General features: G+C 38.0%; 1 protein-coding gene across 1 annotated transcript; it reads right to left on the bottom strand.

Moving 5' to 3' along the window:
• Positions 1-40296: 40296 nt before the first annotated feature.
• Positions 40297-41550, bottom strand: LOC141607363 (uncharacterized). Its single transcript, XM_074426713.1, has 2 exons — positions 41018-41550; positions 40297-40825 (listed from the first exon to the last, which is right to left on the bottom strand). Exons 1-2 carry the CDS (start codon positions 41548-41550, stop codon positions 40297-40299), a joined length of 1062 nt encoding a protein of 353 aa, XP_074282814.1.
• Positions 41551-72089: the final 30539 nt, after the last annotated feature.

Genomic DNA, 72089 nt, shown 5'->3' with positions numbered 1-72089 from the left:
TGCAGTTATAGATGTTGGCTTAGGGACCTTGATCTTCAAAGTAGGGAAACATTCCATCGTCTTTGCCTAGACAACTAAGAAGAAAGGTCCCATGTGGCCAGTAACTTGTAATGTGGTTTCTGAAAAGAAATCCTATTTTGTGCTTTCTGATATGCCTGCCCCTATGCTTATTCCTGTTGTAACACCTCCGCCCCAGAGTGGGAGCAAATTGGAGGAAGATTCTTCTGTTTTGGATATTGCAGGAGCTGGTTTAGGGAAGGAAGAGCCGCATGTTGCTCCAGCTGTGAAGGAGCCAATTGTTCAAAGAGGCGGTCTAGGATGTCTTAGCTATGACACTGATGAGGAGCTTGATGAGGAGCCAGTCAAGATGACGGAGTCCGATTTGGATTTTGATTAGCCAGATGAGGTCATTGACTGGAAAGATGTTGGAGATGCTGATCCGTTGAGTTCTGCGGATGTCAGAGTTTCTAAGAGTGCCGCTGAGGAGATGAGCACTGTAGAGTCTACTTCTTGTAGCCAGAAGCCGAGCAAGTGGGCCATTCCGTGGCCATTCTTGATCAACTATTAGTTGATTAAGACTTTACAAAACATTTTATTGCTTTCGTTAGACTCTTTTTATTGTTTTTGTGTGCGCGAGACTTCGCTTTTTAATAAGTTTGCTTAGGATTTTAAATACTTTAGACTGTTACTTTGGGTTTTGCGCAATTTTGGGCGCGTTTTTATGTGCATTTACAGGTTATTAGACCAAGTTAACTCAATCCATTAAGTTAATTCGAAGAAAGAAGCTGTTTCGTCAGGTAGGTCGATCGATCGATCGACCTGGTCGGTCGATCGATCGCCCTCAAGATACAGATACCCTCGATCATCGTGAACTGGTCGATCGACCAGGACCATCGGTCGATCGACCACTGTAGCTGTTGTACTTCTTTCTTCAATTTAATTCTTTGCACGTAATTTACCACTTCATTTTTGTTTTCTCGAATAATGCGCGGTACTTTTGTTTGTCCTTTCAGGTACCTATGGTAGCACTGCTGGCTACTGAAACCTCCTAGCTCACGCTGGTTTGGGTAGGTTTCCTTCTGCTGCGCTTAAAGTCTTGTGAGTTTCCGAGTTCCTTTTCATGTCTTATTTAGTTAATTTTATCGCAAATTCCCGTTTCCCTTTTATTTCATTACATGATTTTGCACAATGGGGACAATGTGTGATTTGGTTTGGGGAAGGGTTTTGCGTTGCATTCACATGTTTTATTGCATTTCTGTTTCACGTTTATTGCACTTTAGTTTGCATTTGTTTTTTTTTTCATTTCCTATTTATATTGAAAAATTCAACAAAATTGAAAATTTCCAGAAAATTCAAAAATATTGCACGTTTATTTTAGCATGTAGGTCGAGTCGGAACGGTAGTATTTCAATGATGACATTGCATTTTCAGCTGTTTTATGCCTAAGCCTTGCTAATTGACATGTTATTAGTAGAATCATATGCATAGTCTACGAGTTTTCGTTAAATTTCTTGCTGAACTTGAGACTTGACTTAGATTTTTGGCAAACTACATCATTTTCTGAGGTTTAGAGCTTCTAACTAGTGTCATTTATGACCAGTTTATCTAGGATTGTGAGTAGTACTCCTTATAACACATGTTAAATAAACTTGCATAAATATGAACTTAATCTGCTTAATACCTGTATGCATTCGGTTTGTGGTTTGTTGACACATGTGGAAGAGGTTTCCTTTATTCATTCCACCCATAAGCTTCACAAAGCCAAAAATAGCCTTTTGTCCCTTTTACTACATCCTATATTCAGCATGCCTTTGTCAAGCTAGTAGTATTAGTCTTTGGGAATGTTCTTATTATTTTTGGTTGCATATGCTCTTATTGAGATGATGTTGGATGAAAGAATGAAGGAGGAGAAAGATATAAAAAAAAAAAAAAAAAAAAAAAAAAAAAAAAAAAAAAAAAAGAGAGAGAAGAGAAATGATTTGAAAAGAAAACAAAAAGAGGAAACGAGTGTTGTTCTGTATAATCCGGTCGATCGACTGACCATCTTGGTCGATCGGCTGCAGCCCGAAAAAAAAAAAGAAAAAAAAAACAAAATCACATGGTTGGAGTTTTGATTAGTCGGTGATTTTATTCCCATGCTTTATTATCATCATTTGGGAAGTTACATCTATTGGAGATTGTGAGTTTAGTGTTTGATAATTAGCACTGGTTTTATTGAAAAATCTTGAGCAAGAAGTTGGATGTTGTCATATGGTTTTGTTTAGGTACTAGCTTGATCACCTATGCCTCCACATTCCCATAATTCTTTTGCCTCTTCTTACCCATCGCCTCACATATCCAAATTTACCTCGGCATGTGTCATGGTCATTTGTTTGGTTGGAATGCATATGTATGGTTGTAGAGATCATTTTCATATTAGATTGCAGGCATGTTCTTATAGGTCGTAGATAGGTGAGAGTCTTTACAATATTACTTCTTTCTATCTTTACATATACTCACCTGTGCTTATTGTTAGAAATCTATATCTCATTACTTTACATATTCATATATGTGTTGATTTAATTTGGTCATAAAATTAAATGTTCATCTTATGCATGCAAACAATAATAAAATTAAAGAAGAAATCATCATCTTACATTGAAGATTTCGAATTTTATGGGCATAAGTGAGTTCTCCTACTCACTTGTTCTTGAGCTTCCTTAAGTGGATGAACAAGGATTTAAGTAGAGAATCCCTCCCAAGGATTAATACCCAAAGTAACAACTTAATAAAATTAATATTATTATTACTAGAACAATATTAATTTTGTATAAAATTGACCAAAGTATTATTTGATCTCTTAATATTTCGGCTAAGAGAAGGGAGAAAAGGAAGGATTTTTATCTCTCTAAAAACTCTTATTTTTAGATGTTGAATGAATGAATAATTTTATTACATTTGATATAATGTATAAGGTAAAATTAGAGGAAAAAACTCATGGCATTTTCCACTCAAAAACCGGGTAGAAGGAGGAGGGAATGGCCAATGCATGCACAAGGTTGTCTTCACAAGATCAAGTAGGTATGCATGGCTAGTATTAGGCTAATATGATTATGTTTACCACTAACATAATTAACATAATATATTCCTAATACTCCCCATTATTTCGGTCCATTTAGTGTAAAATGGAAAATCCATTTTACACATTATTTTGTCAATTTGTCACATGTAACATGTCATGTAAAAATGTTATGTATTTTTAACATATTAAAAATCAACGCATTAATAAAAATACGTCATATACAAAATCGACTTGGTAATTCATAATAACTTGTACCAAAATATTTTACCAATTATAAATCACAACATCTTGTATTAATAATAATTTATTCATTCAAATGCAATTGTTTCCTTAAACAATAATTTCATCTAAGTAATAAAACAATTCGATTACTTAGACCGTATCTTATTTAATCAAATTACAATGAGACACATAAATATTACTTTCAAAATCGTCCGTCAATTTTAAGTAATTTAATTAACCCGTATCGTCATACGATCAATTAAATGATCAATTAAGAGTGTTACCCTTTAGGTATGACCTAAGGGATCAACTGATCACCACCATCTCACGAGAGTTATGTCAAACTCTAGTCAGCCAATCATTACCGATATGTGTGGACCAGTTGATAGTAAAAATTACTTCCCAATTGTATTCTTTAAAATGAGACTTAAACATGTGATCATCATGATCAACAGTTATGATCGCATTATTGTCGGAGGACACATATTCCAACAATCTCCCACTTGTCCTCAACAAGTGTGCGTCACCAATTCTCTTGTCCTATTACTATCTCCCACTCAATGCAAGGTGTCTTTCAGGTCGTACTTGCAAGTGATCATATCGAGAGTGGTTTCCTCGATCTGGAGAATAACTGATTGACCGGATTTATCTACCATAGATATCTACCGAGCGTGGCCACGTATTTCCAGTTCATTACTCCTCGAGTGGCCCTGAGATATTGTTATAACCCTGACTAGGGGTGGACAATTCCTATCGCACTCATTCCCTTCAACTAGACACAGCCATCATAACCCAAAATATGCCCATTTGACCCCATTTACGAAGGTCGTAGTAACACAAATCAAAGTTAATCTGAAACTGCGCCATCTTAGGCGAATAGTCTTTAGTCAAAAGAATCGACTCATTAGAATACTATAGTAGCTCTTGCCACGACCAGGCTATATAAATTTGCCAGAACTCTATAAGCGGTCATAAGGCCCGACAAAGTGTTCCTAACAGTCTGCCTATGTGATCGACTAGTCATTCTCATATGACTCCATGGCACTTGAACTTGCCATCAATCGCATCACATTCTAGTTACTTCGAGACGTCACCTCATATAAGTAACTATGGGCGAATACAATGCTAATCCGTTTTCACTTTAACGGGGTTCAATTGTCTCTACAACCCGTTTGGATGTAACAAAGTATAAGGTGAGTTAATAATAACTCAAACGACAAATGTCGACATCACATTCGGGTAGTCAATACCGTATTACAACCTTGTGATGCATATCGTAAGTGTGTAAACAATAGTTGATTGCAATAGAAGTTTAACATACCATGTGTCCATGTGTTCAAGCTTCTTATAATCGCATTTTCTTTTCCATTCATGTTATCTTTCATAGCATGAACCTTACCAAGTACACATATAGGTTCCCAACCTTGGTTTGGGTTCTTTATCTTGAAAGAACTTCCCTGTCGATTATTACATAACCGATGAATTTGCGGTGAATGATATAACTTGCACTGATCAAGTACTCCACCCACTCACAATGCACTAGGTAAATGTTTTGTAGAGTCTTGCAACAATTGTCAAGATGATTAGCCTAGCACTTCTCACAAGTCCTAGCATATTAGAAAATATTAGTTTTGAGTAACTTCTTACTTCAACTAAGTATCTTTCCTAACCATTTATTTCTCCTTTTAGCTTGAAAAGCTTAGGATTTTCATAAATCCTTACGCGTGTTCGAACTTTAATATGTGCAACCTCTTGACACATAACAGAGTGTTCTGTCCAACACTGAAATCGCTCATCGGATTCTCCTCGAGAATTCATGACGATTCTTCTATGGCTTGCCAATGATCCATCACACTTTTATGCATATGATTCATTATTGGACATGTGCATGATTATTCTAATGGCAGAAACATTAGTAACTAATAATCATGTGATCAACCATTCTTAGGTTCAATGAACGACCATGACTGCCAATGGCAATTCCATTTTCATTTACATGAATAACCTACGTTTCTTGTTGCTTCGATGTGTATATATCAATACTTATCCAACATCTCATGATGTAATTGGATTCATCATAGTCCATTTTCATCCAGAATTGAAAAATCAAATACTTCTTTGTGAAGGAAAGTATTAGCTCGTCATTCTCAATGAGTAGTGAGTTCTAAATTTTACAAGATGATTGCTCCCACTAAATTCCATGTCTTCACATGATAATTTCCAACTCCCACTTAATTCCACATGTTTCGCAATTGACTACTCAATCGAAACATTTCAAGAATTGAAATATATATTGCTTTGCTAAGTTATTAAGATAAAACCATATATGTTCCCATCATATCCTTTCAAAATACCTATTTTGAAGAGGTTTCATCTTAACCTTATGAAAAGAGATTCTAATCTCTAACTCATTCATATTGTGATGATGTGTAGCAATGTCATTATTCAAATGTGAATTATATCTAATACACGTCCTTCAAAATACCCTTTTCGGAAGGAGGTTTAACCATTTCATTTTCATAATGAAGTTAAGTAATGACATTAGCGAGGTTAATACTTAACTCAGCTCTTGTGGATATCGGCATATCAACATTTGCAACTTTTTGGTCATAAATCTCATTTATTTTCGAGGATGCAACTTTGTTTCATTTAGGCTCTTACGTAAATATCAATATTGAAACTATTGGTCAAATGTTGTTCATAAACTAGTCAAAACTCTTGTTGAGACTTTACATTAGTCATTCTTATTCCAAAACCTTCTTTTGGTCTCCTCGTGTAGTTATCTTGAGAACATATTCTTTTGATTACTTCACTTGGTCTCTTTTCTCATGTAGATATCATCTATTCGAGACCATAGATCTCATCTATTCGAGTATACTATCTGTATAGGTATACAAATACTTGTTTCTTGCGTAGATCTCATTTACACAAGTACATAAATTTTGCTTGGTGTTCTTTGTGTCTTCATTTTCTCCCACTCTATCTTTAGAGTGAATACAGTAGAGATTCAAAGATAGCTTATGAGACACAAATAATGATTTTGAAGTAGAAGGAGGACTATCTCATAGGTTGACTAATTGTTTTAAATTTGATAAGTGTACTTGGTGATTAACATTCCTTTAAGAGAGTTCATCAACTCAATGTCACTTTATAATTGATAATATACAAGCCTTAAGCTTGTGGACATATAATGAATCCCATCATTATAGTTGTCTATTATATCACTTTAAGTGAATGATCATATGTTTCTATGAGCAAGCGGATAAAGACGAATTTTAGAACAAGGATAAAAACGATAAAACGGGTGACTTGGGTTGCAAACCAAGCTACCATTATCCAAAATACAACCATTATCCAAAATACATTTCCATGTCGAACACGGAAATCAAAAGGTTCTAAAATCCGAAACATAATTAAAATAAGACAATAAAAAGCGAAGCTTCATGGAAGCTATTCCTAGCTTCTTGATGGTTTCTCAAGCTTGCTTTTCTTTTCCCTTGTCCTTGCTTGGTGGAGGCCCTATTTAAAATAAAAAGGGGATACATTATCACAACTTTGTATCACAATACCATAGTTGCATTAGAAACATAAAAGAAAGGATAGTCATTTACCTACTGGAGGGATCTTTCCAGCCTTAATGTCACCAAGGTATTTGGAACAATTTCTTTTCCAATGTCCAACACCATTACAATAATGGCATTTATCAAGAGGACCCTTCTTGATTTTGGAAGTGCTAGCTTCATAAGACTTAGCTTTGGTGAAAGTGGGAGCTTGCTTCTTACTTTTCTTCCCATTCTTTTTGAACTTCCCCTTACTTTTGGTGCTTATGTTCAGCACATCCTTAGGTGGGTTAACATTTAACCCCATGTCTCTTTCGGCTTGCACAAGTAACTTGTGCAATTCTTCAAGAGACACGTCCTTGTCTTGCATGTTAAAATTCACCCGGAATTGAACATACGCTTTGACTTTGGATAAGGAGTGTAGAATCCTATCTACAATGAGTTCTTTGGGGATTTCAACTTTTTGAATCTTCAAGGTCTCGACTAGCTCCATTAATTTGAGCACGTGAGGGCTAACCTTTTGGCCCTCTTTGAAGTCGAGATCAAAGAATGCCGCGGCCGCCTCATATTGGACGATCCAAAGAGTTTGTGAAAACATTGTCACAAGCTTGGAATAGATTTCATTAGCGGTGCCCATCTTAAAGGCTCTCCTTTGGAGATCCGCCTCCATCCCAAAGATCAACACATTTTTCATTGCGGCGGACTCCTTGTGGTAAGCCTCATATGCTTCCCTAGTAGCGGCACTCGACCTAGCATTAGGTTCGGGTGGAGAGGCCTCGGTGAGGTAACGAAGCTTGTCGTCACCTTGGGCGGCTAATTTGAGTTGGGCATCCCAATCGGAGAAATTTGACCCATTCTTTTCAAGTTTACAACGATCCATGAAGGATCGGAGCCATGAAGTATTAGTGAGAGGTGTGGCGTTGGGGTTTGGAGTGGCCATTTGTTATGAGAAATAGAAGCGGTCTACAAAACAAAATATAGAAGGAATAAAACATATGTCGTTTTCAGAATAATAATACTCGTAAAAATTAATTTAAACAAGTTTTATTGCATTTATCTAGTGACCTCTACCCAACATGATAAATGATTCCAAGATCCAAATTCATATTAATTTAGGCATCGGTAAAGCCGAAAAACAACCCTTATCAATATAACTCGGTGGATTAACCTTTTAATCGATTCTACTTTTAGAAATCTTGGTCGATAAATTTACATTAAAATTTATCTTTAGCCCGAAACACATCCGGCAACCGTCGAGAATACTTTCGTTGAGTTCAACCCAAATTTCGAATAAATGTGTCCATGATCCAAACTTACATCAACTTGGGCATCGGTAAAGCCGAAAACAACCCTCATCTTTATAAATTCGGTGGGTAGACATTTATCACCCACTTCCCCTACGTAACAAGGTTTGTACCCCGGTAAAGCCGAGTGCACTCCCTCACGAAATAGGTTTTCATGGTTTCTACTCTTTGGTAAGGCTATGTCTCAATTGATTATTTTAGCGAGAGGTCATGTCAATTTATTATCTATCACGTTTTAAGTGAACTAAAGCGCTGAACTACGATAATTTTAATTGACACGGTCGATAAACTCGATTAAAATGACAATGCATGTTTTAGTTATGGCGATTTAGTGATGCATGCAACATATAAATAAAATGCAAAACATAAAATAAATCCTAGTATGGCCTTCCTAAAATAGAAAATCTAATTAACTATATATTACATATTCGGAAACCAACTCCATTGGTCCCTTGAACTTCGGTTATGGCACGCATCTCGAGGTAACACCGTCTTTATGTAACGCCTTCTTGAGTGACACCGTCTTCATGGAACTCCGGAATAAATAAATTACATAACAAATTACATAATTTCCTATTATACATTTGTAATTAAAATAAAATAAATCTATTAAATTACAAAACGGTGATACGAGATCACAATAAATTACAACCGAATCGATATTCCCATACATTTCGGGTAATACCAATTAAAAACTAAGGCCATACTAAGTAAAATTACATAAAATGAAATTATGACAATCATAAATAAAATGCAGCATTATAATATGTATGAACATGCCCAATTTTACGCTAAATCGCCTTTAAGGAGTCAATATCATATATTAAACGGTTTTTACGTATTTGCGTGATTCAACCTTTTAAAATCACAATAAATTACATAAAATCATATTTATGCACAAGTTAATTACCCTAACCAACTTAGGACTCAAAATTATTCTCCACTAACTAATGAAAATAATTAACTTATATTTCTTAAAATTGTTCATTAATGGACTCAAAATTACAAAGAAATGCTATAAACTTCAAATAAATCACAAAAATTTCAAATAAATTCAAAATTTGAAATTTAAATTCATGAACATTCTGGAAAAATACCATGACACTCATAATGTTCAAAAAAATTAGGTTAAAATTTCGAAAATTTATCGGAAAAACTATGTTGCGGATTAACGGATTTATCAATTATAATCATAAAAACATGAGAAAAATTATATTCATCAAATTTTCAATTTTAGATCTGAAAAAGATAATAAAATGCAACATGTGACGTTTTTCCTTAGTCATGGAGTATGTTTGAGCAATTATTCACTAATTAAGTCACTATTTATGCTATTTTTCATCAAAAATTCATAAATCATGCATAAAGACTTCAATATAGCCTGTTATTTTACACACATCTTGTAAAATTGCATGTGACAACATACTAAAATTTTATGACCAGATTCGAAATATTTCTCGTATTAACCTATTTTTCAATTAAATTCGATTTTTATCATGAAAAATCCATATTTCGAGCATAAGAACTCCAAAAATTACGAAAATTTACAGGTCATCTAAAAATAATATATATGAAAACATAACCAAACACCAGTGGAAAATTCGAAGTTTAGCTAATTTTAGTCCGAAAATGACATTTTAATCATAAAATCACATTTTTAATGCCATTATTATATAAGATGAACAATAAAAATCCATAAATTAACCAAAATATCCCAAAAACATTTTAGGACCAGAAACTTTAACATGCATAATTTATTTCGTGATATATCATAATAACACAAATTTATGAGTTTTATATGTAAATCGTATAACTCGGAAAAACTATAACCGATTTGCATGCAAACAACCAAAGGCTCTGATACCGCTTGTTAGAAATCTATATCTCATTACTTGACATATTCATATATGTGTTGATTTAATTTAGTCATAAAATTAAATGTTCATCTTATGCATGCAAACAATAATAAAATTAAAGAAGAAATCATCATCTTACATTGAAGATTTCGGATTTTATGGGCACAAGTGAGTTCTCCTACTCACTTGTTCTTGAGCTTCCTTAAGTGGATGAACAAGGATTCAAGTAGAGAATCCCTTCCAAAGATTAATACCCAAAGTAACAACTTAATAAAATTAATATTATTATTACTAGAACAATATTAATTTTGTATAAAATTGACCAAACTATTATTTGATCTCTTAATATTTCGGCTAAGAGAAGGGAGAAAAGGAAGGATTTTTATCTCTCTAAAAACTCTTATTTTTAGATGTTGAATGAATGAATAATTTTATTACATTTGATATAATGTATAAGGTAAAATTAGAGGAAAAAACTCATGGCATTTTCCACTCAAAAACCGGGTAGAAGGGGGAGGGAATGGCCAATGCATGCACAAGGTTGTCTTCACAAGATCAAGTAGGTATGCATGGCTAGTATTAGGCTAATATGATTATGTTTACCACTAACATAATTAACATAATATATTCCTAATACTCCCCATTATTTCGGTCCATTTAGTGTAAAATGGAAAATCCATTTTACACATTATTTTGTCAATTTGTCACATATAACATGTCATGTAAAAATGTTATGTATTTTTAACATATTAAAAATCAACGCATTAAAAAAAATACGTCATATACAAAATCGACTAGGTAATTCATAATTACTTATACCAAAATATTTTACCAATTATAAATTACAACATCTTGTATTTATAATAATTTATTCATTCAAATGCAATTGTTTCCTTAAACAAAAATTTCATCTAAGTAATAAAACAATTCGATTACTTAGACCGTATTTATTTAATCAAATTACAATGAGACACGTAAATATTACTTCCAAAATCGTCCGTCAATTTTAAGTAATTTAATTAACCCGTATCGTCATACGATCAATTAAATGATCAATTAAGAGTGTTACCCTTTAGGTATGACCTAAGGGATCAACTGATCACCACCGTCTCACGACAGTAATGTCAAACTCTAGTCAGCCAATCATTACCGATATGTGTGGACCAGTTAACAGTAAAAATTACTTCCCAATTGTATTCTTTAAAATGAGACTTAAACATGTGATCATCATGATCAACAGTTGTGATCGCATTATTGTCGGAGGACACATATTCCAACACTTATGTGTGATATGAGCGACCCGTGAGAGTCCATAATGATAAGTCTCTACAGTTGACGGTTCAGCAGTTTTTAACGACTACATAACTCGTTTGCATGATTCATATTGCTAATTGATTGTTAGTTGTTGCATTAAATTGGTTTAGGCTTTACAGTTTGCATTTCGCTCTGAGATTGAACTCGTTCCATTAGGTTTTAAAATCGAGTCTATTTCTTGCTTGGGGACAAGCAAGGGTTTGGTTTGGGGAAGTTTGATGCGTGTCCTTAATATGATGTTTTACACCCTATTTTACACGCATTTCAGAGCTCATTTATGTAGTTTATGCTACTATTTGCCCCATTTCGTCTACTTTCGTATTTTCATGTAAAATTGCAGATTAATGCGAAAATGAGTAGAAATCAAGCTAAATCCGTCCCCAAGTACTTGGCATTTTACTTAACATGAAGTATTTACTCGGGAAATGAACTTGGTGCGCGTATCGAGACCCGAAAGACGAATTCACGAAGCTTTTGGAACCAACTACCAGCTTAAGCAGTCGATCGACTGGTCTTCATGGTCGATCGACCAGAGCACGATGAACAGAAGCTACTGTACAGCGTAGGTTGATCGATCGACTGGTCCTTGTGGTCGATCGACCGGACTGTGATTTTGACGCAAGTTAAAAGATCGAGAATTAGGAAGCCCATTGTAATTTAGGTTAGGAGGATTAGGTTACGTGATAATTCCTTTATAACGTAACTCCTCCTCAGAAAGTGATCATCAAGTTTTATCATCAAGTTCTTAACATACAATTAGATAGTCGTTAGTTTAGATTATTTCCGTCAATAAAGTTTACTTTTTGCATTCGGTTTTGATCTTTCCTCTTCAATTCTCCCTACGGTATTTTCTGTTCCTTCGTTTAATACTCGCTGCTTTAATTCATTCATAATATAGAATTGTTAGGTTAGAATTCCCAAAGCCAATTGTCATTTTATGTTAATTGTTCATTTAGTAAATTTAATCATGAATTCGGTATCTTTATTCGTTAATCTTGTTGTTGTTTTTATCGTAAACATGAGTAGCTAAATACCCTGTACTAGGATGTAGGGAATCCGTAGAAGTAGGCGGCGTAGAATAGTACACCTGAAATCGCGCCATGGTCGATCGACTGGCCTACTTGGTTGATCGACCGGCCACGTGAGATTACCTTCGTTTAAATTAATTTAATTTCTATATTTGACGAATCGAGTGCACGCGACTAGTTGAATGTTTAGGAATTGACCGACCCGATAAAGATCGAAAGATGGGGGAGGGAAATAGACTGCCTAATTAAGACGACTAAATTAATAAGATCGAGAGATAAATTAATTTAGACTTTTAAGTCACTTTTCAGGACGAAAGTTAGCATTAGTGATATTAGGGACCTGTAGTGAGATCGAAAGATGCTACCTGTTAAGAATGGACTGAGAGGACTTCTTATTTTCCCGTCTCATGTGTTTATTTCAGACTTACCTAGGATACTGCCGCCGAAACTATAGTGAACCGACCATCTTAGCACCCTTTTAATATTTGATTTCATCTTTTAGCTTAGTTTACTTTTCATTTACTGCCCTTTAGTTATAGAACAACTCAAATCAAATCCCCCTCACAATTGTTACTTTAAGACTAAAATCAGACAACTAATAATTGCATCGCCTCTCTGTGGTTCGACCCTGACTGCCACTAGCTATAGTAGTAGTTTGGACTATAAATTTAATTTTGATACAAAACGACGGTATCACCTCGGATTTTAGAAATAGGGTTTTATCAACAGATCCTCTGTTGAACCCACTGTCAAGTAGAAACTTGGATAATCTGTCGTACCATGCCCTAGGTGCTTGTTTCAATCCGTATAGGGCTTTATCCAACTTGAAGACGTGATCTTCAAATTTGTTATTCTTAAATCCGGGGGGTTGTTCAACGAATACTTCTTTCTGTAAATACCCATTCAGGAATGATGTCTTGACGTCCATCTGGAAGAGCTTCATTCCTTTATGTGCTGCGAATGCTATCAAAAGTCTAATAGCTTCAAGACGGGCAACAGGTGCGAAAGTCTCGTCATAATCTATTCCTTCTTGTTGATTATATCCTTTAACCACCAATCTTGCTTTGTTTCTGATAATGACTCCGGCATCATCTAGTTTGTTCCTAAAGACCCACCTTGTTCCAATGACAGATCGATCCTTTGGTCTAGGAACTAAATGCCAAACCTTGTTTCGTTCGAACTGTTGTAGCTCTTCTTGCATAGCTACAATCCAATCTAATTCTGCAAGAGCTTCATTTATATTTTTTGGTTCGATCATGGATAAAAAAGAGTAGAAAGAGCAGAAGTTATTCAAGGAACGTCTAGTCTGAACAACCTTCTTAATATTCCCTAGAATATTGTCAATGGGGTGTGAGCTCTTGTATTTCCACTTTGTCGAAGTATTTGGTTCTTCATCGTTATTTGAGCTTGTCCCAACTTCATTTAGATCAGAATTGGAGGAAGTTCCCCCTGAATCCAGTCCGGGTGTTGTATTAGAGTTGTTTATAACTTCGGACTCTACACCTTGATTTGGATTCAATGTTATAGTAACATCACCTATAACATTAGTTTGGGAATTATAATTTTGAGTCAATGTTATAGTATCATCGACTATAACTTTGGTTTTCTCCTTTTTATCTTTTGAAGAATGATCAAGTTCATCACTTGTTCCTTCTATCTCATTGTCCTCCAATTCTAATTCCGTGGGATCGTCTCTTGAAAGACGAAAGTCGGGTTCATCCAAGTCTTCTTCCTCATCCTGTAAAGGCTTATCAAACACGTTATCTTCATCAAAAATAACGTGGACACTTTCTTCAATACAAAGAGTTCTCTTATTGAAGACTTTGTAAGCTTTGCTATGATCTGAGTATCCTATGAAAATCGCCTAATCACTCCTAGGGTCGAATTTACTTAACCGGTTTTTACCGTTATTGTGAACAAAACATTTACTCCCAAAGCAACGAAGATGGGAGATATTAGGTTTTCGACCTCTAAGGAATTCGTAGAGGGTTTTCTTAAGAATAGGTCGGATCATAGCACGATTATGGATGTAGTAAGAAGTACTAATGGCTTCTGCCCAAAAGTTACGAGGTAAACCAATATACAAAAGCATTATACGAGCCATATCTTCGAAAGTTCTATTCATACGTTCAACGACACCGTTTTGTTGAGGAGTTCTTGGTGCAGGAAAGTTATGCCCTATACCATTAACTCTATAATATTCTATGAAAGCTTGATTGTCAAACTCGGTGCCATGATCCGTACGAATAGATACAAGATTAGTCTTATATTTGTTGTCCCCGAACGTCACTTTTCCTCCATTGGAGGCCTTGAGTGAAAGAAACAAATTCTTATCTCCAGTCATGTGTCTTGAACATCCACTATCAAGATACCATTGATTGTTTTCTTTCACTACTTCCTGCAGAAGGGATTAGATACAGTTTTTAGGTACCCAAGCTAAGTCGGGTCCCTTATGATTAGTTACTCTATACACTAAATCCTTTGAACCCAAACTTGTCTAATGACTGTTTTTCTAACTCTTGGGTTATTTTGCTTGGAAGGAGTTCTAGGTTTAGGGTTTTCTCTCGGTTTAGGAATTTCTCTGGGTCTATCTTGACTGTTTCCCTTGTGAACAGGTTTACTAGGTTTAGGTTGACAAGGGTTTTGTGAAGTGTTAGGTTTCTTGGTGTAGTCGAAGGCCATGTCATAGAACCAACGAAATTTATTGTTCCTTACTTCGTTAGGTTTATTTATGGGGGCTTCATCATCCTCGACAACTGTGACAACAGTTTTAGCATGGTCGGCATTTTTTCGTATATCATGAGCCTTTTTGACATAATTGTTTTAGATGTGACCCGTAGGACCACAATAATTGCAAATCAGATATTCAGGAAGATCAGCATACTTCCTTTTTTCTGAAATCAAAATCCGAAGGTGTTGATTTGCATTAGAGTGATCTCTACTGCTGTAGCACTCATGTCCTAACCCCATCTTCATATTATTGTCAGATTGTTCGGTTAGGAAGTTTAGGACTGTTGTGCTACCTTCCCAATTATCATGGACCTTTCTAGCATGTAGAAGTAGATCTTTTAGGGTTTTAATTTCCTCTTGACATTTCGTGTGATCTACATCATTATCTTTCTTAAAGTTATCACGAAAGTCTTGGAATCATTTGTTAAGAAGGAATACAACATCAGAATGGTGTTTCTTAACATTGATCATGTCGGTCTTAGATTCCTTTAGTTGTTTTGAAAGGGAATCTATCTCTTTCTTTTGGTCTAAGATCACTGCTTCATCAAATGTGACCTTAGTTTCCAAAAGTTCTTTGGCTTTTCTAAGTTCTAAAATTATAGTTTCATTAGCTATAACTTTGGCTTGAAGGTGCTTGATGTTAAGCTTTAGGTCTGAAGTTATAGCTTCATTAGCTATAACTTTGGACTCTAATTCCTTCTTTTCAGCCATAGTAGAATCTAACGCTGTTGCTTTCTCAGCTATAACCTTAGATTTTAACTTCTTAGCTTTGGCCTTCAGACTTCAGAGTATGATTCTCTTCTACAATTTCGAGAATCTGTTCCTTTAGTTCTTTTGGCTCCAAGTCCTGTTCGTGACACTTATCGAGAGATTGTTCAAAGAATTCAACAAAAGTACTTTTAGACAATTTCTTAACGCGTTTTTTAAGCTCAAGATAACTTACCTCTTCATCGTCATCTTCGTCTGATTCTCCAAGAAAGCAATAGTTTAAGTGTGAGTTTGTGCTTTCATCGTCGCTGTCGGAGATTAGGTCAAGACTAACAATAGTGAGACAAAGGTTGGCTACTTCGTCGTCTTCAGATCCCTCGTCATCTTCTGAGTCAAGGTCTCCCCAACACGAAGCCATCTTAACCTGTTTGAATTCTCTCTTTATCTTCTCACGTTTTGTCTTGTCCTTGATCTTCTCCCATGTTGGTCAATCCTTGATCATGTGATCAGATTCTCCACACTTGAAGAAACTTCTGTTTGCGAAAGATGACTTTGATTCTGTAACCTTTTTGTTGGATGACTTGTTGTTGTTGTTGTAGGATGATTTTGTTTGTTTGTTTCGAAATATTTTATTTTTGAAGCGGCATGCAAACAAAACAGTCTCATCCTCTAATTCAGAGTCAACTTCTTTGCTCTTTAAGGCCATAGTCTTATTACGGCTTGGCTCAGCGTCATCTTTGTTAAGAGTAATTTCATAGGCCATGAGAGCACCGATGAGTTCTTGATAGGATAGGATTTTAAGATCTCGTGATTCCTCCATTGCAGTGACTTTAGCACGCCACTTCTTAGTCAGGCTCCTAAGAACCTTTCTAGCAATGTCCTCAGTACTAAATTTCCTACCTAGGTTTTTCAGTTCATTTATGATGCTTGAAAACCTTGCGGACATAATATCTAAGGACTCATTAGGCTCCATAATGAATAGCTCATATTTTTACATAAGCAAATCTATTCGGTGCTTCCTAACAATGGAAGTACCTTCATAAGCTAGTTCAAGCCCATCCCATGTCTCCTTGGCCGTAGAACACGAAGAAAATCGATCAAACTCTGTAGAAGTCATTTCGTTTTGCAGGAGACTTATTGCTTTGGAGTTCTTTTCGGCCTTCTTGTAGTCGGCCTCGACATAGTCCTCTTCTTTCTTTTCATAGGTAGTGCCTTCCTCGGATGCTACAAGAATTTTGTGCGGTCCGTTTTGGATAATCCTCCAGCACTCCCAATCGTGACCTTTCACATAGTGAGTCATCATGTTTTTCCACAATCCATAATTCTTCCCATCAAAGACGGGACACTTGAGATATTTGGAATCCATTTATCACGTGATAGGCAGTGGAATATAAAACGATAAAATAAATAAAGATAGACAGATCAGCCTCTTTGCGGTTAGGCAATCAAGAGCACGAGGCTCTGATACCAATTGAAGAGTCTATCGATCCGAAATACTGAAGAGGAGGGGTGAATTGAGGATTTAAAACTTTTAAAATCTTTTTCGATTGTATGAATATAATTGATTATTTAAAGTTTATTGATTAAACTTTAACTAATCAACTAATGAATGTAAAACAAAATAAACAAACGAACGAAAGAGAGGAGACACACAGTTTTTGAGAAGTGGTTCAGTTTCACAAGTCGAAACCTACGTCCACTATTCTCGATTAATAAATTTAGTACCTTTCTACGGATTACAAATTTACTAACCCAAATCGTATAACTAAATCTAGTTGTAACTCAATGAGTACCGTTAAATACTCGAGTGACTAACTTACGCTAATAAGAAAGCACTAATGATTCTTCCAAAGGTTCACGTTAATGAACAAGTAAGAAATCAAATAAGCACTATTATCTTATAACGATAACTTAACAAATGAATATACGAGTTTAAAACACACGACCTTTCAAGAATAACAAAACGATTTTCTGCTTTGACACACACGATTTTGCTTTGTAAAAATAAGATCAATTTTTAAGCTTAAGGTCTCTCCTTTAAATGTTGCAAAGAGCAAAGTATTTATAGGAACGAAAGAATAAGGCAACTCGGTTTCTAGAAACCCTAATAGCCGAAAATAGGAGATATCTTAACAAATCATATCTTCTATTATTTCTTTCCTAAAAGCCTAAAAGATAATAAAGAATATTCCAAAAGATAGAATATAATCTATTCAATTATTATCTTTAAATTCTAAGATATGATAAGATTTTCTATAACAATAATATCTTTTATCATAAATAAATATATTAAGTAAGATACATAAAATATGTAAAGATATAGAATCTTTACCAAATATATCTTAGTCTACACGAGATGTCACGGCTCATATGCCTCGTGACTCGTGCAAACCCTAGCTCAATATATGGGTTAGAATTTAGGTTATAAGAGAGGCTTTGTTGAAACCCTAATTAGTAGCATGGTCCAACTCATAAATTGACCCAAAACGACTACTAGTCAACGTTCAACAAGGAACCGAACTCCGCACTAAACCGGGCTTTATTAAGTAAATACTTTTATCAAAATATTTAAAATAAACTTTGAACAGTTTTAAAAACAATTTTAAAACATTATATGTCGTGTATAGTAAACTCAGCATCTCAATGTTGTAGTAAGAGAGCTATAACATTGAGCTCTTTTACTAGTAATGTTATAGTTGCAAAGCTATAACTTTACTAATTCAAGAAACTCATTCTTGATTATCATTACGAGATAATCATCTATACTATTCTAATCTTCAAGGAGTTCTTCGAGTATAGGTTACGTCATCATCCAAGCTTGATTAATCTTTAGACGGATTTCGTCTTCACATAAATCTTGAATGAATCTTCACATCGTTTAATCTTGAATTGAGGCTTGACTCTTGTATACTTCCATCACAACTTAATTTGTTGCTTGTATTAGATAAATCGAATCTAAAAGACTTAGACAAACGATTACGCGCAACAAGTATATAAATTATAAAGCACCTTGACATCATCAAAACATAAACATATATACTATATGGTTTAACATACCTGCTCCCTGAAAACCTGCTGCTGCTGCGTAGTCCCCTCCTAGTTGGATACCATAGTTGGCTCCCCACGGTCCCGCGAGGCAGCAAAACTCAGTCTCCTCAGGTGGCCCCCGAAAACCGGGATCAACTTCGTAGCTGTGGAAGACTCCTGTGTCCACTCCCGGTCCCCTCCACCAAACAGGCTGTGCCAACTGAGTCCCTATGCCCTGATTCAGGGCCATCTCGTGCATGTTGCGGAGCACCACGGTGGTGGAGATCCGCTCAGTCAAATAACTCACCTGCATCCTAGGGTCATGCACGGTGGGGTAGGGCGAGTACTGGTGAGGGTAGAAGTCAGGGGCGGAGTAAGAGGGCTCAAGCTCGACCGGGTCTGCCCTAGATTGCCCGACCCTACGGCGCTTACGAGGTGGGGGAGGTGCTTGCTGTCCCTCAGGTACTGTGGTAGGCTCAGGTAAATCCAAGAGAATGGTAGGATCAATCAGATAAGTCTGGGGCTCAGGTCTAGGTACATTACAAGGCTCCCACTCAGCTAAGTGGTTAACAACAGGGAGATGGGCAGGGTCGGGAAGTACCATCCACATAGATCCTCTCACCCTCCAGGCATAAGACCCATCAACCATCTTCCTCAACCATCTCTTCTGACACCAATACTTGGCGTTCATGGTAAGAATGGTCTCAACATACTCATCTTCTGATAGAGGTGGGGCCTCAAAATCAGTCAGACGCTGAGCTAGGCGAGTCACTATGGCCCCGCAAGTAATGTGTCGGCTCAGGGACTGTGCCATACGCTCAAGACTGGAGCACACTACCCCCGAAGCACTATAATAAGACGGCTCCCTACGGTGCAGGTTAAGGTAAGACATAAGCAACATGACCTCATGAGAATTAAGATTACTCACGCCATCTCTCGCATATAACAAATAGGTCATCATCCTTGTGAACATGCGAAGGGAAACATGCTGCACATCATTGATCAGCATAGCACTGGCACTAGGGGCAGGTCGAACAGTCAAGTAAGGAAGGTAGAGAGGTGCACCACTGTTCTTGGCCACGTCACTAAGGTATCCCGTCCCCTCAGCCTCCAAACCCAAATGAGCCGGAAACTCATCCAAAGTCAGCTCGTAATCCTCATTCATGAGGCGAAAGGAGACAGTCTTCTCCTTTGCATCATAAACGTAAGAGCTCAAATACTCTAAAGTCAGGTGGGGGTAGGACTTCTTCCTCAAATGGTACAACCCCTCCATTACCAAAATCTCAAAGATATGAGATATGTCTCTCTTAATCCCCAAGGTCTCTAAAATCTCAGGGTTTACACAGCGGGTAGGTCGAAAAGGGCGACTCATTAAGGCTATGAAAGCTTTGCGCTGCTTAAAATCAGAGAAGATTACCGATGGATATGCCTCCACCAGTGGAACTGCGGGCTCTTGGCTAGACTGACCCGTCTCAAATTAGGCATTAGGACGGGTCCTCTTGTTTGCTAAACCTCTGGTTTTCGCCATACTGTAAAAAGATAGACTTAAACAAGGATACTTTACCCGCCAAAATTTTTACAATAGTTGGACTGTTTTTCTGGTTGTATACAATTTTTTAGACGAACTTTTAAGACAAATTTTCTCATCAAAACACCAAGTATTTTACTCAAAACATCATTACCAACATCAAGAAGCTTGAAATAGTATGATAATCAAACAAAAGGATAAAATTTTTGATTTTAGCTAACCCTAAAAATTCAATATCCAATCTAAACCATGAAATTACTCTACTAACAGTATAAACGATGTTTATATGCAATTAAATCCAAAGAATCACAAGAAAAAAGCTTGATTTCAGTTACACATGATGGGGATTCGAAGTATAGGCAAAACATACCATAACTTTGATAACAAAGGAGGAAATCGAGTTAAAACCTTACCTTGAATCGACTTTTGGCAAGCAAAGAACAATTAACCACCAAGAAATTACCCAAGAACTTGAGAGATAAGAGGTATGAAGTTTTAGAGGGAAGAAGAAGAAAAGGTGGGAGGCGGAAATAAGAAAAAGAATGAGCGAAATAGGGTTTTTTTATAACCCGAATGAGTCCCGATAAAGCAGTACTCGGTCGAGTATTGGGCTTACTCGTCCGAGTATCGTGTACTCGGTCGAGTATTCTGAATACTCGGTCGAGTACTCAAAAACAGTAGCGATCCTAATCTGCCAAAAATGAACACTCGGTCGAATGTTAGTATACTCGGCCGAGTATGGACTACTTGGTCGAGTACACTTCTTTACTCGGTCGAGTGTCATAGAGCAGGAACGAAATTCAAATTTTAATATACCTGCAAAACGAGTAACATTGTTCGGAGTTCCGTGCAATCGGGCTCGTCACTGTTAGAGCTTACTCCTACCACATCGACACACACCACTACAAATTATGCATATTTATGACCAAAGCAATCGACGTTTCCATCCACATTCCTTACTTTATTATCACGACAGCTTAAACGCAACCCGTGGACATATATACCAATTAACTACTTCACCTACAAAGTTTAATCTATATACCACATCAATACACATTCCACTATTCATCTTATACTTACCTTAAGCAGAACGTTTGTGAGACAGCAACCATTATTAAACAGATCATTTAACTTAACCTTGCCATACATTTCGGCAACTCATTCACCAATTCAAGACTTTTCCACTACTATAGACTCTACATGCAATTTTCACATTGATGCACATTTCTTAATTCATAGATGTACACGGCAACAGTCCGCACACAATAACTCCTATCAACTACCCTTTCCCGGTGGCTGGCTTAAGCACGATGGGGCCATGATTTTGAAATGAGGGCGCCTACTCACCCAAAATCTAGCATCGGTTGGGGCTCCCAACGCACATACACCAGGTTCATTTTAGTTTGACACTCTATATTCATTTAGTTCATCGGTTCAGGTTCCAAAATCGTTGGCTCTGATACCACTTTGTAACACCCCCATACACCGGGATGCCTTACCAAGGACCATTCAAGTATATGAACGTGTTACCATCTCGGTTACTCGAGGTAGTAGATCAAATAGACAATAAAAGAACATCTATAATATAGATTTAAGTACTCTTTACAACCATGTACACAATCGATTATAAGAATGATAAGGACTACACTATTACTCATATCTCTACACATCTAGACCAGGAGCGTGATGACTCGACTCCCTCCATGCCCTGCAGCAACAGACCCATTGTACCTGCTAAGCCAACTGATCCCCATCCCCAAATGGATCACCACAGTTTTGAAAACATAACACGGGGTCAGTACTGTATAATCGAATAAGACAAACAAGATAAACAACTAGCTGATCATCCACCATTTCGATCTCCAAAATCTCACACAGTAACTGACTACACCTCGAGGTGTGTAGCCCTGCCAGATTACTCATCGCAACAGGTAATCCTCGCCGCCAGTAGGGGACCGCAGCCAATCCCCGCCTAAACCCCGCTCATCAACGAGCGATATCCCTGTCCCTTAATGTGCACATCCCTTCCTGTGACGGGTTCCACGAAGGGTGAACTAGGGTGTGAAGCCACTCCTGCAAGTGACTCCACCACAATCATCACAATCGTCATAACATCCATAATTGTCACAGCACCACAACATCACAATCGTCACAACACCACAATATCACAATCGTCACAACACCACAACATCACAACCACCACCACAACACCATCACTCTGATGACCAGCAGATAACAACAATTGCAATACAAACAAATCTTAAATCAATTAACAGAGACTGAGTAGGGAAATCCTACCTCATTGCCAACCACGAAATGCATCCACATATAGCCAAGTAAGACTCCGAAACGCATCCTACAAAGATGACCACATCCTATTATACAACTATTCCCAACAATCTACTGAGAGGGACTACAAGACAGTGGCTTACCTAAAAACGCAGAACGACGGCGACACGGGCGACGACCACGCACGCATCCTTCCTATACAAACCCCGTCCTTCCCGTGGTTGGGGTGTATGCCACATACTTAAGAATATATGGAGGTAGAGGTGATAGGAGAGAGAGATAGGCTAGGGTTAGAGGAAGAGGAACTGTCGAGAAATGAGAAATGAAATGAATCTCGCGAACTTGCATTTTTATATTAACGCGTCAACAGCAGCCATACTCAGTCGAGTACTGGCATACTCGACCGAGTAGGCTCTACTCGGTCGATTATAAACAATACTCGACCGAGTAGCCTCTGCTAGGTCGAGTAAACACTCCGGTAAAGTGCTATTCTAACCTAGTCTCTCACCTATTCCTTCCTAAGGTCTTTCTTGGTCAAAAGGGTCGGTTACAAGAGTCCTTAAATATCCTCGGTATTACAATGATGATGATGATGATGATGATGATGATGATGTTGATGATGATGATGATGATGTAGATTGAGTTTTTAGAAATTTAAGTTTAATAGGAGTGTGGTAGGATAGGATGAGTTTTAATTAACATAGGGAGTGTAGTTTGGGGATAAAAAACAAGTTTTTAGGAGGGAAATTTGAATTTGTGGACTTTAATGAGGTTTTTCGGCCATTTTGGTAATGATAGTAGGTCGGAGGCATTATAATGGTAGTGATTGTGAAAAAGAGGACTTAAGGTGTTACTGTTTATCAATCGATCCTACCTAAAAATAGGTGGTAGAATTAACTCCCTCCATTATGGGATATATGGACTTCTAACTGAATGAAACTTGCTATATTGATCACTAGCATAAATGGTAGATGTTTCATGTAATTATTGGCTTAATGAAGTTATACCTTGTCATTAGCTATAAAAGAAGATGAAAGTTATGTAGTTTTAGCATCCTCATATCCTCGTTGTTGTATTTATTTGAGTGATCAATAAAACTCCTAGTGCGACTATAATAAGGACGTAGCCAAGTTGGTGAACCTCGTAAATATTGTGTCCTTGTTAGTTTTTCGATTCTTATTATTTTTATTATTGTATAAGTGGCTCATACCAAAAATTCCTACAAACTGGTATCAGAGCCTGGTTGGGTGAGTGAGGGAAGAGTGATCCACTAAAATTCACAATAATGGAAGAAGGCAAAATTTTGTTTGATAAATTCGATGGGAAAGATTTTTTTCTACAAAATGCAAATAACGGATTATTTGTATTTAAAGAATATAAATCTTCATTTGGAAAACACTAAGCCAAATTCCATGGAAAAGGAAGAGTGAAAAAAATTGGACAGGCAAGCACTAGATATGGTGAGATTAACATATTGTTTGGTTTAGAAATGCAAGAAGGAACCACGATGACAGATCATATTAATGATTTTAATGTGATCACGAGACAACTGACATGCTAAATCTCACACCTATAAAAAATAAACCAACCGGCCTAAACTAATGCAGTAGAGGTAGTCGGGATCGTATCTACAGGGAGACAAATGTGTTCTATCTGCTAATTATAGTTTGTCTAAGTAATAAATTGGGGGTTTTGTTTGTTTATTTGTTATACTAAAGTAGTGAATAATAGAGAAATAAAGTGTAGAAATCGAGTCTAAAAATATAAAGGGAGATAGTTAGGATTGTCGGTTCACCATGGTCTAACAACGGTCAAAAGTAAGGGTCAAGATAAGTATAATTACGGTCTCAAGGGTAATGAAAAGGTCCTCTTGGTCCGCTATTCGCCCTAGAATGCTTCTAATATGCTCTCGCTCTTATTAGGGTATTCCATTGTTCATAGAAGGTATCACTCTCTCCAATCTCTCGATCTACGTCGTAGTTTACCAGATTAAATAACTAGTCGCATGCATTCTCATCACGAGAGGACTGTCAAAGCTGTTGTTGATAGAGTGAAGTATATTGTTACTGTTAGAATGCTTATGTTTCCTCAACATGCTCATTCTCAATTCATGTTAGATAGTTTAAGGAATTAGACCTTTGGCCTTGTATGCTAGTGTCTTTACTATCTACTATGATAGTCTTGAAAAAATTGTAATTTCTTTTCTTATTGAAATGAAATGATATCTTTTTGCAACAAAAAAAAAAAAAAAAAAAAAACTCAAACACGGTAGTTACACCAGATTTAATATCCTAATTAAATACCGTCACATAACCATGGATTCCCTAAATCCCTACATAAGGAAATTAGCTACGCATAATTGTAATGATAAACTTAGTAATAATATTCGAAATTAAACTAAACATGATGAAAAGAAGTAAATAATACTTAAACGTACGACTTGCAATGATAAGGGAGAAAGAACGAAAATAATGTAAAAGAAATAAATGAAGAACTAAGATTAAATAATTACCGGAAAATAAAGGAAGCAACGTTACAAGTTTTCAGATCCAAATTCCAAAGCAAAGTAACGTGTAAAAGAGAATTTTTGCAAGAGTAAATATAAGCTAAAATTGTTCTTCGTTTGTCTTTATATAAAGATAGCTAAGATTTATTAATTAAACAACTAATGGGTCGAATTAAAACTTAAATCAACACGGCCTAATATTCAAAACAGTCGATCGACTAAAAGAACAGTCGATCGACTTTTTCCTCTGATGAAACCAGTCGATCGACCAAATAGGGCTGTCGATCAACTTTTCTGAAGAATCAGCAGCGTCCAACTTCAATCTGGCGAGCTTCCTCATGTCTTCACGCATTCCAACATGATATTTACCGAGCTTAACTTCACTAGTATCCAAAATGTGACTCCAGGAATGGGTTTTGGGCTTGTTTATACTCCTTCGGGTCCAAATCTGCAATAAATACAAAATAACACAAAGTAGCAAATTCATGGGAGAATAGTAGCCTATTTCATACATTGTGTTCAGCAAACACCAGCAGCATCAAAATATATAGGAGAAAGGGTACGCAAAACGAGATGAAAATAAGTAAAGCAGAAAAGGAAGAGAACTCACAACACAGGGCGCGCAAAAGACCTCCCTAAGGCAGCCAACAACAAGGGGAGGTCGTAGCCTGCTGTTAGTAGTCGTCTCCCGCAAGGTAGGCGTCCTCCTCCTCCCTCTGTCGATAACACGAAGCAAGCCCAGAATGGTACCTCTCCTCCACCTCAGTTATGTCCTCCTCCGTAGTAGCCGTGTCTGCAATGGCAGAGAAGTCGCCCTCAGGGTAGCCGCAGTAAGACAGATGTGGCCACCCAGTTGGTGGAAACCATCCAAAACGGGCGTAGCCGTCGTACACATGGAACCCTACTAAAGCCTGGTTCAGCTCCATCCTATCTATACGCCTGCACATATCAAGTAAAAGGTAATCCTGCCCCACCTGGTCTATGACCAGTGGGGGCTCAAAAGGAGGGGGCAAATATAGTGAGTCAGGTATACCGTTTGAGGTCCAGTCTGAGTCTCGGTCTCAGTAGTGGAGGGTGCAGTCCGTGGAGAAGCATGAGGCGAGGTACGTGGTGCCCTATAAGACTGACCCGTCTCCCTAGTGGAGCGAGAAGACTGCCTAGAGTAAGCGGTGGACTTCTCGGGCAGCGAGTAAGAAAGGTGGTAGACGGGAAAAGGAGGTCGGGCTACTTTTTTCCTAACATGGGACATAGGAATAAGAGGCGGGAGAGTGTCACAAGGTAAAGGGACTGACAAGTACGTGGAGATCTTCCTCGCATAATCATCAGTCAACCAATGTAAATGCTTCATGTATGACACAGTAAAAAGATATTAACTATCAATGTCTGACTCCGCGTGTCCAATGGACAACATGCCCTAGGGGAAATCAGGAAAGAGACGGCGGCGATATGAGTAACCAACAACCCCCCCCCCCGCAGTGAATGGAGGATAAGGCTTCGATCGCGACATTAGTAAATCGCTGAGCAACAAGATAAGCAATATTAAGAACATATTGAGGTCGACTATCAATATTTAGATAACCTGCCAAAATGGACAACTCCTCAACATTCACATTATTGGACTCTTTCCTAGGGAATAGTGTACCGCCCGCCTATAAGGCGGGGCCAGACACGGATAGGTGGATGATGAACAAATTTCCCCCGCTTCCAACCCTTAAGGTGATCACCTATGGCGCCCCACATGGGCTCAACTAACTTCCCAGGGGCCGTGTATGGTCCCTCACTGTTTATGCGTAAGTAAGCGTCAAACTCAGCCAAGGTCATACGAAACTCTTGGTTAAACATGCGAAAGTGGACGCAATCAGAATTTGCGTCCTCGTCATAGTCCTCACCATAAATTTTAAAACTGCTAAAGAATTCAAGGGTGGATGTCTGGTAAGTATATTCCCTCATACTCACCAAACTAGACATACCCATTCCATTCAAAATTTCCACAACGGGTTCATAAATTCCCAAAGACACTAGACCGTCACGGTCTAGAAAATGGGTTGGAATAATAGGGTGTTCTGAGAGAGCACTAAACTGGTTCTTTTGCATTATAGATGAGAAAATAACCTCGGGGTAATCGCACAAGCCTTCAATAGGCGGAATAGGAGTATACGGGATAAGTGCAGTACCCATTTATGTCAGCATCAGGTGGCTGCCATGGCTACTACTCGAGGCAGGCGGCGTCGTCTCGGTCGTGACAATTATTGTTCTGCAATCCGTCTTCTCTTTCCTTCCATTCTTTATGCAACACACAAATAATCTTAAAATAGCACCTTAAAAACCAACATAAAATCCCCCAAATCGACAAAAATCCTAACCCTAATTTCAAAATTGACTAATTGACACATCAAAAGGGTAGATTAAGCATGAAAGGCGATTTGGACACTAAAATCAAAAACCCCCAAATTGAAACCCTACTTTTTTTAACCAAATTGATTATAAAAAAGGGTATAAACATTGAAATAAATGGGGAAACGAAATTAGATAAGGGGAAACTTACTTGCATGAAGTATAGAGATGAAAACTAGGAGGAAAATAGCACCAAAAACAAGCAATAAAAATGAAATAGAGAGGAGGAAGGAGACAGGTCGTGTATCGTTGCTGCTTGCTCTCCTTCAAGTTTTTTTTTTCTTTTTGTTTTGGTGTAAATGAGTGAATGAAAGGGAATAATAAATCCCCTATATTAAGTTATGACACGCTGTCAGACTGAGTTTAGTCGATCGACAACTTCTTTCAGTCGATCGACTTTTTTCAACAAACCTGCTCTTTAATTTTAGTCGATCGACTAAACAATCAAGTCGATTGATTTTTTCAACAATTCTGCTTTTTAAATTTAGTCGATCGACTAAAATTAAGTCGATCGACTTTATTCACCATATGCACGCTGTGTGTTTTCCTCCTTTTTGTGCGTAATAGTCGTAACTTGAACTGCCTTGGAATAATACCCGAAAATCCATACATAATTTCCAACAAAAGGCAGACAATGCACGCAAATAATTCAAAAGCACTCGGTGACAAATCCTAAACTAAGAAGCAATTAAAGCACACACAGAAGAATTAAAGAGTTCATTACAAAATGTATACAATCCGGGTTACTTTCCGGTCAGCGCTGGTTTTTAAGGTCCCGCTCTACTCTTGTTACCTCAATTCTCAAGCTCAGAAATGGGGTTAAAGTACAGCAACTCGGCCACTCCAATAAAGTCATTGGCCCATGGTAATGTTTTACTTGGTGACTATTTACCTTAAACCTGGCTCCCGCAGAGTTTTCTAGCTCAACTGACCCATATTTGGAAACAGACGTCACCGTATAAGGGCCACTCTGTTAGGTTCATATACCTATTATTAGACTCCTCTAATAGTGAACTAATTAACTTGTTAATTATTTGTTCTTTAGATCTAGTGCATGCATAACAAAATGAAAGATTTATAAGAAAAACAATGTTCCTTACATTGTTATGTATTTCGAAAATATGGGCACAAGTAAGGTCACCTTCCTTCACTTGTTCTTGAGCTAAATATGATGGATGATCCTCCTAAGACTCCAAGTATAGAAGCCACTCCAATAAATTGCACCCAAGATTAATCCCAAAAATTCCTACTAATATTAAGTAGATATGTAGTAGAAATATTACCTTAATAATACTAATGATCTTGCATTACTACCTCTAGTAATATATGATGAGTGTATTAGTATTTTTAGAGAGTTTTATGCAATTGTATGTGAGGAAAAATTGAGAGAAAAACAAGTAAAGAAGCAACAACAAAAATGAGCAACTCATGCTCTTCTTTAAAGGCCAAAACCGGTTGGCATTACTCCATGTAGGAATCTTTGCTTTTTGTTTTTTTACTCTTTGTTTAGTGTAGGAAGCCTAGGTGTAAGATGTAGTATGTAAAGGCTAGTGTGATATGTCACAATCACACAATAGCCAACATCAACATAAGACAAAAGAGCATCTATTGTGCTCTTATAATGGCTGAAATTTTGGTCCTTATTTGGTCCATATTTGCTTTTTGTCATTTTTCCCACAAATGCTTATAAGTCATATGTTTAACAATCTTACATATTTAATTATTAATGTAATCATTTAACACTTAAATATTACAAATAATAATATAATATACACTCCACTTTTTGAGTAGTATACTACCATTATATCATCATATAATGGGTCCCATAATTACTAGTTAGTTAAAATTACAACTTCTTGTAACTTTAAATAACTATACTTCTACCTCAAAACTTCTATTAATGCCTCAACCAATTTAGTAATATAACACTTAATTACTAAATTTAATCTTATTTAATCACATTAAAATAAGACGCAAAATTGCACTCCCATAATTAAGGAATTAATTAATTCGTATCGCATACAATTAATTAAATATCTATTTGGGCCTAATCCTATATGTGTGACCTAAAGGGATCAACTGACCACCACCGTCACACGACAGTAATGTCAAACTCTAGTTAGCCAATCATTACCGATTAATGACGGTCAGTCGACTGTATAAAGAATCATCCCTCACGTATTCTTAATATGAGATTAATAATGATATTTAAATCATGTGATCGCACTATTGTTGAGGACACATTTCCCAACAATCTCCCACTTGTCCTCGACAAGTGTGCGTCACCAATTCTCTTGTCCTATTACAATCTCCCACTCAATGCAAGGTGTCTTGCAGGTCGTACTTACATTTGATCATATCTTGAGTGGTTTTCTCGATCTGGAGATTAACTATCTGACCGGAATTATCTATCAGAGATACCTTCCGAGCGTGACCACGCATTTCCAGTTAACTACTCCTCGAGTGGCCTTGAGATTTCAAACAACCCTGACAAAGGGTGGACAATTCCTATCGCCCTATTCCCTTCGTTCAGCCACAGTCCATCATAACCCAAAATATACCCAGTTTGACCTCATTTACGAAATCGTAGAGTATAAATCAAAGCTAATCAGAAGTTGTGCCAACTTGGGCGAATAGTCTCTAGTCAAAAGAATTGACTCATAAGAATACTATAGTAGCTCTTGCCACGACCAGGCTTTATGAATTACGAGAACTCTATAAGCGGTCATCGCCGACAGATTGTCCCATACTACCGCCTATGTGATCGACTAGTCATCCCATATGACTCTATGGCACTTGAACTTGCCATCAATCGCATCACACTCTAGTCACTTCGAGACGTCACCTCATATAAGTAACTAGGGGCGAATACCATGTCAATCCAGTTCACTTTAATGGGGTTCAATTTGTCTCTACAACCCATTCGGATACGACAAGGTAGCGGTTGAGTTTAATGAAACTCAAACGATAAATGTGATTATCGCATATGAATAGTCAATACACTATTACTACTTCATATTCTATAATCTCTAGTGTATTAAAACACTAGTTAAAATGCAATACAAGCTTGGCAAGTGGATATACCCGATATCCATATATTCCAACTTAATTAATTGCTATTTCCATCCATTCAATGTCATCTTCTAATGACATGAATTCATTTCTAAGTATTTGTTTGTACTTATGCTAGACTTGGGCTCTTTAACTTGAAAGACGCTCCCACTGTTATCGCATAACATGTGATAAAGTCACTTGTAGAGGGATTCACCCTTAATCCCTACGTTGACTATTTTATCACAACTTAGATTCCTTTTGTAGATATTTGCAATGCGCGAAACTAAAACACCTTTCTTAGTCTCTTACTCCTTAGTCAATAACATTAGCTTAGGATTTCATCAAATCCTTTTAAGCTTGGAAACTAAAGTTTGTGCAACCCTTCAACACAAACTTAGTTTATCATCCAAACATGTGTACAAGTCATCAATTGTACTTTAAGGCTTTCACAAGCCCATCTAATGAATTAACTTATTATTGATTCATAATGTACCTAGCATATGGTACATCATAGCACATGCGTCTGTTGGCATACATAATCGTTCTAATGGCGAAAACATTAGTAATTGATTTCATGTAATCAACAACTTAATGGGTTCAGTGAACGATTATGATTCCATCATAGTAATTCCACTTTCATCATCATGAATAAGCCATTCAACTTTGTTGTTGTACAACAGATGTGAAATATCTTATCCTCATAAGACTCTCAACTCTATGCCAATATTCTCTCACATAGATTCAAAATCTAGAATACTTTGCATCCCTTTCCATGTCTCTCAATTACTCTTACCAGAAGAGAGCATTGGTATATTATTCTCAATGAGTAATATGTTATCAACATATAAGACATGGAGAAACAATTATAGCTCCCACTTAACTTCATGTATATTATGATACATCAATCATGTGAATAAAACAATTCACTATAATCACATGAACGAAAAGTATAATCCTTTAATGCTAGCTTAAGACCATCTTGTGATCACTTAAGATTGCTATGCATAATATGTTAGGATTCTTAGATCTTTATCTAAGGTTTTGTGTTTTAAAACACTTCCTTCTCTAAATTCCCATTTTAGAAAAGCGAATTCTATTTGCCATTCTTCATTAAAATGAAATGCGGCAATTCCTAACACAATTTATCTTGATCAACTTCTTAATGTAAATCTTATGCATTTGTGTACTCTAAAGCTCTATTTCCCTTTAAAGAGACCCTCACTTTAAAGTAAATCTACTCATGAGCAACAATTTTCGGATTGTAATGCTTCGGCTCGTATGTAATAAGGTCATGATACTATCACTTTCACAAAGTAATATTTTTAAACACTAAGACATGTGCGATAGACTCCCACTGAACTATGCTCTCATACTATCTTCATAGATAATAGTTCAATACCAACTCCCACTCTATAATTCTATTACTTTCACAAAGTAACATTTTAACTATAAGAGATGTTTGTGACGATACATCCTACTCCCACTCTATCTCTCAGAAATACATCTATCTTCTTGAGAGATAGTTTTGTGAGGCACAAACATATATATTTAACGGAGTATTAGGAGTTTATCTAGACTATGTATTAGCTTTCAAAGGGCCATCCTAACATGGCAGCTAGATAATATACGAGTCTTATCCATGTCATCTGTTTAATAGACTCTCTATTCTAGGTATCTCATGGTTGACCATCCAATTAGAATTACTTGTCCGTTTTGGATTGCAAATTCCCAAAATTGAGTTCATCAACTCAAACCGACTCATATTAGTTTGATCTTATGGGTAGTGACGCTAGGTCATAATCCATCTTTAATAAATCAAATTTATTACTTAGATCTTTGCCACTACGATTGGGTCGTAATGCTTAGAACTTTATTCAATTGGTTCTCTACGTCATTTTAGAAATTTCCCAAATCTCTCAAATGCTACACTTTATATTTGATTAAGTAAATATACCCTTATCTACTTAAATCATTGGTAAAAGTGACGAAGTAGTCATAAATATCCTTTGCGGTGATTCATATTTAGAACACATACATCGGCATGTATTAGTCTTAACAAATCACTTGCTCGTGTTCCTTTACCACTAAAGGAAGTGCAAATTATTTTGCGAAGGAGACAAGATTCGCATATTCCATATGAGAGAAAATCAAATGGTTCAATAAAACTAGTCGACACTAGCCTTTAATGCGTTTCTCTTTTACGTAACCAAATTGAAAAAATCAAATGTATAAATCATTTGGATTACCAATTATGAGTCTTTTTGTGCGTATTATGTAGATATCTTTACATGAGTTAGAACTTGTCTAAAACTTGTGTATCATAAAGATAAGTGACATGGCTCACATCCATGTCTATTTTCAATAAAATACAACAATTGACTTTGATGACAAAATATAGATCATTTCATGTCTCACATAGAAATGATGTTTTAGACTAAGTGGGAACATAATAACAATTATGTAAATCATAACTCAAAGTTATTAGCAAAAACAAGTATATAAATTTCTCTTGAAGTGGCGGCTACCCGAGCTCCATTTCATTGTCGGAGATTTATATTACTCTTGTTTAGCTTTTCCACATTTCCAAGTCCCACTTGGAGTAACAAGCCCAACTTGATATCTTCTAAATACTCGGGGCAAATATGCTTCTATTAGCCCATGACATTAAAATAATGACATTCATGGTAGGATTGGATACCCATCTTGGTTTTGTGGTAGTCTCACTATCAACTTCCAATTCACAATCAGATTTGGGTTTCTTTCTTTGCTTTTCCTTTATTAATACCAACACTTCTTTCATTTGCAAGGACACTCTTGCTAGAACTCCCACTTAATTTGATATTTCTCATTGTTTCATCAAACAAGGATATCTTGGAATTTGTGAGATTCCCCTCATAAGATCCTCTTACCTGAGAGGTAGGCATGAGTATGTGAGTGGGAGGTGAAGAAGTAGTAAAAAGACAAAGATTTCCATCCTTACTAAAGCCAACGCGTAATTCTTTAATCGTATCATTGTCATAATCGGAGCATTTTTCATCGTATGATTGGAGCCATGTTTCAACGGTGATTGGTGTAGGAGTATTAGATGAATTCATTGCGTATAATTAACTACAAAAATGGAAATAAAGGAAATAATTATCATCTATCGTTTTAATAATACTCGTAAATTTAACTACAATTATTGCATTTATATAGTGACCTCCACCCAACTACATAAATGATTCCGAGATCCAAATTCATATTAATACGGGTACGGTAAGCCGAGTCATCCCTTATTAATATAACTCGGTGGATTAACTCTTTAATCGATTCTACTTTTAGAACTCTCGGTCGATAAAAATTACTCTAATTCTCATCTTTAGCCCGGAACACATGAGACTACGGTCAACAATACTTCCGTTGAGCTCAATCCAAATTTCGATGTAATAACTTTTTACTACCCCACTTCGCCAACGTAAAAAGGTTTGTATTACGGTAAAGCCGGCTCAACTCCCTTATGAAATTGGTACTTCGTGGGTTTCTACTATTTGGTAAGGCTATTTCTCAATTTTTAATATGTGAGAGGTCTTGTCAATTTATTATCTATCACGTTTTAAGTGAACTAAAGCGGTGAACTATGATAATTATAATTGACACGGTCGATGACTCGATATGATATGCATGTGTTGTTATGGCGATTTGGCAATGCATGTAACATATTAAAAGAAATGCAAAGCAATAAATAAAATTCCTAGTATGGCCTTCCTAAAATAGAAAATCAAATAATCTATTACATATTCGGAAACCAACTCCTTTGGTCCCTTGAATCTTCAATCGGCACGCCTTCCAAGACACCATCTTTGTCGGATCACCTTTCTGAATGGCACCGTCTTTGAAGATGCTCCATAATTACAAATAATAATAAAAATACAAAGCTATTCCTATTATACATTTGTAAAATGGAAAAACTAATGAAATAAAATAAAAGTGATACGAGATCACATTAAATTACAACCGAATCAATATTCCCTTTCATTACGGGTAATATTAATTAAAACTAAGGCCATACTAAGATAAAATTACATAATTCAAAATTATATAAATAAAAGACATTCAACAATTGAAATATGCAGCATTATAATATGTACCTATCATGCAAAATCATGTGCCAAATCGCCCTATTTAACTTATGTCGTACATATAACCCGGTTTCATGGAAATGCGTGATAATAACCTTTTAAAATCACTAATTAACACTTAAATCACATCTAAGCTCAAGTTAATTATCCTAACACATTTTAGGACTCAAAAATCAGTCATCACTTAATTTTTGACAATAATTCAACTTGATTTAATTTTATGCTCATTTTTTACCTTAAAAACACAATATTTATGAAATAAATCTAAATTAAATCATAAAAGTTTCAAAATTTGAATTTTAAATTTTTGAACATTCTGGAATAAATACATGACACTCATAATGTCAAAAATAATGGTTAAAATTTTCGAATTAATTTTGAGAAAATATAGTTGGATTTTTATCGGTTTTATCTCATAAAATGTATAAAGTATACGAAAATTAAACCAATAATTTTTACAACTTTAGATATGATTAGTGGGATATTAATCAACTTAAAATAATTTTCTCAAGCCATGCAATACGTTTTAGCTAATTTTTGCTAAAATAGTCACTATTTATGCCATTTTTACTCAAAAATCCATAAATCATGCTAAAAAAGATATTTAAATCTAGAAATTTACATACTCTCTGTAAATCTTGCATGTGACATCATATTAAAAGATCATGGCTTAATTCGAAATTTAACTATTTTTAACCATTTTACCTCTTTTAATCCATCTTTATCACATAAAAATCATAAATCATGCAAAAATTAATCAAATTAACTCGTCCTTTTACACACAACTTGTAAAATATGCATGTGAGGTCATATAAATTTTTCAAGGTCAGAAACGAAATTTAACTATTTCTAGCATTTTAATTCCCATTTTAGTCATAAAAATGTAATAAAATGACCAAAAATCCTTAAAATGAGCAATAAATTTCCATGAATCATAAAAATGACCTAAAAACATTTTAGGACCAGAATATATAACATGCATGGTGATTTCGTGGCTTATACTTATAAATCACAAATTTTTAGTTTTATATGTTAACCTTTTAACTCGGAAAAACAATAACCGATTATGCATGCAACATCCTTATGCTCTGATACCACTTGTTAGGTTCATATACCTATTATTAGACTCCTCTAATAGTGAACTAATTAACTTGTTAATTATTTGTTCTTTAGATCTAGTGCATGCATAACAAAATGAAAGATTTATAAGAAAAACAATGTTCCTTACATTGTTATGTATTTCGAAAATATGGGCACAAGTAAGGTCACCTTCCTTCACTTGTTCTTGAGCTAAATATGATGGATGATCCTCCTAAGACTCCAAGTATAGAAGCCACTCCAATAAATTGCACCCAAGATTAATCCCAAAAATTCCCACTAATATTAACTAGATATGTAGTAGAAATATTACCTTAATAATACTAATGATCTTGCATTACTACCTCTAGTAATATATGATGAGTGTATTAGTATTGTTAGAGAGTTTTATGCAATTGCATGTGAGGAAAAATTGAGAGAAAAACAAGTAAAGAAGCAACAACAAAAATGAGCAACTCATGCTCTTCTTTAAAGGCCAAAACCGGTTGGCATTACTCCATGTAGGAATCTTTGCTTTTTGTTTTTTACTCTTTGTTTAGTGTAGGTAGAGTGTAGGAAGCCTAGGTTTAAGATGTAGTATGTAAAGGCTAGTGTAATATGTCACAATCACACAATAGCCAACATCAACATAAGACAAAAGAGCATCTATTGTGCTCTTATAATGGCCGAAATTTTGGTCCTTATTTGGTCCATATTTGCCTTTTGTCATTTGTCCCACAAATGCTTATATGTCATATGTTTAACAATCTTACATATTTAATTATTAATGTAATCAATTAACACTTAAATATTACAAATAATAATATAATATACACTCCACTTTTTGAGTAGTATACTACCATTATATCATCATATAATGGGTCCCATAATTACTAGTTAGTTAAAATTACAACTTCTTGTAACTTTAAATAACTAATTACCTCTACCTCAAAACTTCTATTAATGCCTCAACCAATTTAGTAATACAACACTTAATTACTAAATTTAATCTTATTTAATCACATTAAAATAAGACGCAAAATTGCACTCCCATAATTAAGGAATTAATTAATTCGTATCTCATACAATTAATTAAATATCTATTTGGGCCTCATCCTATAGGTGTGACCTAAAGGGATCAACTGACCACCACCGTCACACGACAGTAATGTCAAACTCTAGTTAGCCAATCATTACCGATTAATGACGGTCAGTCGACTGTATAAAGAATCATCCCTCACGTATTCTTAATATGAGATTAATAATGATATTTAAATCATGTGATCGCACTATTGTTGAGGACGCATTTCCCAACACACTCCACCTGGACTTCAGCTTACTAAGGAATAGACGGAGTCGGTATTGAACAGTAGCACCTTCTCCCTAACTTGAAACTCGTGCGGTTTGATCCTCTTGTCATGCCATCTTTTGGTCTTCTCCTTATAGATACAGGCACTGTTATAGGCTTTCAACCTAAATTCCTCTAGCTCATTTAACTGCAACAGACGTTTCTCACCACACAGTTTAGAATCAAAATTAAGTTCACAAATTGCCCATCATGCTTTATACTCTAAATCCACTGGCAAATGACAAGACTTACCATAAACTAAACGATACGACGATGCACCAATCGGTGTCTTAAATGCACTCCTATATGCTCATAAAGTATCATCTAGTTTCATGCTCCAATCTTTTCGTGATTTAGACACAACTTTACCTAAATTTTTTTTAAGTTCCCTATTAGAAACTTCTACCTGGCCACTACTTTGAGGATGATACCCCAAACCTCTACGATGTTCTACACCATATTTGGACAGAAGAGCAGTAAGTTTTTTCTCTTTAAAATGCATACTTCCATCACTGATGACAACTCGAGGGACACCAAAGTAAGGGAAAATTACTTTTTTGAAAAGTTGGATAACAGTCTTTGAATCACAATGGACCAAAGCAACGGCCTCTACCCACTTGGACACGTAATCAACAGCTACTAGAATATACATGTTGCCTTTACTAGATGAGAATGGTCCTTGGTAGTCGATGCCCTAGACATCGAAAAATCCAACCTCTAAAATTCCAACTTGAGGCAGCTCGTGTCTCCTTGAAATATTTCCCGTCCACTGACACGCATCACAAGCAACAACAAAATCTTTAGCATCTTTAAACATGAATGGCTAATAAAAACCAGATTGAAGTACCTTAGCCACGGTCCTAGAGGGACCGTGGTGACCACCATAGGAGAAAGAATGGCATGCTTCTAGGATATGTTTAGTCTTCCACTGCGGTATACACCCTCTGTAAAGACCATGGGCACATTTCTTAAATAGATAAGGATCATCCTGAAAGTACTGCTTCACATCATGAAGGAACCGCTTCCTCTGCTGATATGACAATTCATGAGGCAATGAATCACCTACAATAAAATTAGCAAAATCAGCATACCAAGGGATTTTAGCATTAGCAATAGCCAATAAAATATCATCAGGGAAAGAGTCATCAATAGGTAAAGAATCTCCCCCTTCTTACAATAGTAGGCGTGATAAATGATCAGCTACCAAATTCTCAGCGATTTTCTTGTCTTTAATTTCCAAATAAAACTCCTGAAGAAGAAGTATCCATCGCAATAATCTTGGCTTGGCTTCTTTCTTAGCAAATAGGTACCTCAGCGCTGCATGGTCAGAAAATACTTTTTAACTTTCGAACTTAATAAATAAGACCTGAATTTCTCCAGTGCATATACCACAGTTAACAGCTCCTTCTCTGTAGTTGTATATTTCACCTAAGACTCATCCAGAGTTCAGCTCGCGTAGTAAATAACACTCAAAGCTTTGTCTTTCCACTGGCCTAGCACCGCGCAAACTGCATAATCAGTAGCATCGCACATAATCTCAAAAGGCAACTCCCAATCTGGAGGCTGAATGATCAGTGTTGTAATCAAAGTTCGCTTCAACCTATTAAAAGCAGTAAGACATTCATCAGTAAAATTAAATGGAGCATCCTTAAGTTGCAATTGTGTAAGTGGTTTAGCAATTTTATAAAAGTCCTTAATGAACCGGCGGTAAAAGCCAGCATGCCCAAGAAAACTCCTAACTCCCTTAACATTAACGGGAGGAGGTATTGCTTAATCACTTGCACCTTCGCTTTATCAACCTAAATACCCTTATCAGATACTAAGTACTCAAGCACAATGCCCTCGTTGACCATAAAATGGCACTTCTCCCAATTCAGCACTAAATTAACCGCAATACATCGCTGCAAAACTTTCTCAAGGTTAGTCAAACAATCATCAAAACCATTACCATATACGCTGAAATCGTCCATAAATACCTCCATAATAGACTCTATATACTTCAAAAATATCCCCATCATGCACTTCTGAAAGGTATCTGGGGCATTACACAATCCAAATGGCATTCTGCGATATGCAAAAACACCATGCGGGCAAGTAAAAGTAGTCTTTTCCTGATCGTCGGGATGGATTGGGATCTGAAAGAAACCTGAATATCCATCTAAATAACAGAAAAATTTATGTGAGGCTAATCTCTCTACCATCTGATCAATAAAAGGAAGGGGAAAGTGATCTTTCTTGCTGGCGGCATTTAACTGTCAATAATCAATGCACATCCACGAACCTGTTACTACTCTAGTTGGTATTAATTCATTTTTCTCATTTTTCACTACTGTAATCCCTCCTTTTTTTGGGACTACCTGAACCAGACTTACCCACTTGGAGTTGCCAACGGTGTAGATAATATCTGCATCAAGTAGCTTCATCACTTCCGCCATAACCACATCCTACATTTTTGGGCTCAACTTTCATTGACCCTGCTGACAAGGCTTATGTCCTTTCTCTAGCTCAATTATGTGCATACAAATATCAGGACTGATGCCCTTAAGGTCATCCAAACAGTATCCTTAAGCTTTCTTATTTTTCTTAAGAACGACCAACAAAGAAGAAAGTTGGTTATCATCAAGTTTAGCATTAACAATAACAGGATATTGCTCGGAATCATCTAAGAATACATATTTAAGATGAGAAGGAAGGGGTTTATGCTCTGGTATCTTTACCTCAGCTGCACAAGAGGTTTCCATAATAGCATTTATCGTCTCACCTTTCTCAGTAGTGAACTCCTTACCTTTTAGAGTAGCTTTCATCGTCCTGTAATCAACCTGTACATCCTCTGCAAAATCATCAAGAGCTATCAAAGTTTCTAACAGTTCCCCAAGAAGGGATCCGTCTAATAATCAAACATAGATTTATCTACAATGTCTATACCATAACATGTATCCTCCATCATAGGCTTAGCCAGCGTACTAGCCAAATTGAATGTCACCTTGTCATCCCCTACCTCAAGAGTCAAACGTCCCTGTTTGACATCAATAATAGCCTCTGCTGTATGCAAAAATGGCCCACCCAAGATTATAGGAATCTGAGTATCTTCAGCCATATCTAACACAATGAAATCAACAGGTATAAAGAATTTACCTATCTTAACATGGACATCCTCTAATACACCTAGAGGTCACTTAACTGTCCGGTCAGCCATCTGTAAGGTCACGTTGGTAACTTTAAGATGCTCCATATTCAGTTTTTCGCAAACCGAATAGGGCATGACACTGACACTGGCACCTAGATCACATAAAGCTTTATATATTACATGAGTGCCTATGGTACAGGGAATTGAAAAACTACCCGGATCCTTCAATTTGGGTGGAGATTTGCTTTGTAGGAGTGCACTACACTCTTCTGAAAACACAATGGTCTCCACTTCGTTAAAGCTCCTCTTACGAGTTAGAATATCTTTCATAAATTTAGCGTAGGAGGGTACATGGGTAATTAGCTCGATAAATGGTACAGTTACCTGATGATTTTTGACGACCTCCAAGAATTTACCGAATTGCTGCTCGACTTTTGTGTTGTTCAGGTGCTCCAAAAGAGGAACCTTGATAACGATTGGCGGATTAACAACTTTACTCTTCCCTTTATCAGAATTAGACGCCTTATCAGTATTAAGAGGCATCCCATCAGTAACAGGTAACGGATCAGCAATTCTGTTGGGTGAAAAAGTCGATCGATCATCAGAACCAGTCGATCGACTAACAGGCACGGTCGATCGACTATTCAACTCAGTCGATCGACGTTTTCCAATTTCCTCGTTGCTCATACCTGCAGATTTAGTCGATCGACCATCAATTTCTGTCGATCGACTTTTTTCAGGCGTTACAGCAATTTCGTCAGCGTACTTTCCTTCCACATCCACATCTAACTTCTCAATTATGACCTCTTCAGCGTCGTGGGGCATCTCCGGTCCATCATAAGTAAGACCGCTTTGAAGATAAATTGCATTAGCCGTGTCATGCGGCTTCTCAGATGGAGACGTCAACGTACCCGGTTGTCTACTTGAAGTAGATAATTGGGCAATTTGATTGTCCAACATCTTATTGTGTGCCATTAATTGAGTAATGAGGGCCACTTGCTTCTGTAAAGCTGTTATTTGTTGCTGTAGCATGGCCCTAATGTCAGACATGTCATTATTCTGATGTTGTTGACCTCCTTGATTATTTCTTTGATAACCACCTTGTGGTTGATTTCCACAATTTTCAGGGATAATATACGACGAGTTAGAACCTTGCGGTGGCGGTGGAGTAGGATTTAGAACATTCTGGCTTCGGTAAGAGAAATTTGGATGCTCCCTAGTCCAGTCATTATAAAAATTTGAGTATCGTGTACCTTGTTTGAAGGACTGAAAAGCATGGACCTGTTCTATGGTGCTCATACATTCAATTTCACCATGTCCCGCAATACCACATCACTCACAAGTGGTTTCCTTTTGGGTCATGACATGAACTGTCTGATGGTTTCCCAAAGACTGGGTTGTCTTTAGTTCGGTAATATGGACAGTCAATGCCTCTAACTGAGCTGCAATAGCTCCACCTGATCCACTCCCTCTCATACTACCTATGGGGTTCCCACATTTGGCAGTGTGGGTAGCTATCTAATCAATTAGTTTCCAGGCATTGGTATCATTAGTGTTGTCCTGGAATGTCTCATTGACAGAAGAATCGAGTAGAGCCTGATGGTCATCATGCAACCCATTGTAGAACTGGTTACAGAGAAACCACTTCTGAAACCCATGGTGAGGGACTGAACGAACCAGTCTCTTAAAATGAACCCATGCCTCGTTTATGTCTTCAGTGGGACTTTGTTTGAAGCTTGTAATTTGATTTCTCATGGCATTTGTCTTTTGTGGAGGAAAATATCTCTTGTAAAAGGCAAGAGCTAAGCTGTTCCAGTCGGTAACCCCCTGATCTTCCATATCTAAATCACGCAGTCACTCTGTCGCACCGTCTCGCAGAGAAAAGAGAAAAAGCAACTGTTTTACTTGATACTGGGTCATCCCAGCAGTCAAGGGTATGGAGCAGCAGTATTAATGAACCTCTCCATATGTGTAGCAGGGTCTTCTGTAGCTCCCCCTCCAAACAAATTTCTTTCTACCAGGTTCAGTAAGATGGCCTTATCTCGAAAGTTCCATTATCTGTTGTAGGGAGTTTGAACCTTTAGGAATAGACTCAAGGATGGGTTCTGAGTGACTTGCTAAAGTAGGCATGATTATAGAAGTGGCAGAAACTGAAGTGACTACTTCAAAAGACTGATTTTATGCAATAAAGGTGGCGTATTCAGCGTCAAGCGTACTCAAGTCTTCTGCCCGACGAACTTCCTTTCAAAAATTTCGTCTAGCTTGGAAACTCTTTTCTGGTTCAGAGTCGAATGGCACGAGCTCGGACCTACGAGAACTGGGCATAAACAAAACACTAAAGGAATGGGAACGGTCTCAAGGAACCAATCACTATAAAAAGAAATAACACTGGCGACTGATTTTGGCGACTGAAATCAGTCGCCAAAATCTAGTCGTAGACATTGGTCGCCTTTTCTAATTTTACGACTAAAGTCGGTCGCCAAATTTGGCAACTGACATATCAGTCGCTAAATGGGAAAATTAGTGACTGAAATGATAGTCGCCAATTTGGCGACCGAAATAAGGTAGTCGCCAAATTAGCGACTGATTTTGGGTCGCTAAATGGCTTTTCTCCCCAAATTTGGGTGACGTAGCCAAATTTCAGTTGCCTGTTTTAGTTTTTCTTGTAGTGAATGTTCCCTGAGACGAGATAAACTAAAATAAGCAAACATAAAATTGTTGCCTCCCCGGCAACTGCGCCAAAATTTGACAGGTTAAATCGCACACCTATCAAAAATAAACCAACCGGCCTAAACTAATGCAGTAGAAGTAGTCGGGATCGTATCCACAGGGAGACAAATGTGTTCTATCTGCTAATTATAGTCTATCTAAGTAACAAATTAGGGGTTTTATTTGTTTGTTTGCTATAGTAAAGTAATGAAGAACATGCAAATAAAATGTAGGAATCGAGTCTAAAAACATAAAGGGAGATAGATAGGATTGTCGGTTCACCATGGTCTAACAACGGTCAAAAGTAAGGGTCAAAGATCAGCATAATTACGGTCTGAAGGGTAATGAAAAGGTCCTCTCGGTCCGCTATTCACCCTAGAATGCTTCTAATATGCTCTCGCTCTTATTAGAGTATTTCATTGTTCGTAGCAGGTGTCACTCTCTCCAATCTCTCGATCTAGGTCGGAGTATACCAGATTAAATAACTCTAACCGCATGCATTCAACTAATTAAATAAGATTAATTGCTACGATTAAAAACTCAAACATGGTAGTTACACCAGTCTAATATCCTAATTAAATACCGTCACATAACCATGGATCCCCTAAATCCCAGCATAAGGAATTAGCTACGCATAATTGTAATGACAAACTCAGCAATAATATTGGAAATTAAACTAAACATGATGAAAAGAAGTAAATAATAATTAAACGTACGGCTTGTAATGATAAGGGAGAAAGAACGAAAATAATGTAAAAGAAATAGATGAAGAACTAAGATTAATTGATTACCGGAAAATAAAGGAAGCAAGGTTATAAGTTTTTAGATCCGAATTCCAAAGCAAACTAACGTGTAAAAGATATTTTTTGCAAGAGTAAAGATAACCTAAAATTGTTCTCAGTTCATCTTTATATAAAGATAGCTAAGATTTATTAATTAAACAACTAATGGGCCGAATTAAAATTTAAATCAACACGGCCTGATATGCAAAACAGTCGATCGACTTTTTCCTCTAATGAAAGTTGTCGATCGACCAAATAGGGCTGTCGATCGACTTTTCTGGAGAATCAGCAGCGTCCAACTTCACTCTGGCGAGCTTCCTCACGTCTTCACGCATTCTAACATGGTATTTCCCGAGTTTAACTTCACTAGTATCCAAAATGCGACTCCAGGGATGGGTTTTGGGCTTGTTTATTCTCCTTCGGGTCCAAATCTGCAATAAATACAAAATAACTCAAAGTAGCAAATTCATGGGAGAATAGTAGCTTACGCTACTCAAAATAGCATAGAAATGCGTGCAAATGAATAGAATAAATGTATAAAATAGGCACGCATCAACAACTTAGCTCCATAAAGATTGATTTTGATGATGAGATAAAAGCATTAATTTTATTATCCTCGTTACCTAGTAGTTGGGGTACTACAGTGACTCTAATTAGTAGTTCGCATGGACAAGAGAAGCTCAAATTTGAAAATGTGCGTGATCTAATACTTAGCGAGAGCATTCACAAGAATGAATTAGGTCAGACATGAGGAATCAATGGGAGCAGATTAATTGCTGATAGTAGAGGAAATAAAAATTATAGAGGTGGTTATCGTGGAAAATCAAAGTCAACAATTACAGGAGGTGCTACGTGCTACGTGCTGAATTGTGGTGAGAGTGGACATGTAAGGTGGAATTGTCCAAATTCTTAGAAAAATGGACAACGGTGTAATATTGAGGATGGAAATGCAGCGATAGCTGTGGAGGATGAAGGTGATCTTTTGGTAGTGAGTGTCGAATATCCAACTGAGTCTTGGGTATTAGACTCTGTGTATTATTTCACGCTTCTCCAGATAAAAATTCCTTTCATAACTTTATTGGTGGAAAGTGTCGTACTGCTCACTTGACAAATAGTAAAGCGATGCCGATTATGGGAAAAGGTGAGCGTACCCCAACCGGGGGTAGATGAGAGCTAAGATATCATGTTCATCCCGAACTTGAAAAAGAAATTGATATCTATTGGAAAGCTTGATGAAGCAGGGTACAGGGTTGTTTGAGCAAAGTTCCTGGAAAATAGTCAAGGAAACTATAGTGGTAGCTCGTGGGATTAAGAGTGGAACTTTGTACACGACTGGAGGGTGTAGTGACATGAGTAGTGTAACTGGGGGGGTGAAGAATGAAGTTGTTTAACGAGATTTGTTGTGCGATCCGAAAACTATGCATAGTGGGCCTTACACTAAGCACCGTGGGAATAAAGTCGGTGGCTTAAAGGCAGAAGGTGGTCCGAGAATGCACAAGGTGAAACTGGCACGCTCAAATGTGTGTGAAAATTCAAGAAGTTCTTGTAACACCCCCATACTCCAAGTGCCTTACCAGGACCACTCAGGTATAAGGGTACTACCATCTCGGTTACCCGAGGCATGATAATCATAAGACAATAACGAAACAACTTTAAATAGTATAACTTTAGTGAAAGGTTACAACGGAAACCAAATACCAAAATACGATACAAGTACTCAAAACCAACTGTCTACTGAGTTAACTGAAATGTTTTAAAACTAGTAAAGCAACAGCGGAAGACTTCTATCGTCAGACGGTGGCACATCCCAGCTATCCCAGTAACTCAACTCAAACTCAATTACTGCTCACCATCCCCGAATGGATCACCACAGGTTTTACAAAACAAAAACCGGGGTCAGTACTAATCACACAACTTATATATATCAGCAATACGATAAACAAACAACACACACCGTCACACACACACAATCACATCAGTCCCATCAATCTCAATCACCGATCGTCCCTTTGGACCCCGCCACGCTGGGGGACCGCAGTCGAACCCACCAAATCCCCGCTCCTCATATTGAGCGATAACCCTGTCCATTAATGTGCACATCCCCTTCCGTGGCGGGTTCCTCGAAGGGCGAAACTAGGGCGTGAAGCCACTCCCACAAGTGACTCCACTCAGCCGAGAACGCATCTCGAGAACCACAGGCAAACAATCACAATCACAGCCGTCACAACACAATTACTATATCAAACAATCAATCTCAACACATCAACAATCATCCCATTATGGGACTAATACTGAGTAGGAAATCCTACCTGGAAAGCACAACAATCAGACGGTATCAACAGCTGTATCAAAAAACCTCTTCTACAAATCATCCTCCTATCATACATACACATAGTCACTACCAATCATAATCTACAACAAAACCCCCAAATCTCCATATTAGGGTTTAACCAATCTAAAAGAAATACTGTAAAAATGGTACGTAGATCTTACCCTTGACGCAAGGATCACAACGGTATAAAGAAAGGTAGAATCCGACTTTTCAAACTCCGGGATTTGCCAACAATCCGATAGATGCGAAGAACGATGTTTTGTTTTCTCTCTTGACAGTAAACCCCCATACTCCAAGTGCCTTACCAGGACCACTCAGGTATATGGGTACTACCATCTCGGTTACCCGAGGCATGATAATCATAAGACAATAACGAAACAACTTTAAATAGTATAACTTTAGTGAAAGGTTACAACGGAAACCAAATACCAAAATACGATACAAGTACTGAAAACCAACTGTCTACTGAGTTAACTAAAATGTTATAAAACTAGTAAAGCTACAGCGGAAGACTTCTATCGTCAGACGGTGGCACATCCAGCCTATCCCAAAGAACTCAACTCAAACTCGATCAATTCGCTCACCATCCCCGAATGGATCACCGCAGTTTTACAAAACAACAACCGGTCGAGACTAATCACACAACTTATATATATCAAGAATACGATAAACAAACAACACACACCGTCACACACACACAATCACACCAAACCCCATCAATCTCAATCACCGATCGTCCTTTGGGGACCTACCGCCGATGGGGGACCGCGGTAGAACCCACCAAATCACCGCTCCTCATATTGAGCGATAACCCTGTCCATTAATGTGCACATCCCCTTCCGTGGCGGGTTCCACGAAGGGGCGAAACTAGGGCGTGAAGCCACTCCCACAAGTGACTCCACTCAGCCGAGAACGCATCTCGAGAACCACAGACAAACAATCATAATCACAGCCGTCACAACACAATTACTATATCAAACAATCAATCTCAACACATCAACAATCATCCCATTAAGGGACTAATACTGAGTAGGAAATCCTACCTGGAAAGCACAACAATCAGACGGTATCAACAGCTGTATCAAAAAGCCTCTTCTACGAATCCTCCTCCTATCATACATACACATAGTCACTACCAATCATAATCTACAACAAAACCCCCAAATCTCCACATTAGGGTTTAACCAATCTAAAGGAAATACTGTAAAAACAGTACGTAGATCTTACCCTTGACGCAAGGATCACAACGGTATAAAGAAAGGTAGAATCCGACTTTCCAAACTCCGGGATTTGCCAACAATGTGATAGATGCGAAGAACGATGTTTTGTTTTCTCTCTTGACAGTAAATAGGTTTTAAAAGTGTTTAAGGAAAAGTGACGGAAAAGATTATATACCTAATCGCATTATTAACAAAACCTGAGAAATAACTCCCCGTAAACCGGCTACTCGATCGAGTAGCTAAGGTACTCGATCGAGTGCCCCCTTACTCGATCGAGTATCATCGTTACTCGATCGAGTACCCAACAGGTCAGAAACTTTTATAAACTGCAAACCACCCTTACTCGACAGAGTAAGGCCCACTCGATAGAGTACCCAGAGACTCATAAAACCGTAGTATTACAGTCTTCCCTCCTTAAAAAGAACTTCGTCCCCGAAGTTCAACCCATACATAAAAACGAACATACTGACTCAGTCAAGATGCCACAATGTGACTAAGAACTCGCTCCAAAACTCCAACCCAAACATGAACTCGTAACACCAACTCCACTAACTATTCCTACCTCCACAACATGGCTCACGATATCGTATTAACTCCATTATATCTCTCTCAACACTAACTCCATACACTACCAACTAGCTCCGTAATATATCATCCAGAGCAAATCCAATATCAAAATACCCATAACATCAAACGGAATGTTACATTCTATCACCCTTAAAAAGGAACTTCGTCCTCGAAGTTTACTCAGACTCATAACATCATCCTCCAACTGTCAACACTATATAAAATAATCTCACACTCCGAAGCATCACACTACTACAAGCACGGCCATGGCCTTTTATAAGTATCATCCACAAAACAAATCCCTCCTTTTCGCTACGCTAACACTCTACTTCCAATTATATTACAACATGCACCACCATAAAACTCTCTTTTATCGCATCCTACTCCTCTTAAGACAAATGTTACGTCCTCGTAACTCACTAATACTAAATCCTTAGCTATATCAACTCATTATCCTCATCACCACCACATGTCAAAGATAACCGCCTATAACCTCATTTCCATAACCATTCCTATTTCCAAGGCTCTCTTACCTAAATAGTTCTCATACTTCAAATCACTCTGCACTCCATCTAACCAATACCATAAAACTCGTAGCAAAACACCATACATTGTTACTGCAAAACAGCATACCTCTCTATGTAAGGCACTTATCTCCCAGAAGCATAACTCACGATCCACACTCGTTACGTACACGCACACTAGATCCTCAAGTTCTTTCCTTCATTACTGCAAAACTCATACATAACTTAACATGACACTAATTCCCCCAACACCCTACGCTCATTGTCTCGACAAAGGATTATGAACCACCTGCATCTTTCAGGTCATTACCACACATGTTCTACGACTCACTTGCCATTACCATATCTACTAAAGCCTTATCTAGAACAAGATCAAAAGTACTGTAACATCTTCTGACAACTGTCTCCCATCAACAGAATGTCACTATACCATGACAACAACGAAAACATATACAACTCTCTTTCATACCATACTCTACCCTCATTCCAAAACGTAACTGGTAAGAAACATCAATAAACAAAACAACTGTCTATATGTACAAACTGAAACTCGCAGGAAGCAACATCAAACAAAACAACAATTTATGTGTAACTGGTATGTACTTTCGAAACTCGAATCATAATCATCCCGCCTACTCCACCACAACCGGTGACGGCATCGCAACACCGCCACCAACAACACACACGCGGCAGATGCGAAAATACCCGCATCACAACACTAAATACCATGCCCGGATCACCACCCGAGGCACAACAACCACATCGATAAACATCACAACCACATATAATTCCCATAAAAACTGACTTAGTATGAGATTTCGAACAAGGAAACTCACTCAAAACCGTTTTACTAGATTATAACACAACATATTATACGGAATAAACTAACAAGAATCTCATGAACATCATCCTTACCATTTCACGGAATAATATATAACATGAATGCATACAAGTATAACCATACTGTTACTATTCAACGATTAGCACCCGCCTCATCTAACCACACCTTATACTTCCTTACAACCATACATTCAATCCGGCCTCTACAAAATCATCTTCATTAGAATTGCTATCTTTCTTATCTATCATCACCCTTAACCACTAGTGGTAACACCTCAACACTAAGGTCGTTCGGACATCAAGCCTCTTACACTCATCTCTAAACATCACGGTTTCTTTCCTATTTTTGGTTAATCTCCCAATTAACGAACATCAACCTATCAACAAAATTTACCTCAACATTCTTCCCAATACTATCCCGAAATGTATCGTCATCTAACTCTCCACCAAAATCTCATGTCATGCAGATATTCTACCAACTTCTTACTTTCCTTAATTCCTCAAAACTCAAGATTAATCATGTTGTCCCGAAACTCCTATATAACCATTAACTAACATCCTCATGATTGGTATCACACACCTCGACGACTCCTTACCTCTATATCACATAACTCCGGTCAACATTTTCCTAGTTTTACTCCCCTCATTCTTTTCTTTTTACACTCGATAAAAGCAATTAACCATTCAACTCCTTATTACTTCTCCCTAAATTTTTAGTGCTCTGATCACCTTCTCATCGCTCCAAAACTCCAATCCCATTATTTCTTATCGATATTATCTCACTCTTCCTTACCATGGGTCCCTTCTCATCACTCCACTCACTCACACTTGTCACTAATCTATCCATAAAATTAATGTTCACTATTCAAACAATTGCATCTCCATTGTACCTCTCTAGAAATCAGAATTCATTTCATACCGTTAATTGTCCAAGGAAATCACACAGTAATTTCATCTCTTAATAAACCAAATCTCCCAAACTCACTCACTGTGTACAAATCTACCTCGCGACATGTCTCCATAAAGTTCACTATAGACCACTCCTCTCAACCCCTCTGTAACGACCTTTCATTACATATATTCTTAATCAACACTATTCCTAAACTTCTCTCTACATAATTCGTTATACATCTCAGGTTGCTACTATCCACATCCTTTCTTTCAATCTTTTCATTCTCACGTTCCTTAAACTTACATCATCCCTTGCCCACATTCACTTACATTTTCATTACTCAACATACAATCATGTCACTCATTTCGTCTCACACTACATGCTCTAAGCCTCAATTAAGCCTTACCAATCTTCCTTTTCTTTTTCCTCTACCTATCACAACACATATAACTCATGTCCTCCCCACAGAACTCATACTCATCATAGGTGTCACTCTTTACACCATAAGGTTGGGTAACTTACGCTTCAGGACCAATACATACGTAAAACAATGCATAAAGAAATAATTTAACACCTTTGAATTAAACATAATATGCAACGAATGTCAAAAGATAAGCATATGACCCAAACCCGCATATGACCTGCACAGACCCCACTCGATCGAATACCAGAACCTACTCGATCGAGTTGAGGCTACTCGATCGAGTGCCCAACATACTCGGTCGAGTGCCCCGACTCCGGAATCCAAACAGACCTTCTGGTCTCTAACTTACTCGATCGAGCTGACAGGCTACTCGATCGAGTGCCCTCATACTCGATCGAGTGCCCTATGTACTCGATCGAGTACCCAAAAACACGGTTCTGTTCATAAAAACGTCGAATACCCACTCGATCGAATCAGACCCACTCGATCGAGTCATGCAGACTCGTGAATACTACCCGCATGTTATCTCACATACCCTAACGTACTATGCATTCATTATTATCTCAACATTATAATTACAACTATGCATGCAAATCTGCGCAACTCCACATACAATCAACAAAAACATCTACCTCATGTTATCAAGTGCCACGTTGTAAACACCCATCATACTTTTCATCCAATTCGATATACAAAACACCTATCTTTGAATCCCTATTCAACATGTTACTACTTACCAAAAGCCAAACATTAACATTTATCATGCTCATATAATATTCAACTTATCAATCATGTACTACCCACATGTTTTAATTTTTATAACTTTTCATAACACAACTCACACCCATTCATTACAAATCCTATTTCCATGTTGCTAATACAACAATATTACAAATCCACTTCATCACATAAACACTTTCATAATCGAGAAATTCATATTCTCATGAAATTGTCACCTCACCTTTTTCCAATCAATTCATCTAGTTCAATCACATACTTCATCTAACAAGCGCATATGATACAACAGTAGACAATTATATGAACTTTTTACATAACTTTACGCAAACGAAATTATGAAAACATATCTTATCACACCCCTTGATCACATGTTACTAGGATTGCCACATTATAAATCATTCATCCTGCAACATCATTATTCGTCACACATTATCATATTATCTACTTCCCTTTTTCCACCACATCATTCATTTTCTCATGTACTTTTCCAACAATTCCCAACATCACTGTAAACCAAATATCATGCAACATGCCTATTCACAACACTTTATCATTTACCACATGCCTCATTCCACCACAATCATACATCCACTGATTCATACCACACATTACTATATAGATACACAATTCACAACACAAACACATAGTGATCCCGACTCATATCCCATGGTGACCGGTTAAAAATTGTAGAGCGAGTTCGCGACTTTAGGACGTCTCCCAAGTCTTTGCATTAGCTCCAAAAACTTCTACCCCGGGTTCATTTTATTTTGACTCCCTATGTTCATTAGGTTCATTGGTCACAAGTTTCAGGATCGTCGCTCTAATACCATTTGTAACACCCCCATACTCCAAGTGCCTTACCAGGACCACTCAGGTATAAGGGTACTACCATCTCGGTTACCCGAGGCATGATAATCATAAGACAATAACGAAACAACTTTAAATAGTATAACTTTAGTGAAAGGTTACAACGGAAACCAAATACCAAAATACGATACAAGTACTCAAAACCAACTGTCTACTGAGTTAACTGAAATGTTATAAAACTAGTAAAGCTACATCGAAAGACTTCTATCGTCAGACGGTGGCACATCCCGGCCTATCCCAAAGAACTCAACTCAAACTCGCTCATTATCGCTCACCATCCCCGAATGGATCACCGCAGGTTTTACAAAACAACAACCGGGGTCATTACTAATCACACAACTTATATATATCATCAATACGATAAACAAACAACACACACCATCACACACACACAATCACACCAGTCCCATCAATCTCAATCACCGACTGTCCACTGGACCAGCCCTGCCAGTGGGGGACCGCAGCCGAACCCACCAAATCCCCGCTCCTCATATTGAGCGATAACCCTGTCCATTAATGTGCACATCCCCTTCCGTGGCGGGTTCCACGAAGGGCGAAACTAGGGCGTGAAGCCACTCCCGCAAGTGACTCCACTCAGCCGAGAACGCATCTCGAGAACCACAAGCAAACAATCACAATCACAGCCGTCACAACACAATTACTATATCAAACAATTAATCTCAACACATCAACAATCATCCCATTATGAGACTAATACTGAGTAGGAAATCCTACCTGGAAAGCACAACAATTAGACGGTATCAACAGCTGTATCAAAAAGCCTCTTCTACAAATTCTCCTCCTATCATACATACACATAGTCACTACCAATCATAATCTACAACAAAACCCCCAAATCTCCATATTAGGATTTAACCAATCTAAAGGAAATACTGTAAAAACGGTACGTAGATCTTACCCTTGACGCAAGGATCACAACGGTATAAAGAAAGGTAGAATCCGACTTTCCAAACTCCGGGATTTGCCAACAATGCGATAGATGCGAAGAACGATATTTTGTTTTCTCTCTTGACAGTAAATAGGTTTTAAAAGTGTTTAAGGAAAAGTGACGGAAAAGATTATATACCTAATCGCATTATTAACAAAACCCGAGAAATAACTCCCCGTAAACCGGCTACTCGATCGAGTAGCTAAGGTACTCGATCGAGTATCATCGTTACTCGATCGAGTACCCAACAGGTCAGAAACTTTTATAAACTGCAAACCACCCTTACTCGACAGAGTAAGGCCCACTCGATAGAGTACCCAGAGACTCATAAAACCGTAGTATTACAGTTCTAATAAGGCATGTAAGGGTATTTCGTTTAGGTGGGAGTGCACGCACCGGAAAATGATTATTGAAGCCCAATAAGTATGGTTGTCTTTGTGAACAAACTTGAATGGTGAACGGTCGATGTTGTGTAGTACCTTGGTCGAGCTCTTGCATTCAGTATGAGCAAAGACATGGTTGCATTGGGTGAAAAATAAAGTTGGTGTTACCTCCATAATTGTCGGGGGTGGGAGATTGTTAGAATTAATTCCCTCCATTATGAAGTAGTATGTTTCCGGCTTTTAACTGAATGAAACTTACTTCATTGATCACTAGCATAAATGGTAGATGTTTTATGTAGTTATTAGTTTCTTGGGGTTATAGCTTGTCATTAGCGATAAAAGAAGATGAAAGCTACGTAGTTTTAGCATCCTCATATCCTCATTGTTGTATTTATTTGAGTGATCAATAAAATTCCTAGTGCGACTATAGTGAGGACGTAGCCAATTTGGTGAACCCCGTAAATATTGTGTCATTATTTTTCGCATTCTTATTATCTTTATTATTGTGTGAGTGGCTCATACTAAAATACCCTACAATAGGTATTACAGAACAATTTGTGTTTATCGAATCAACATAATGGATTACATTATTTCATCCGTAGAAAGTTAATACTCCCCCTACTTAAATCCAATGTACACATGGATCGAGGCACAAGTTTTAAGGAAACTCCCTCAAAAATGGTGAAAAGACTCATATACTCCTACAATTAAATGATTCATATTGGCTTAGAAAATTGTAATGACGGTATATTGGTCCAATTTATAACAAAAAAAAAAAAGAAAACTGCAACTTTTTTATAAGACTGTTCTATAGCATAGAACGAGCCCGACACGAATAAGTAGCCCAAATAAAAGAGTTATAACAAAAACAAAAGACAAAAAAAAATAAGTCATCTAATCCTAACCACCAAACACACGACAAACAACCGCCTTGGTCATTATTTTAGTCCTCGTCCCCACCACCGCCTCCGCCTCACCCTCCGCAGTGATCCACTGACTCACTCTTCCACAAACCAATAGCACAATAGAAGAACGCCGGTCAAGTGACTTACATGCGAATTTCTGATAACTATTGTCTCAACTTGAATAATCAATGTTTTAGATGGAAAACTTTGATCTTTAACTTAAGCATATGGGTTTTAAAATTTTAAAATACTCAACCCATGGTTTATAATTTACACCCAAAATTGGTTTACTTATTTGGCTCATAAATTTATTTTATCAACCAAGATTTTTAACTTCAAAACTAATAATTTTAATATTGAATTTTTCATATATTATGGTTGATTGACTAGTAGCTTCTTCTATAATTTTTGTAAAGTAGGATTTTAGTTTAATGACTAAGTAGTTTTAATTGACAATTCATGTTTTAAAATGTTGATTGTATCTTTAATTTCATAAAGTGTGAATTCTATGTTCCATGATCGATTATTTTTATTAGACAACTTAGTTAATTGAGTTAAAAACTTACAAATTTTTGATGAAAGCAATGACGTCGATGAGTGAGGCAGATCATAAGGTCGATGGTGAAGGTGGCGAATTCGACATTAAACGGCTTGGATGGACCTATGGTGTGCCACTGGGGAAGTAGAAGGGATGTGGAGAGAGTGAAAAACTAGTGAATGTGAGATGAAAATAAAAGGTGGGGTTTTATTTTATTGGGCTAGTCTTAGAATATGATTGGTCTTTTAATTAATAGATTGATCTTTTGCTGTGAGGCCGCTCTATACAACTATTTGTGAAAAGAAATTAGAACATTAGATTGTATTAAAATGAAAAGTTGATACATTGAATTCGAAGGGAGTATTGAAAAAGAACAATACATGGGCTTTAAAAGTAAAAATGTGTCTCATCCTTATTATAGATCAGATATAGGCTAGACCATTTTATGAATTGTTCTACATGCTATTAAAGCCCGTAATTACAAATTGGGTTGATGATTTGAAACTATGCCGTTTTCTTAATGGATCTTTAGGATCTCAATCCATAAATGTAGTTAGTTGTCCTAAGCAACTTTAAGGCACTTTCGTTTTCTTAGGATCTTTCATAAATGTAGTTGTCATACACCTGGTCACCCTATAAATCAAAGTATATCTCATCTCATTAATTTTGGATTGAAATTTCCGAAATTTGATTTTGTGAACGAAGTAAACTTTTTTCACTTTTATGAGAGTGACTTGGGTTTTAAATGAATTTTATTTTATAGTTTCAAAGTTGTTAGATAGCCTTGTACGATGATGGACTTACATACGCATCATAATTAATACATAATCCCTCTATTTACCTTTATAGTTTTGTGTAGATTTCCACTAAATTAAATTTAATAAGGCAGTGTTTGGAAATGTTGAGTTCATTTCATTTTCATGATTTCAATTGTAAAAATCAGAATGTCTGAATTCAATTTCATATCTAATTCCAAAAGTTTGTTTGGGAAAACCATGGAATTGGAACTGGAATTAGGCAGGATAGATATGGGTCGAGGTAGCCCTGGCAAAACGGGTCACTCGGTCGGGTACGGGTCGGGTCAATTTGGATCGGATCATTTCGGGTCTGTCACATATTTCGGGTCGGGTTGGGTCAGGTCGGGTCACTTTCGGGTTTCGGGTCAATTTTGGGTGACCTCTTGTCGGGTCATTTCGGGTCGGGTCATTTTCGGGTATAGGTCATTTTGGGTCAGGTTGCTTTTGAGTTAATGGCTAAACACTTAAGTTAATACTATTTTGATTAAGAAATACTATTTTGCAAATTTAACTATTTATTAAGGATTATTGTAACCAATGAAACTTTATTTTGATATATATAGTATTAATATGAGTTAGTACTAATCGTTTCGGGTCATTCGGGTCACTTCAAGTCATTTGGGATCAGGTCAGTTATGAGTCGGGTTTTTTCGGATTGGGTCACCTCGGGTCGGGTCAACATTGGGTCAGACAATGTTCGGGTCGGGTCTGGGTCGGGTCAATTCGGGTTTCGGGTCATATTCGGGTCAAGCAAGTTCGGGTCATTTACGGGTCTCGGGTCGGCCTTTTCGGGTCGGGTCATTCGGGTCTGACCCATTTTGCCAGGTCTACGTCGAGGTCATCGAATTTTTTTAATTTGAAAAAAATATTGTCACGAAAAAATTCTTCTAGTGGTTCCCAATGTTTTAATTACGAAATTCAGTTCCAATTCTGAATTCCAAACAACGTTTTAGTGAGATCTTTTCTCGTTTAAGCCTTTCTATATGCAATTTGATTAGATACTACCTTAAAAAAGTTGGTGTGAGAGAGGAAGAAACATGTAAACGAATAATCACGTTATAACAAACAAAACACCTCAAACTTTAGTGTTAATTAATCAAGGAATAACAAGGATCGTATATGGAAGCTTTATGCACAACTACTGTAGTTATGTACAATATACATAGACGCAAGATTGTTACTATATGACACAAGCATGAAGCTAAGCATATTCTAGTTTCATACAATCTTTGCTTCACCTTTCTTTTTTAATCGTCTGTGAAATTCCATGTTACAATATGCATGCTATAATTTTGGTTTTATCATTTCCATCTATCAAGTCTTAGCATACTTAGATCTTAGAGTAACGTGCATCGGTGCATGTTCTGTTCATTGGTGGATCGGAGCTAGCACAAATAGAATCCTACATCCGGTTGTATAATAGCATTATACAATAGACTCATATATTATATATTAAATCATCTAAAGTTCAATAAAAAAAAAATCTACCCATCTCCTTTTTCCTTAATTCTGTTTTCGCTTTAGTCGACAAACCCTCCTCTTACCCTTCTCTAAATTTCTCTTAAAAAGACAATCGACAAACCTACCTTTTTCCTAATTTTGATTCTAAAATAGTGAAAGGAAGCAATTGACATCATCAGGGGGAAAAACGCATCTAACAATATTTCGGTGAACGAGAAGTAATTTATATCATCATCAAGAAGGAAAAATGTATCTAACAATACTTTGAGGTAAATTTCTGCACCAATCATACGAGCTATTAGGATCAGAATACGAGCTAATGTAAAGAAAAATACGAGCTTAAAAGGATCACGAACTTAAAAATACGACCACATAAAAATACGGCGAGCTATTATGATAAGAATACGAGCTAATGTAACAAAAAAATACGAGCTTAAAAGGATCACGAACTTAAAAATACGAGCACATAAGAATACGAGCTAATGTAAAAAGAATACGAGTTTAAAAGGATTACGAGCTTTAAAATACGAGCACATAAGAATACGAGAGATTGAATTGAAAAATGGATTATGTTACATTTTTTTTTTACAAAAGTAATTGAAAAAAGAGTAAAATAACCTTGGATGTACAATGTCATTGATATTTACGTTTGTATTATTTTCGCCCCCGCTGACTTAAAATTCTGGCTTTGCCAATGGTTCTGTTAATCCCTTCAAAAGAAGAATCGTTTACTAGAAATGATCCTCGTATCTTACTTGTCAGTGATATTTACGTTTGTATTATTTGTGAGAGGAAAATAAAATAAATGTAAATTTGTCTGGGACGAAGTAAGTATATTTAGTATGTGAGTTAGAGCATCTCCAATGGTTCTCTACAAGAACTTGCTTGCAATTTTTGCAAAATAATAAGCATGTAGCTTACCATTGGAGATGGAAAAGTGAGATGTAGCTTGTAAGCATGGTAGCTCTACCAAGGTACATGCTTGCTTTAGGAAAAAAATAAAATGTAAATTCTCATTGGATTTGTAACACCCCGATTTATGAAGGAGCCTTTAGCAAGACATTCCCTAATAAACCGGACTGTTACCATCTCGGTTTCCCGAGGTAGTGAATAACAAATTAAACTCCAAGGCAAATTATATAATTACTTTAACTTAATTATTACAAAACCTCTTTTACATCAAATTACAAAGAACTAACATAAATAAAAGTGAAAGTCTTCTAAATAACGATCTAGCTACTAAGTCTTCCGATCCAGTGTCTCACGCCCATCAAGCTCCCATCCTATCTCATAAACCTGTCAAGTCTGCTCACCAATATTTGGATCATCACAGGTGTTCACGAATACACAGGGTCAACCACGAGGTTGAGTAGGGAATACAATGAAACAACAAAATATGATATGCATGCTCCTCCGTCACCTCCATCTCCATCTCAACTCATATCTCATAACCCGAACGCCCGCCATACCGATCCCCTTAGGCACAACAATCGACCGTCGTCGATATACCACTCAACGGTGAGGACACCAGGGCAAGTCCTGCAGAACCAGTCTGGGCCTTATCACAACATCACATCGTATCTCAACATCGTCACTACCACACCATCCTCCAACTCCAATGCATATGAAATGCTCAACAGTAATCAATGAGACACAATATGTATATCAATGAATGAAATCATGCCAGCTACCAAATGTTGTGATAACATATTCAACACGATCAATTCAGTCATCCACATTCCAGTATATGAATCATAACATAAATCAACAACCACGTAACAAGTCAACGTTCACAGCTTGGTCATATGAAACACGACAAGTCAACACAATTTAACAACAACGCTGATAAGTCAAGTGTATTTCCCTACCTTTTCGCAATCCAAGCACACACAAGCAATCTGTAACATTTCGTATTTGTTATGTTTAATTGATGTGTCGAAAGTATGCGTTAACAGTGTTAGAAATGCGTGACGTCCGTAAGTACAATATACAATACCTTTCTGTTGTTGAGTATGGGAGCGAACTTCGGGACGAAGTTCATTTTAAGGGGGGAAGACTGTAATACCCCGTATTTTATATTACTATTTAAGTTGGGTAATTTGTTGAGTCGGTAATTATGGCAATTTATTTTATTTAACTCGCATTGTATCGGTCCTAGTTAATTAACACGGGTTTGTACGGAAATTGAAATCGACCCATTTGAGCTGGCCCAATTAAATGACCAGCCCAAATTATACTTAATTAATAATAATACTCTAACTTTAATTAAAATAATAAACTAACTTTAATTAAAATAGTAAACTAACTTTAATTAAAATAATAAGTATACTTTAATTAAAATAATAAACTAACTAGCCTATACCCATCACTACCTCTCGTCATGAACAACACACCCCATACCCTACCTTAATTATATTATAGTAGCTACTTTAAGTAAAATAATATGCAAACACTCCCTACAAATACCATCACCAACCGGCATAATGAACACACACACACACTTGACCTTTCCTTTCTCGAGATCCATCGCACCTTTTCACGCATTTCGAGGGAGCGAAAGTGAGCGTGGGCCTTGACAGTGCAGCAAGGGTTAAAGTAGGGTGGTTGTCAGCGTGGTAAGGCGGCCCTAGGTGGTGGTTTTCGTGGCGGTTTGGGTAAGTACTCGGCCTTCCTCTTTTTTTTTTTTCTTCTTGTTGTCGGGTTTTGTTCGGGTGTTTGCGTGTCTATTATAGGTGTTTCTGGTGGTGGTTGTCGGGGTAAGGGAAATGGGTGGTCAGGGTAGAGTATTTTGGTGGTGGTTAGGGTGGTCGTAGGTGGTTGTAGGGGCAGAGAGAGGCGGTGTCGATAAGGGGGTATCAAACGGGTTTTTATACATTTTCAAACGGGTTTTTACACGGCTATGATGGGGTGGCACCACCATGGACTCGGGGGAGGTCGAAATGGTGGTGCCATGGCGTCTGGGTTGGTGGGTTGGCGACGAACAGGGAAGTGGTGGTTGGCAAGGGAATAGTTGTCGTGTGTGGTGGTGGTTTAGGAAGAACGAGAGGTGTTTGGTGGGGCACGGCTTCGAACCAGGCCAAAAGACGGCCATGGCTGGACTCGCCGGTGGAGGTCGACCACCGTGGCATTGGTGGTTGGTGGTGAGGTTGAAGTGGGGACCACGACTGGTGGTAGTCGTGGTGGTGTGAGTGGCGTACGGTGAGTGTGAACGAGTGAATAGAGGACGGGTGTTTAATGCGGGATTCGAATTGTTTCGAAGCGGTTTTCATTAGTTTATCATTTTGATTTTTAATTCCGAGTTTAATAATTACAATTCGTTGATATATCGTATTAATTAATTAATGTAGTTTCCGTAACATTTAAATAATTTAATCAATTTCACTTCCGAGTTTAATAATTAGAATTCGTTGATATATCGTATTAATTAATTAATGTAGTTTCCGTAACATTTAATTAATTAATCAATTTAATTCCCGAGTCACTTAAATAATTGAAGACGGGTTTTAAGTCGGGTTGTTGAATTGTTCAAATATTGATTCGGGTTTTCTTAATCGTTTAATCCGTTTAATCTTTTAATTATCATATCGGTTATTTAATCTAATTCCCGAATCACTTAAATAAATTACTTAATGTAAGTTCCGAGTTAATTAAATAAAATAATAATTAATTAACTAGAAACGGGATTTTGAGTCGGGTTGTTAAAAGAGAAAAGTTACTATATCGGGAAAGTTTCCATTTTAAGAAATTATACTTTAATAACTGTCTATTTTGGGAAGTTGGGTCAAACATTAATCGGGTTATTTTAGTTACCAGTTGGGCATAAGTTGGTGTCGGGATTGTATTTCGGGAAGCTTCTATTTTGGGAGATCTCTATATTTAGTAGTTAGTAATTATATTATTATAATTGTTTTAGGTGACGAATTCGTGATGGATCGATAATCAAATTCATTGCTTTATTTTTGGATCGCTTAAATCGCTTAATTGGATTTGCTGGCACTTTGAGGTAGGGAAATACACTTGTCCTATTATCGTCATTGTTGAATTGTGTTGACTTGATTCCTGGTTGTTGCTTACGTTATCATTTATATTCGGAAAGGTGATTGACTGATTTGATCGTATTGAGCATGATATCACAACATCGGGTAACTGGCATGATTTTATGATTCATCAGTTCATTGATTTATATATTTATATATTGTGTTGCATCAATTTCTTTTGAGCATTCATATGCATTGGAGTTGGAGGATGGTGTGGTGGTGATGAGATCGTGATACGATGTGATGTTGTGATAAGGCCCAGGCGGGTTCTGCAGGACCTGCCCTGGATAACCTCAGCTGTTGAGCTGGTATATCGACGACGGTCGATTGATAGTCCGCTAGGGGATCGGTATGGTGGGCGTTCCGGTTTGTGTGTGATTGAGTTGTGATGGAGATGGAGGTGGCGGAGTATCATGCATATCATATTTATTGTTTTATTGTTTTCCCTACTCAACCTCGCGGTTGTTGACCCCGTATTCGTGAACACCGTGACGACCCAAATATTGGCGAGCAGACTTGACAGGTTTAAGAGATAGAACGAGAGCTGGATGGGCGTGAGACATTGGATCAGACGACTTAGTAGCTAGATCATCATCTAGAAGACTTTCACTTTTAATTATGTCAGTTCTTGTAATTTGAGTTGAAAAGAGTATTTGTAATAATTAAGTTAAAATATTACATAAATTGCCTTGGAGTTTAATTTGTTATTCACTACCTCGGGAAACCGAGATGGTAACAGTCCGTTTTATTAGGGAATGTCTTGACGAGGACTTCTTTAATAAACCGGGGTGTTACACAATCAATTGTGATCCTTCACATATCCATCACCTACATAACATAATTATGTATAATTACCACCTACTCAGTCAATTAATCATTCACATAACCTAGACTCATCATAATTTAATAGGAATATCAACTTAAAGAACAGACACGACTTTTCCTGATTTTCCTGCACATGGCAGACTCGGTATAAAATGAATAACTAATTCCAGAAAATTCGAATTGATGCAAGGCCAATTGAATTGGAACCCCATGAGTCTTAGCTACAAATTATATCTAACGTGTTTTTCTCAAATTCCAAACTTATCACGGGTTTTCAGACTGATTTCCAAAAACTGACAGAAACCGTCGCATAAAAAGTATTGATTCATAAAACGAGTTTAAAACATTATTTTTCAGAAATTCCAAATCCTATTATCATCTAGACTATACGAGGATGATGTATGAATAAGCCTCATAACTGAATCGACAAAAAAATTAGGGTTTCAATTCATTTTCCACAACCAAATCAGATTCGCGGACTTTTCAGCGACATGTTCATAAATAATTTACCTAGGACAAACCATAAAGAATTTGACTACGAGATTTTATATGCATAAACTAGACATCAAATAAACAGGACTCTCTTTTCAAACTTTTCGAAGAAAACGACTTTAAAACAGTATAAACAATGGAATGAAATCGACTTACAAACAGGGAAATCGAATTAGGTTGAAATCGATGAGAAATCTTCAATCAAATGAAAGGCTCGACAATTCTTCTTCCTCTCCCTCTCTCTAGGTTTAGAAATGGTTTTATGAATGATAAAATGAAATTAGAAATGACTCAACTGTTAAAAATAAAAACCTTGGCCAAAACATAAAAGAAACCGTCAACTCAACTCATTGAACCAGGTTTACTCGGTCAAGTGCACTCGGCCGAGTAACACACACTCGACCGAGTACCAACCAAGTACTCGACCGAGTACTCCAACTAAAATACGGAGTATTACAATTGTAGATGGGTAAATGGGTTGTAATACTCCGTATTTATAGTCTTGGGGGTACTCTATCGAGTAGGCCTTACTCTGTCGAGTAAGGGTAAGTTGCGAAATAAAATAGTTTCTGACCTGTTGGGTACTCGATCGAGTAGCTGGGGTACTCGATCGAGTAGGGGGGTACTCGATCGAGTACCTTGGGTACTCGATCGAGTGTCCGGTTTTACGGGGGAGTTTTCTCGGGTTTTGTTAATTACGCGATTAAGGTATTTAAACATATTCGTAATTGTTTTAAATCAGTTTTTACAAAACCTAAAACCTGTTTAAGAGAGAAAGCAACTAGTTCTTCTTCCTAATCGCGTTCTTGACAATTCCCGGAGTTCAGACGGTCAGTTCGTATCGTAGTTCGTGTCGTTGGATTCCTTGCGTCGAGGGTAAGCTTTTAATATAATTTCTATAATGTTTTGTTAAGATTGATGAAACCCTAATTTAGGAATTGGGGGTTTTTATGAGTAGTATTTGAATGGTAGCATCTATGTGTTGTATGATAGGAGGAGAATTCGTAGAGGAGCCGTTTTGATACATTTTGTAGATACCGTCTCCGTGTTGTGCTTTCCGGTAGGATTTCTACTCGTATTAGTCCCATAATGGGATATTGGTGATGTCTTGTAGTTAGTTGTTTGATATGATGATTGTGATTGTGATTGTGATTGTGATTGTGGTTGTGTTTGTTGATGGTTCTCGAGATGCGTTCTCGGTTGAGTGGGGTCACTTGCGGGAGTGATCTCACGCCCTAGTTTCGCCCTTCGTGGAACCCGCCACGAAAGGGGATGTGCACATTAATGGACGGGGTTATCGCTCGTACGATGAGCGGGGCTTAGGTGGGAACGGCTGCGGTCCCCATGGCGAGGGTGGTCCAAAGTGGACGGTCAAGATTGAGATGATGGGAGTTGGTGGTGTGTGTGTGTGTGTGTGATTCGGTCATTGTCTGTTTGTCTTATTATTGTTATTTATACTTATTGTGTGATTAGTACCGACCCGGTGTTGTTTTGTAAAACTGCGGTGATCCATTCGGGGATGGTGAGCAGATATTGAACAGGTATAGAGATGAGTACTGGGATAGTGGGATGGCCACGACATGATGATAGAGTCTTCCGCTCGTAGTTTAGCATTTATTTACATTTCGGTTGAGAAAGATAGTTTGGAATAATGTATTGTACTTTGGTTTGGTTTTGAGGATTGTATTCATCATTAAACTATTTATAATAAATGTTGTTTCCGTTTTGTCTATTTGATTATCATACCTCGGGCGACCGAGATGGTGATGTCTTCATACCTAAGTGGTCCTGGTAAGGCACTCGGAGTATGGGGGTGTTACAAATGGTATCAGAGAGACGATCCTGAAACCTGTAACCAATGAACTTAACGAACATAGGGAGTCAATTAAAATGAACCCGGGGTAAAAGTTGTAGGAGCTAGTGCAAAGGCTTGGGAGACGTCCTAAAGTCGCGGGGGTCGCCCTACAACTTTGAACCGGTCACATGGGGAAAGTGTTTGTCGAGTCATCTGTGTGTTTGATTAACTTGCGCAACAAAGTAATGAAGTGTGTTGATTGTTTGGTGTTGAAATAGGAAGTTGAGCATGTGAAAGGAAATGATATGTGGAACATGTTAATGAGATGATAACATGTTGGATGTTTACAATGTGGTTTTAATAGCATGATGAATTGATCTTGTTGATAGTAGAATAGACGCGTAGCATATTTATTATGATATCATGTGATTTTATAAGGTTAGCATGTAGCATATGACGTAACATGCGGGTAGCTTTTACGTATTAGTGATACTCGATCGAGTGGGACTGACTCGATCGGGTGGGTTTTTGGTGATTTTGAGTCCAGAATCGCGTTTTGGGGCACTCGATCGAGTAACTAGGGGTACTCGATCGAGTAGGGGGTCACTCGATCGAGTAGCCTAGATACTCGATCGAGTGGGTTAGAGATCAGAAGGTCTGTTTGGTTCTGGAGTTTGGGTACTCGATCGAGTACACGGGGGCACTCGATCGAGTAGCCCGTTACTCGATCGAGTGGGTTTGGATACTCGATCGAGTAGGTTCTGGGCAGCGTGTTTTCGTGTTTTGAAGTTTAGTACGTATGTTCATATCTACCCTTTTTTATATATGTATAGTTTCAAGATGTCACCAAAGAGAAATGCTTTGTACGCGAGGGCAGAGCTTATGACCATGGATGACATCGTAAAGATGTTAGAACACCAAGATGCTCTCACTGAGACCCTAAAGAAAGTAAATGAGGACAAGAATAAGGATAAGAAGAAGGAGGTTGACCATGCTAAAGTCAGCCTCTATATTGCGAGGTTTAACCCGAAGGAGTACAAGGGAGTTGAGGAGCCTAACCTTCTTGATAGTTGGCTGAGGGAGATGGAGAACATACTAGATTTAGTTCACTTGTCCCGATGAGATGAGAGTGGATCAGCTGCATTCTATCCGAGGGAGGCGGTGGCAAGTGGTGGGATTCGGTGAAAGTGAGTGCCAAGGAGATGTATACCAACCAAGGGTTACCTGCTATACCTTGGGAGGAGTTTCGTAGGGCTGTGAGGAAGGAGTTCGTACTAGAACATGTGAGGAGTAAGTTGAGAGAGGAGTTCGATAAGTTTAAGATGACTCGCCGAGATGTCGTGTTCGAGTACTACAGGCAGTTTAATGAGAAATCTAGATATCCGAGGATATGGGTTTGAGTGAGGAGAATCGGCTTTGAGGTTTGAGAGAGGGCTAACCACGAAAATTATGGATAAGTTACCCGTGGGAGTCCTTCCTGATGTAAAGGAAGCGTATGAGAGGGCCGGGAGAGCCGAGAGACTAGTGGAGATGGCTCGGAGAGGTCGGGTGGAGAGAAGAGGAAGTCGAGAGCGAGGGTGGTGGCCAATCTAATTTCAAGAAAGGCAACCACAATCAATCTAAGGGATTTTCTTCCGGGTCCGGGTTTAGTCTTTGGGACTTCCTTTGGGCGTGGGCGTGGGAGTGTGAGCAATAGGCTGGGGGTGACTGCTTTGGTTGTGGTGGCGTAGGCCACAAGAGACATGAGTGCACGAGTGCACCGGGATCCTTTCGAGAGACATGCACGAGCTTTGCGAGCAACACCGGCTGGATCATGGCCAAACCGGGGAGGTCAGAGCTACCAGAGTGGAGGCAACCGCAACGGCGGTAATTCTTATCAGAAGACACCGATGAACAACAACAACAACAACAATCAAGGGTCGGGTGCTAAACCGACCGCATCGACCCAAGATCTTGTCCAGGGAGGTGGGCGAAGACCGATGGCAAGTTGTTCATGATGGACAAGAAGGCGGTGAGGAAGATGCGCACGTTATCACCGGTACATTCCTTGTTAATGGTATTCCTACGTTTGTTTTGTTTGATTCGGGGGCTTCTCAGTCGTTTGTGTCTTCGAGTCATGTAAAACAGTTGGGTTTGAGAGTATATGAGTCTGTTAGGGAGCAAGTTTTCATACCTTCGGGTGAGTCTGTATCGTGTGGGAGGTTGTTTAGAGATGTATCTTTGATAGTTGGGCAAGTCGATTTCCCTATAGACTTGCTAGAGTTTCCTTTTAATGGTTTTGAGATGATAGTTGGGATGGATTGGTTAGGAAAGTATAAAGCCAAGATAGACTGTCATCAAAAGAAAGTGTCCTTAAGGGGTCCAAAGGGTGTAAGTGTGTCTTATCGTGGGTTTCTAGTCAAACCCAAGGTTAAGTTGATTCTTTTGTTACCTTGAAGTCGTATTCGAGGAAGGGATGTCCGTTGATCTGTGCCATATGAGAGATGATTTGGATAGAGAGTCCGAGCAGTTGATGAGATACGGTGGTGGGAGAGTTTGCGAGATGTTTTCCGGAGGAGATTCCGGGGTTGCCACCGAAGAGGGAGATAGATTTCACCGTAGAGTTGAAGCCAGGGACGGGGCCAATCTCTAAGGCACCGTACCGTATGGGTCCTAAGGAGATGGAGGAACTTAGGAAGCAGTTGGATGATCTGATAGAGAAGGGATACATTAGACCAAGTGTATCGCCTTGGGGAGCACCAGTTCTGTTTGTGAAGAAGAAAGATGGGAGCTTGAGGCTGTGCATAGATTACAGGGAGCTGAACCGAGTGACGATAAAGAACAAGTATCCTTTGCCAAGGATAGATGACCTGTTTGATCAGTTGAGTGGTGCAACAGTCTTTTCTAAGATTGATTTGAGGTCGGGGTACCATCAGGTGAAGATTAGAGATGTGGACATACCGAAGACAGCTTTCACGTCAAGGTATGGCCATTATGAGTATGTGGTGATGCCGTTTGGGTTGTCTAATGCGCCGGCAATGTTTATGGATTTGATGAATAGAATCTTCAGACAGTTCTTGGACCAGTTTGTGGTGGTGTCTATCGATGACATCTTAGTCTACTCTAAGACTAAGGAGGAGCATGAGGAGCATCTGAGGATCGTGTTGCAGACTTTGAGAGATCATGAGTTGTATGCTAAGCTGTCCAAGTGTGAGTTCTGGTTAGAGAAAGTTGCTTTTCTGGGGCATGTAATCTCTAAAGATGGGGTAGCTGTGGATCCGGCGAAGATTGAGGCAGTGACAAAGTGGGAAGCACCAAAGAATGTTCTTTGAGGTGAGGAGTTTCTTGGGTTTATTTGGATACTACAGACGGTTCGTGAAAGATTTCTCCAAGATAGCTAGACCGATGACAGCGTTGATGAGGAAAGAGAACAGGTTTCGTTGGGATGAGAGTTGTGAGACGGCGTTCCAAACATTAAAGGAGCGTTTGACCACAGCTCCCGTCTTAGCATTACTGAAGGGAGCGAGAATTTTGAGGTTTATACGATGCTTGAAGAATGGGCTAGGATGTGTGTTGATGCAGAATGGTAAAGTGATTGCCTATGCTTCTAGGCAGTTGAAGCCTTATGAGGAGAATTACCCTACTCATGACCTGGAGTTGGGTGCAGTGGTGTTTGCTCTCAATATTTGGAGACATTACCTTTATGGAGCAATCTTTAAGGTATTTTATGATCACAAGAGTCTCAAGTACATCTTCACGCAGAAGGAGTTGAACATGAGACAGAGGAGGTGGATGGAGTTGATTGGCGATTATGACATGGAAATCATCTACCATGAAGGGAAAGCCAATGTTGTTGCTGATGCTTTGAGTAGGAAGAGTGTACATTCCTTGTGTACAGCTCTATCTTTGATGAGGCTGAGGGATGAGGTAGCGAGGTTCGGGATACATATGATGCAGAAAGGAGATGCCATGGGTGATATGACAGTACAGCTTGAGTTTTATGATGATATTCGAGGTAAACAGGCTTTGGATCCTAAGATAGTTGAGTGGAGAGCTGGAGTAGAGAAAGGGACAGTGTCCCGCTTTTCTATTCATACAGATGGTAGTTTGAGGTTTGATGGTAGGTGGTGTGTTCCTAATGATGAGGAGTTGAAAAAGACTATCATGACAGAGGCACATTGCACACCATATTCAGTGCATCCGGGTGGAGACAAGCTTTACAAAGATTTGAAGAAAACGTTTTGGTGGCCTGGGATGAAGAAAGAGACAGCTGAGTTTGTGTCCCGTTGTTTGACATGCCAGAGAGTTAAAGGGGAACAGAGAAGACCACAAGGTAAGATTCAGTCTTTGGAGGTGCCTGAGTGGAAGTGGGAATCCATTTCCATGGATTTCATTGTGGGTTTGCCTAAGAGTCAACAAGGTAACAATATGATTTGGGTGATAGTGGATCGTCGACCAAGTCACTCACTTTGTTCCAATGAAAGATACATGGACTAAGGCACAATTGGCTATGGCCTATCGAAAGAACGTCTTTGAAGTTGCATGGAGTCCCTAAGGACATAGTGTCCGACAGAGATGCGAGATTTATATCGAGGTTTTGGAAGGAGTTGCAGGAATCGTTAGGGACAAATCGAAGATGAGTACTGACTTTTCATCCCCGGACAGACGGGGCAGATCGAGAGAACAATCAAGACTCTTGAGGATATGTTGCGAGCTTGTGTGATGGATTTTGGTGGTAGGCGGGAGCGAGAGGTTGGACTTGATAGAATTTTCTTACAATAATGGCTATCACACTAGTATTGGTATGGCACCGTTTGAGGCTTTGTATGGGAGGAGATGTAGGAGTCCAATCTGTTGGGACGATAGAGCGAGGCAAAGTGGTCTTAGGACCAGAGATGGTGCATGAAATGGTGGAACAGATTAAGATGATCAGGGAAAGGATGAGAGCTCGGGATCGACAAAAGAGTTATGCGAGATCTACATCGTCGGGACATAGAGTTTCGGGTTGGGGACAAGGTTCTTCTGAAAGTGTCTCCTATGCGCGGGGTTATGAGATTTGGGAAGAAAGGCAAGCTAAGCCAGAAGTTTATAGGGCCTTATGAGATCTTAGAGCGAGTTGGGGAAGTTGCTTATCGTCCGGCTTTGCAGTGCGTTAGAGAGAGTACATAATGTGTTTCATGTATCGCAGTTGCGGAAGTATGTGAGCGACCCTTCACATGTGTTAGAGGCCGAGAACTTAGAGCTTGATGAGTCTTTATCATATCTTGAGGTACCTAAGCAGATCCTAGACCGAAAGGTTAGAAAGACTAGGGGTGGTGAGACAGTTTTGCTCAAGATCCTTTGGTCTAACCACGAGACCGAGGAAGCTACATGGGAGGCAGAGGATATCATGAAAGAGCGTTACCCCTTCCTTTTTGATCAGGTATGTATGGTTACGGGGACGTAACCTTGTTTCTTTTAGGGGGGTAGGAGATGATCGCGAGCAGTTTCTAAGAGTTTTATACACCTTTTTATATGTTGCGTCGGTAGGTTGTCGGGATGAGTTGGGTAAGTAGCGTGCTTTATATTGAGTTTTGTTTTGGTTGTTGAGTCGGGAATGTTTTGGAGTACCTTTGTTTTAGTAGTGGTTTGAACTTCGGGGACGAAGTTCCTTTTAAGGAGGGAAGACTGTAATACTCCGTATTTATAGTCTTGGGGGTACTCTATCGAGTAGGCCTTACTCTGTCGAGTAAGGGTAAGTTGCGAAATAAAATAGTTTCTGACCTGTTGGGTACTCGATCGAGTAGCTGGGGTACTCGATCGAGTAGAAGTACTCGATCGAGTACCTTGGGTACTCGATCGAGTGTCCGGTTTTACGGGGGAGTTTTCTCGGGTTTTGTTAATTACGCGATTAAGGTATTTAAACATATTCGTAATTGTTTTAAATCAGTTTTTACAAAACCTAAAACCTGTTTAAGAGAGAAAGCAACTAGTTCTTCTTCCTAATCGCGTTCTTGACAATTTCCGGAGTTCAGACGGTCAGTTCGTATCGTAGTTCGTGTCGTTGGATTCCTTGCGTCGAGGGTAAGCTTTTAATATAATTTCTATAATGTTTTGTTAAGATTGATGAAACCCTAATTTAGGAATTGGGGGTTTTTATGAGTAGTATTTGAATGGTAGCATCTATGTGTTGTATGATAGGAGGAGAATTCGTAGAGGAGCCGTTTTGATACAAATTTGTAGATACCGTCTGCGTGTTGTTGTGCTTTCCGGTAGGATTTCTACTCGTATTAGTCCCATAATGGGATATTGGTGATGTCTTTGTAGTTAGTTGTTTGATATGATGATTGTGATTGTGATTGTGATTGTGATTGTGGTTGTGTTTGTTGATGGTTCTCGAGATGCGTTCTCGGCTGAGTGGGGTCACTTGCGGGAGTGATCTCACGCCCTAGTTTCGCCCTTCGTGGAACCCGCCACGAAAGGGGATGTGCACATTAATGGACGGGGTTATCGCTCGTACGATGAGCGGGGCTTAGGTGGGAACGGCTGCGGTCCCCCAGCGGTGGCGGGTCAGTGGACGATCAAGTATTGAGATGATGGGAGTTGGTGGTGTGTGTGTGTGTGTGTGTGATTCAATTTGTCTGTTTGTCTTATTATTGTTATTTATATTTATTGTGTGATTAGTATCGACCCGGTGTTGTTTTGTAAAACTGCGGTGATCCATTCGGGGATGGTGAGCAGATATTGAATAGGTATAGAGATGAGTACTTGGGATAGCTCGGGATGGCCACGACATGATGATAGAGTCTTCGCTCGTAGTTTAGCATTTATTTACATTTCAGTTGAGAACAGATAGTTTGGAATAATGTATTGTACTTTGGTTTGGTTTTGAGGATTGTATTCATCATTAAACTATTTATAATAAATGTTGTTTCCGTTTTGTCTATTTGATTATCATACCTCGGGCGACCGAGATGGTGATGTCTTCATACCTGAGTGGTCCTGGTAAGGCACTCGGAGTATGGGGGTGTTACATGGGTGATACGATTCTTGACCCAAAAGACAAAATGTGATGTAACCCGACTCAACATATACGATATAAACCTGACTTAATAACATTCACGATATTACGATGCAACCAATATAAAATGTATAATAACTAATTATATAATAATATCCGTTTAATCGATTATATAAAATACGGGGTATTACAGTCTTCCCCCCTTAAAATAAACTTCGTCCCGAAGTTCGCTCCCGTACTCGAACATCAAAAGGGGTATTGTGTATCGTACATACGAACATCACGCATTTCTAACACAGTTAACACACACTTCTGACACATCAATTAAATATAACAGACACGAAATGTTACATTCTACCCTCCTAAAAATAAACTTCGTCCCGAAGTTTAACTCATCTTCACTTAACCCAACTAACTACAACTAATAACTACCTGAGAACACAAATGTATAACAACTAAATAACCACCTGAGAACACCGTCATCTTTCCATCTCAATATTCCATGTAATCAGATATCGTATTCTCATCGTCAAACCTAAGACCAAGACGAGGGGTGAGTGAACTGGCGGAATTAAACCGTGAAACAATACTTCCATCTCAATTTCAATATCGATATTGTCAAAGGTTCAAAGAACTGTGCTCAACACCTAGAGTAAAACTCTAAGCTACTCACCCACGAGTCATGTCAAAGATTAGACAATTTAAATACAATACGAACCAAAAAATCAATATATGAAAATCCGAATAAAATAAGGCTCAACTCAAGGCCAAAGTCCACACGG

This window comes from Silene latifolia, chromosome 10 (genome assembly GCF_048544455.1).
Source record: "Silene latifolia isolate original U9 population chromosome 10, ASM4854445v1, whole genome shotgun sequence".
Lineage (NCBI taxonomy): Eukaryota > Viridiplantae > Streptophyta > Magnoliopsida > Caryophyllales > Caryophyllaceae > Silene > Silene latifolia.
Note: the sequence above shows the minus strand (reverse complement) of the source record. Positions and strands in the feature narration are given on the sequence as shown.

What these genes read in the sequence shown, in the direction of transcription:
- LOC141607363 (XM_074426713.1), bottom strand. Translation starts at nt 41,550, where the DNA reads ATGAGCACCATAGAACAGGTCCATGCTTTTCAGTCCTTCAAACAAGGT. An exon ending in GATGTGGATGTGGAAGGAAA is followed by an intron (nt 40,826 to 41,017) that starts GTACGCTGACGA and finishes TTCACCCAACAG; the next exon opens with AATTGCTGATCCGTTACCTG.